This window comes from Vidua macroura, chromosome 26 (assembly GCF_024509145.1).
Source record: "Vidua macroura isolate BioBank_ID:100142 chromosome 26, ASM2450914v1, whole genome shotgun sequence".
NCBI lineage: Eukaryota > Metazoa > Chordata > Aves > Passeriformes > Viduidae > Vidua > Vidua macroura.
Genome location: NC_071596.1, coordinates 4,617,244 through 4,669,192, shown reverse-complemented (window position 1 = coordinate 4,669,192; position 51,949 = coordinate 4,617,244). Strand labels below are relative to the sequence as shown.

The window sequence follows — 51,949 nt, the reverse complement described above, 5'->3', positions numbered from 1 at the left end:
CCGGTCCAGCAGCGCCCTCCTCAGCTCCGGTTCGTCAGCGCCGCGGCGCCCTGCCGGCGTCCCGCGCCGCTTCCACGCGTGATCCTCTCACCCACCCGTGTCCCCGACACCCACCGATGTCCCCGACACCCACCCGTGTCCCCGTCACCCCCGTGCGGGCTGGGGGGGGGGGGACCCACGGGACCCGCCCCGCGCGCGTTACCGGGACCGGCCCACGCGCGCGGGACCCACGGGGACGCGCCCGCCCCGGCCCCGCCCACGCCCCATCCGCGCGCTCCCATTGGCTGCTTCGTAGCAAGCCCCGCGCCGCCATTGGCTGGCGCCGCCCGCGGGACACGCCCCCGGCCCCGCCCCCGCCGCTCCCGGCCCCGCGCGGGACTTGGCGGCGACCGCGGGCGGGAGGCCCCGACCCGCCGGGAACCGGCACCGAGAGCCCGGAACCGGGCACTGAGAGCCGGAACCGGCACCGGGAACCCGACACTGCGAGCCGGGAACCGGCACCGCCAACCGGACATTGAGAACCGGGAACCGGACACCGGGAACCGACACCGGGAACCGGACACTGACAGCCGGGAACTGGCACCGGGAACAGGCACCGGGAACCGGGAACCAGACATTGGGCACCGGGTACCTGGAACCAGACGCCGAGAATCGGACACCGGGAACCGGCACCGGGCACCGGACACCGGGAACCGGCATCGGGAAACGGGAAACAGATACTGGGAACCGGCACCGGGCACCGGACATCGGACACTGGACACCGGGAACCGGCACCGGGAAGCAGGAACCAGACATCGGACACCGGGACATCGAAGACCGAACACCGGACGTCGTCACCGGGCATCGGCATCGGGGACCGGGCACTGGTAGCGCCTGCGGGAGCCCGCCGGGCAGGGAGAGGCGCCGGGGGAAGCGGGACCCTCCGCCTGGCCCCGCCCCGTCCAGCCCCGTCCCGCCCCGTCCCGTCCCGCCGGGGGCACCGGAGAAGCCCCGGTCCCGGTCCTGGCGCCGCTCTCCCCGAGTCAGGCTGCAGGTAAGGGCCGGTTCCCCCGGTACCTCCCGGTACCTCCCAGTTCCTCCCGGTTCCTCCCATCTTCCCCGGTCCGTGTGGGCGGGGGCGCTCGGTACCGGCCTGTTTCGTGCTTGCGCTGCGGGGCGAAACCTCCCGCCCTCCATCCCGGGAATCGTCCGTGTGTGTCCCCCCTCCCCGGTGTCACCGGGCACCGACGGCCGCGCCCAGCCCCGGGCCCTCGGGAGCCCGGGGGGAAAGGGGGATTTGGGGAGCCGCGGGCAGGGCTCGGAGCTGCTCCCGGCAGCCCCTGGATGTGCCTCGGCTTTCCCAGGTGGATAAACCCCGGGGAAAGGGCGATTTCCCCCCAGATTCAAGGGAAATGCGACGGGGCTGGAAAGAGCGCTGGGTCCGGTGGGTGCTGGATAACGGGAGCTGGGAGGAAGCACCGAAGCCACCCCCGTGGGGCTGTCACGGCCCCACGTGCCAGGGCAGGGCCGGGTGCCCCATGGCAGCACTTGGCCTCGAGCATCGCCTGTCCCTCCTCCCACCGCTGCGCTCCAGAGGATGAAATTCCTCGATTCCTGGAAAGACTAATCCCTTCGGAGAGGCCAGATCCCTCCCGGGGCAAGAGCTGGGTGTAAAAGCTCCCAACTCCGACTAATCTTCCCTGGAGCAGGGAAGGATTTGGGCCGTTCTTTACTGACCCCAAGCCCAGCGTTGGATCCGAATTGTCCCATGGAGTTTTCCTCCCTCCCAAAGCGACTTTGTCCTCCTGATCCCGGGGCAGGAAGCATGTGATGTGCCCTGGCCCCCACCGCAGCCGGACAGACGGACGGATGGTGGTTTGGCCTCAGTTTCCCCCCTCCCAGCCTCTGTTTTCTACTTCCCCATAAGTCTCCGTCTGCTCCAAACGAAGGAGAAAGGAAGTTGCTGCCAGAGAGAGCAGCTTGATGGCAGCTGGAAAAAGAAAAGGAGGAAATGGAAGGCGAGACAGATGCTCCAAAATAACCCCCCCTTCCTCCTCGCTGTAAAATAAACCCCTTCCTCCTCCTCTTCCTTTGCCTTTTCTCCATAAGATCCCCCTTTCTTCCTCCTCTTCCTCCTCCCCACCATAAAACAACCCCCCTTCCTCCTCCTCCTCCTTCTCTCCTTAAAATAACCTCCATTCCTCCTCCTCCTGCTCCTTCTCCTCCTCCTCTCCAATTTGGCAGCTGCCTCCCCCCCGGGGCACAGTAATCCCAGGGAGAATTCCATGATGCCACACCAGCTCCTCAAACCAGCCCCCCAGGATGACCCCCTGCCCTGTGAGCACCCCTGAGCACCCCCTCCATGTGGATGCCGGGATCCCATTCCCACGGGAAGCCCCGGCGGGGATTCCCCAGCCGTGCCCGGGGTTGGCACCGCCAGAGCCCCCTCGGATGTGCTCAGCTCCTTGCACAGACACGTTGGGGCTGCCAGGGCGGATCAGCATTCCCAGGCAAAACCCAAAACCGTCTCCTTCCCATGGCTGCAGCCCCAGCGAGGGCACCTGCGGGAAGGAGATTTTTGGCACGGAGGAGTTCAGATCCCGGTGCCAGAGGCGGAGGGGACGGTGATGGGGACATGCCATGCTTGGCAGCAGCGCTGGCGCGAGCACCGGGAGCGGGCAGGGCAAGGTGGGAGCACCGGGTGCGGCGGTGCCCCGCAGCATTCCCGGTCCCCGCTCCAGCCGCGGATTCACTCCGGCCTTGCCAAGAAACGAGCTTTTCCTCGGGCGAGGTGTTTACTCAGCGGCTTCCTCCCGGCCTCACCCCGCTCGGCACACACGCGCCCGGGCAGCGTCTCCGGCTGCTCTTTGCACCCATGGCAACCTGCGAGGGCCGGCACGCGTCCTTCGGCCTTCCTCCCGCTCCTCTTCCTCGGCTCTCCCGGCGCTGGTAACCAGGGGCCTGGGAGCTGCTGGGGTCACGGATGGTGCGGGACAGGCTGGAGACGCTGCTGGGGCTCTCAGGTTACTGCCCGGTGCTCCTGTAATCCAGGAGGTTTAATTAATTAATAGGGGTTGGAGCACGGGGGAAAGCGATGCCGGGGGATGGAGAGCAGAGCAGTGGGATCCCATCCACCCACTTGGCATTTAGCCATGGATTTCAGGGGACTGGGAATGCTGGGGGGCAGAGCAGGGGTGTTTCCCAAAGCAGGGAGGGAGCAGCCTGTGGGATGGAGGGAAATCCAGGGAGATCGCCACTATTCAATGTTTATCCTGTTGGGAAACGATGTTTCCATGTTGGAGGAAATTTGTAGCAAGACAATCCAAGTTACTATGGCCACGCTGGGAAGGTGGAGGAGGGAGAGGAGGAGGAAGAGGAGGCAGAGGTGCCTCTGCTCTGAGCTAGAGCTTTGTGAAGCCTCCCCCTCTGTGCTGCTCCATGAATTAATTAAGTGCTTTTCCTTTCCTGCATGAAATATTCACCCGCTGCCAAGGGAACTGGGGGGGCTCGGGGGATCAAGTCCATGGAGCCACTGGTGGGAGCCAGGTGAAAGGGACAGGCAGGGACAGGGATCTTTGGAGCAGGTAAAAATGATAACTGGGATGATATCACCCCTGGGTTGGACGCCGCTCACTTGGCAGCTCTGCTGTGGTGCCACCGGCGCCAGGTGACCACAGGGTGACAGGGTCTTGTCTTCCCCCCTCAGACACAGGAGCTTTCTGATGATGATTGATGCCTGTGCCATCAGTGGTGTGGGAGAGGTTTTTTTTTGGGAAATCAGGTCACAGCTGGGTGTTGGGTGAGGTGCAAGCCCAGTGGGGTGAACGCCAAACCAGAGATGGGCACGGCACGTGTCTGTCCCCAGGGGACCACATCCATCCTGTGACAGGGCCACCCCTCTGTGTCCTCACCCAGGACACCTCAACCCTCACACCACCGCTCAGGGCTGCAAGACTTCCCCCAAAAACCTCCAAAATGGGTGGAAACCCTCCAAGAAAGGGCTGTACCTGTCCCCAAAGCCACCGTTGGGACCACAGCCCTGCCACACTCTTCCGGAGCAGGGAGGAACTCGGTGACAGCAGCACTCGGCTGCTCCATTTCGGAAGAAGAAGAAGCTGTTTTTTAGGGCGTTTTCATTAAAAAGAAGAAGGGGGGGTGGGGGGGGGGGGGAGCCCAAACCCTGAGCCGGGCTGGAAACTTCAGCGACAGGAAGGAAGTGAAGTGGGTTATTTCAGGCTCCAGTTGGCTGCTCGGGGCAAGGCTCGACTCTTGCGTGTGCTGATAGCAGCCCCTCGTGAACAATGGGGTCGTGGGGCCCTTCCCGGCAGGAAAACGGCTCATTCCGGTGAAATCTCCTGCTGGTGCTGAGTCAGCAGGTCCTGGTGGGCCGAGCGTGGTGCGGAGGGTGCCGGGGGAACCATCCCAGTGCAGCAGGAGCCAGCAGGAGGTGAGCCTGGCTTTCCTTGGGTTTTGCAGGAAGCAGCCTATAAAACCATCCCTGGGCACTGGAGAGGGAGCTGGTTGCATTTTTGGGATCCCCATACCTGACTATATACAACTTTTGGGGTCCCTAGACACCCCCCCCCCCCGCCCCAATAATGCTTCGTGCCTCAGTTTCCCCCCTGGAGCGATGCTCCTGGTCCCGGAGCAGGGGAGGGCTGTGAGCAGCCGGGTGTTATTTGGTGCAGGGAGCAGAGGGTTGATCCATTATTCCAGCTGGCATTTGGGAGCCGTGGGCAGCTCGCAGGACTTGGCACTTCCTATTTCTCATGTGTTCTGGAGGTGGAGTTTGCACTCGCTTTATGTCTGTGGTCACCCGAGAGAGAGCTCGGGTGTGGGAATTCCTATTTATCCAGGCACCGTTCCCAGAGCACCCCACAAGCCTGGGGAGGGAAATTCCAGGCTGTCAACACCACAGCAAAGCCCTGCTCCTTCCGGACAGGATGCCTGGCATGGGTGAATTGAGTTCCCTCAGAGCCAGGGCAGAGGAGATGGAGCTGCCTCTGCCCATCCTGCCCATCCCTCCCTCCAGGCTCCTGGATGCAGCCATTGGAATTCCATGAGCCTGACCCAGGAGCTGCTGTCACCAGGCTCTGCGTTGTCATTTTTGTCTTATTAACTGTGAGAGCTTCAGCTCGAGGCTCAGGCTGACAAAAATCAATGTTTTCCCACCGTAGGAAACACTTCCAAACCTCCGTGTTTTTCCTGAGGGCTGTAAATTACCCTGCAGGCGATGTCTCTGTCACTGCTCCCGGAATTCTCATCCCCACAGAGCCTTGGCTGCCCTCGGGTTTGGGAGCTGATGGCTGGGAGATGCTCAGGGAGCCAGGGCTCAGCACCATCACCCTGGCATGACAGGCTGGGGGAGCCTTGGCCACAGCAGGGGATCCCTGAGGAGCTGAGAGCCTGGTGTGTGCTCCAGAGTGGTAGGAGCAGGACTGGGGATCCCCAGAGGGGTTTAAGACTTTCAGCTTGGCCAAGGGGGAATGACAGAGCTGCCTGTGATGGGGACAGACTCGGTTCTGTGACAGAATCCCGGAGATGTGGAATGGTTTGGGTTGGAAAAAGACCAAAAGCTCATCTCATCCCACCCCTGCCATGGCAGAGACACCTTCCACTACCCCAGGCTGCTCCAAGCCCCATCCACCCTGGCCTTGGACACTTCCATGGATCCAGGAGCAGCCACAGCTTTTCTGGGCACCCTGTGCCAGGGCCTCAGCTCGCTCTCAGGGAAGAATTCATTTCCTAACATCAAATCTAAACCTTCATGAGCAATTTATCCCCATCCATCCTCACACCAGCAGCACCCTTCAGCTGAAATATCTCCTCTCCCCTCCCCGGGGATGTATTTATAGGCTGATCCCATCCCCTCCTGCTCTGCCAGGCTGTCCATGCCATGTGCAGGCTCTTGCATAAGCAGCTCCCAGCTCTGCCCATCCATCCCGGTTGTTTTCCTGCTGTTCTCCCCTCCCTGTGATTTGTAGCTCTGCGGTTTCCCAGGCCAAGATGCATCTCCAGGGTCGGCGGCGTTTTAATCGTTCACAGCAGAGTTTAAAGCCGCGCTCTGCCGGAGGTGATGGATTTGGTCCCGCCGGGATGTGGGAGTTGGGCTGGAGGTGAGGTTCCTGTCTGGGTGAATTATTCACCTCCGTGCAGTGCCGGCTCTGGAGGAGGCTGGGGCAGCAGCAGAACAAGTCCGAGCTTGTGTGGGTGTTCCAGGGCGAGCAGTGCCAGGGAAAAGGGCTCCCACGCCACTGGCTGGGTGCTGCAAACCGGCTGTGCCGCTCCGGCCGCGGCCAGCACCAGGGTGGATGTGGCACACGGCATCAGGGGGTGACTCAGCTGCCACCTGGGCTGTCCCCAGTTCACCCTGCAGGAAATGAGTCAGGTTTTAAGGAAGGAAAAATGTTAAAGTGATGGGGCAAGAGTCCTTCCTGCAGCGGGAGGAGGGAGGTGTTGGTCACAGGAGGGACACCGGGATGGAGGATCACGGGCGGTGCTCAGGTAGGGACACCTCGCTCGCTGCAGCTTCTCCACGGAGTTTGGGAAAAGGAAGGTGGGAACACCCTGTAACTGATCCCACCAACCAAACCTGGGGGGTGAGCTCAGCTCTCACCTGCCCTGGCACCCAGGGGCTCCCTCAGTCTCGCCACTGCATGGAGATGCTCTTTCTCCTGCCAAAAATCTGCGTGGGGAGGTGAGGAATCACAGAATCATGGAATGGTTTTTGTGGGAAGGGACTTTAAAGCTCATCCAGCTCTACCCCCTGCTGTGGACTGGGACACTCCACCAGCCCAGGTGAGATGGGGACGGATGCAGAGCCGGGACTGACCCGTGTGTTCCTCTTCCCCCGCAGAGATGGACACCTTCAGCACCAAGAACTTGGCCCTGCAGGCCCAGAAGAAGCTCCTGAGCAAAATGGCCACCAAGACCATCGCCACCGCCTTCATCGACGACACGAGCAGCGAGATCCTGGATGAGCTGTACCGGGCCACCAAGGAGTACACCCACAACCGCAAAGAGGCCCAGAAGATCATCAAAAACCTCATCAAGATCGTGATGAAGCTGGGGGTTCTCTACCGCAACGGGCAGTTCAGCCCCGAGGAGCTGCTGGTCATGGAGCGGTTCCGCAAGAAGGTCCACACCTTGGCCATGACGGCCGTCAGCTTCCACCAGATAGACTTCACCTTCGACCGCAGGGTCATGTCCGGCGTCCTCACCGAGTGCCGGGACCTGCTGCACCAGGCGGTCAACGGGCACCTGACGGCCAAGTCCCACTCGCGCATCAACCACGTCTTCAACCACTTTGCGGACTACGAGTTCCTGTCGGCTCTGTACGGCCCGGCCGAGCCCTACCGCACCCACCTCAAGAGGATCTGCGAAGGGGTCAACAAGATGCTGGAAGAGGACAGCATCTGAGGGTGGGCTCCTGGCAGCCGGACTCTGCCTCCCGCGAGGCCGAAGATGTGATGTCTGCTTTGGTCTTCACTGGGCTTGCCATCTCCTCCTCCTCCTCCTCCCCTGCAGTGCTCACTTGTGTTCTCCTCGTTTCTCCAAGAGACTGAACCTCTTGACTTTGTCTCCCCCTTGCCCAGGGTCTGCAAACCCCTCCCTGCGCTGGGCTGAGCCCTCTCCAGGGGATCCTGGGATTTTGGGCCCCTGCTGTACAGTTTGATTTCCTTTGCCCACCAAGTGCCTTTAGCTCAGAGTCCAAGGATTTGGACTCTTTGCCTCGAACTCTGTTGTATCCCTCTGCGGGGAAACTGAACCAAAGACTCGTGGTGTGAAGCACCTCTGAGGTGTCTCTGAGCAGGTGGGACGTTGTTGGGGTGAACAGTTTGGAGACCCCATAACTGGAGGGTTGTGGAACTCTCTGGTTTCCTTCCAGCAGCTCCACAACGTGGTGGGAGCAAATCATGGTCCAGGAAGGTGCTCCTGCCTGAGCTTAGGTGTCCTCAAAGACAAGTCCCTGAGACCAGGAGGATCCCTTCTCACCTGGGGGAGAGCTGGGAGGGAGCTGGGGGGAGCTGCTCCATCCCTGGATCCCTGGAACCACCCAACACCCAACTGCCCACCAGGCTCCTGTGGTGGTGCCACCTGGCAGCTCCAGCGCTGTCCTTGGTGGTCGTCCAAAGCTCCCCTGGGATTTCATCCCTTTTCCATGCCCTTGACTGAGTGATGTTCGTTTTTAGCAAACTCTGTAGCCCTGATGAGTTGTTTAAATAAACTCACCTGTGTGGCCTGGGAGCTCTGTGAGGTTGTTCTACCAGCGGTGACAGTGACAGAATGAGCCCTGGGGACAGCTGGCTTTGCCCCCAGCTGGTGGTGGCTCTCTGTGACCTGGGGTTTGTGCCCTCTGTCCCCTGGCACTGCTGCTGGTTGTGCTGTCCCTGCTCAGTGGCCCAGCAGCTCCTGGATTTGCATGGACAAAGAGGAATGGCTTCCCACTGCCAGAGGGCAGGGTTAGATGGGATATTGGGAAGGAATTCCTCCCTGTGAGGGTGGGCAGGCCCTGGCACAGGGTGCCCCATGCCTGGAAGTGTCCAAAGCCAGTTTGGACAGGGCTTGGAGCAATCTGGGACAGTGGAAGGTGTCCCTGCCCATGGCAAGGGTGGCACTGGATGAGCTTTAATGCCTCTCCAAACCCCAACCATTCCATGATTTGGTGAGATCCTGCTCCCAGCAGACACCCACATGTGCTCCTCTGCACCCCACATCCCCTCAGGGCCCAGGAGGGGCCCAAAAGCAGAGCCCTGGCAGCAGGGGAGCCCTGGCAGCAGGGGAGCCCTGGCAGCAGGGAGCAGGGCTGGCTCCTGGAGCAGCAGGGATGCTCAGGTCACTCCCAGCACGCTGAGCTCGGCTCTGAGCACTGGAAATTGCCCTTTTAGCACCCAAGACACCACACCATCTCCACTGGCCTTATCTCCATGACCTTCTGGTGCCTTCTGCTCCCTGGATGTCTCCAGGCACAGGTGGCTGCCGGCTCCCGCTCCTGCTCCCTTCCCACCACTGGCACTGATAACTCTCAGCTTTAGAAGATTAAATAAAAGACACAAAGGCCCTGTCTCTGTCATTTCACAGGCCTGGCTGCAGCTGTCACTGGTAATTGTGTGACACAGCTTGGGCTGGGGGCAAAGCCCATTCACAAGGGGGTGTGGAGAACAACCAGGAGCCCACGAGGTGCTGGTCCCTCAGGAGGGCAGGGGCCTTTGAGAACAACTCCTGTCCCCCCTGGGCTGGTGTGTCCCTGTCAGGAGTGTGCTGGACAGGGGCCAGTGGCCTTTGAGAACAACTCCTGTCCCCCCCTGGGCTGGTGTGTCCCTGTCAGGAGTGTGCTGGACAGGAACCAAAGCTGGGAATCCCAGGCAGGTGTGGTGGAATTGGGGCCGGGGGATGCCCAGCCAGAAATTCTTTGCTGCTCCCAAGGTGTGTGTCTGTGTCAGCTGCAAGATCCCCCTAAACACTCTGCAGCCCCCAAATTCCCCAGGGACACCTCAGCTCCTCCTGGCCAAGCAGTAACAAAGGTCCACTCAGCTGGAGAGGGGAGGAGGGACAGAGTACAGCAGCTTCAGGCCAGAGCACGATGCTTTATTTCTTTATTTGTGCTGTATTTACACAGGAAAGGAATTGCACATTCCCTGTTATTACTCTGGATAAGAAAAAAAATCATTTTTCTGTAGGTATAAAATAGTCCTGTGGTTGTGCTGACACGTGGAAGTGTTGCCTGGAATGATTCCTGATTGTGTCAGAATAAGCTGCTCTGCCTTCCCCCAGCCCAGCTCTGCATCCACCCCAGCCCCACACTCACCATGGAATCAGAGCTTTGGCCAATTCCCTCCCCCTAAATTAATTATTTCCTCCTGTCACGCTGGTGGAGAGAGAAATCATCTCCTCTCCAGAGACTACAGAGTTAACAACTTCCCTTTAGCAAGCCCTGCTTAAGTCCAGCCACTTATCTCCCTGCACTGCTCTTCCCAGCCAGGCAGATAAGGAGCCCCTTTCCAGGGAGCTCTGCCCTGCTCAGCAGCTCAGCCAAGCAGGAAGGGCCACAGGAGGATCAGGAGCCTCCCAGGGGTTTTCCAGCTGCAAAAGCACGGTGTTACTCTGACACAAGGCAGAACAAATCTGTCCCCACACCTCCAAGCCCCACTCGTGTCGGTCCCCAGCACATTTCAGTATGGAAAACATAAAAGGTTTGGCCAACCAAAAGAAAAACCCTGCAGGTAACCAGGAAATCTCTTCACTGCCATGCTGGTCTGGCCATGCCCCCTGCCTGGGGCTGGCCTGGGGTCACAGCTCATCACGGGGGGTTTTTGCTACAATCATGAGTTTGGACAGCTCGAAACGGAACTTGCCTTCCCTGTGAGACACTGCAGAGAGAGAGAGAGAGAGAGAAAAGCCCGGGATCAGCAGATGGAAAAGCAGGAACAAAACAGCCCCGCTGGGCCCTTCCCAGGGTGTTGGGCACTGCTCTTCCCACTCCTGCACGTGCCAGGCTGGGGGAGAAACCCCTTCTTTAACACCCACAAAATCCAGCTGTCAGTGGTGGATTGAAAGCACCGTACCCCTGGCTCCATGGCACTGCCACCAGGAATTGAGCTTACACTGGCTGTGGGAATCCAGGGCATCCCTCTCTGGCTGCCCTGGAAGGTCTGGAACCCTGGCAGGGGGTCAGAAACCCCCCTGTACAGAGCCCTGAGAGACACTGCCTCTGATCTCTGTCCATGGAAAAGAGTTTTCAGTCTTACAGGATGAATTACAAGCTCTGAGTGTTTGATATCAGTAGTAATTAGTGTGGCACGGGTGCAAAAGTAGAATTTTAGGATTCTAGATAAGGGGTTCAAAGGGGGCAAGATGGAGGAAAATTGGGCCTTGTCCTTTTTCTTCTTCTTCTTCATGCCCTCCATGTCTCACTGTGGTGTTGGCATTTTTCTGTTGGTTTAGGGTGGGGACACACTGTTCAACATGGGTGATGGATATTGGCACGTTATTGTAAATATAGCACAATTTCTAGTATAGAATGTTTGTAACATCCCACTGAGGGGCAGAGCCCCACACGCTGCCCTGCAGGACAGACCTGCTGCAGGTCAGAGAGAAAATATTGCAGATAAGAAGAAATAAACAACCTTGAAAACCAGCACAGACAAATTACAACTCCTTCTTTGGCAGCAGGGCTGAAAGACAGAGACTTTCTACAATCTCAGGAGCATTTAAAAATCACAGATCCCGACACCTGGCCTGTCCCCCAGCCCAGCCCCTCTCTCACAGCTCCCTCAGGCACACACCTGTTGTTTCAGTGATTTCAAACTCTTCCTGTTTTAGGGGGATGTCGTTCAGGGCACCCGCAGCAGCCTGAGACTGAAAGAGGAAGGAAGGAGGTGTAAGAGGCTGAGGCAATCCAAGAGGTCACAGTATTCAAACCAACCAACAGCCCACTGAAAATGAACGGGTTTGAGATTTGCAGTGAAAGAACTAAGTGCACAAAGAAAATCTGAAGGGAAATTCTCTGTTTTTCTATTTCCCATTAAACCACAGACTCGTGTCCTTAGGGTGAGTGAAAGCCTCACCCCTGGAAACTGGAAATGGAAGAATGAACCAGACAAAAACACCAGCAGAGGTTTGATTTGCTTTGTCACGTGCAATTTGCTGAGGCAATCCAAGACTCCCTTTGTGCCCTGGTGCCTTTGGAGCCCCCTCACAGCAAATCCCTGTGGCTGAGAGGGCAGGAACACAATGGAGCAGGCTGCCCACCTGCAGCCCCTCTCCTGCCTGCCACCAGTCTCTAATTAGGGACGTGATGGAGCACATTTTATGGCACAGATGTCTAATAAATGTTTTCCATGTCTAATTCATGTTTTATAGCAGCCTCCCACACTCCTGCTTCCCTGGGATCAGCTGGGACTTACATAAGCCATGGCATACTCTATCTTGGCTCCTTTCACTTCAGCTTTAAACTGGGTAAAGAAGAGATAAGACTTCCCTTGGGGCCTGAAAGAAGAAAGCAGAGCCTTTGTCATCTGGCACAGAGGTGCAGAGGAGTGAAGGATTCCTGGCTCCCTCCCCCCCACCACAGCCACCTCTGGATCTCTTGCAGCTTTTGTGCAGAGCAGGGGAGAGGGGAACAGGGAATTTATAAACCAAACAGCTGCACGAAAAGCATCCCTGGGAGAGGAAAACCCTCCCTGACCAGGTGCAGATCCAGCAGGGAAGCCGGGTCCTTGTCCCTGCCCTGCAGCCACCCCTGTGGTGGCTCTGCTCAGGACACACCTCCAGATGGAGCAGGAGAAGAGCCCGTTGTCCTCGCTCACTCCCACGGTCATCTGCCATTGCTGCACAGGGAAAACCCGGAGTCACCGTGGGGAAAACCCTCCGAGGCCAATCCCTCCCCTCCAGCAGCAGCAGGAGCTCCAAAATAACTCACCCACCACCCCCCCCCAGCGCTCGCTGTGGCCCCTCCTGCTCCCTGCAGCTGGGATTGTGCTCTCACACAAGCAGTTCCCGGCCCCTTTTCCTTTTAGGGTGAGAAAAAGGAGCTGATTGCAGCAGGACTTGCCCGGGGCTTGCCCAGCTCACCTCGTTTGTGCCGCCCTGGGCCGAGTAGGTGAAGGTGCAGCCGTAATCCCCCTGCCAGAGAGAGGAACAGCAGCAGCCTCGCTTCAGCACCAGCTTTTCTCCCACAGAACCCAGGAACTGCTGAGCTTGGAAAAGCCCCCCCACACCCACCCAGCACTGCCAAGGCCACGCTGATCCCCGTCCCCAAGTGCCACAGCCACACGGCTGTAAATCCCTCCAGGGATGAGGACTCCAGCAGTGCCACTGTGCCAGCGCCTGGCCTCCCTTTCCATGAAGAATATTTCCCAATATCCAGCCTAACCCCCCCCTGGCACCACCTGAGGCCATTTCCTCCTGCCTGGATATTGGCCAGGAGGTGCTGGGGGGTCCCGCACCCCTGCCTGGAGAGCTGGGGTGAGGACTTGTGTTCCTTCTGCCCTGGGGCCCTTCCCTTGCTGAGCCCCCTCCCATGAGAGCCCTTCTTTCTTTGAGACCCCCTTCCCCTCTCCCTGCCCTTGGGGTACCCCCCCTTCTCCTGGGGGGGCGTTATCCCCGGCAGGTCCCCATCCCTGGGGGTCTCCTCTCCTCCCTGGGTGTCCCACCTTGGGGAACCCCTTCTGCTGGAGAACCCCACCTGGGGCTTCTCTGTGGAGGCTCCCTCCTTCCTTGAGTACCCCCGCTCTCCCTGGGGTCCCCCCGCCCTTGTAGCCCCCTTTGGGGACCCCCTTTCCCTTGCAGACCCCTGCTCTCTCTGGGATCCCCTGCCCTTGTATCGCCCCTTTGGGACCCCCTTTCTTCCTGGGGTTCCCCGCCCTTGTAGCCCCCTTTGAGGACCCCCTTTCCCTTGCAGATCCCCGAGACCCCCATTTACCCTGGGCTCCCCCAGTCTTTAGAGCCCCCCTTTGGGGACCCCCTTTTCCCTTGCAAACCCCCGCTCTCCCGGGGGTTCCCTGCCCTTGTATCGCCCTTTTGGGACCCCCTTTTCTTCGCAGACCCCCGCTCTTCCTGGGGTCCCCCTGCCCTTGTAGCCCTTTGGGGACCCCCCCACCCTCTCGCCCCGCCCTCCCTCGCGTCCAACCAATCCCCACAGCAGGCCATATGAGTGACGTGTCGCGCAGCCAATCAGCGAGGGGCGCGTACCCTCTCCGCTCCCGCTCCCTCCCTCCGGGCCGCTCACCAGGCTCCGGGAGAAGGAGTGAACCTCCCCGCCGGGCCGCACGTCGAACTCGGCCGTGCTCGGGGCCGCGCCCGGGGCCGTGCCCGGTTCCGCGGCCGCGCGGGCCGCCAGGCACAGCAGGGCCGCGGGCACCAGCGCGGCCCACGCGCGCCAGCCGCTCCTCCCGCTGGGCGCCGCCATCTTGGAGAGGAAGCGCGGGCTACGGCGGCCGGCAGGGGTCAGCGCGGCGGCGGCGGCACGGCGGCCATGTTGGGTGTGGGCAGGAGCCCGGGCGGGCCAAAGCGGCGGGGACCGCGGGGGGACAGGAGGGACAAAGGACAGAGGGACAAGGGCACCGTGGTCACGGGACAAGAGGCCCTGTGGTCAGGGGACAAAGGGACCACGAGGATAAGGTGCCACTGGGACAAGCGTCCATGGGGACAAGGGGCTGTGGGGACCTCGGGGACAAAGGGCAGCAGGATGGCCGGGCTGGGAGTGAAGGCCTGGAGAGCGCTGAGCTTGGTGAGAGGGCGCATCCACGTTGGAGGGGGCTTGGAGCAACCTGGAAAGTGTCCAGGAAGAAGATGGGCTTCAATTCCCATCCAACCCAAGCCGTCCCTGGTGCCAGGATTGCCTCACAAGGACCTGGTTGCATCACCCAGTTAACCAAGGCACTTTTAATTGCTTCTTGCTGCAGAGGAGCAAAAGCCCTTTTCCAGAAGGAAACAGCTGTGGGTTCGCAGGCAGGGTGGGAAGGAGGGAGAGCTGTCCTGGCTCAGGGAGAGCTGTCCTGGCTCAGGCTAGCGGGTAGCTGACATCACTGGCCACCCCGCACTGGTTGCCGGCGTCCTTCAGCAGGAACATGTAGCCCCTCTCACCCCAGCCCTGCGACCAGCTGCAGGCAGAGACAGGAGCAGCACATCCATCAGCACACCCACGAGGATGGGCACCTGGGGGGCAGCAGGTTCGGGGGTAGCCCCCCAGCCCTCACCTGTTCTTTAGGATCCAGTAGCTCACGCTGCAGTTGCGTATCTGGGCACTGTTGTAGCCCACGAGCAGCATGGCGTGGTTCAGCTGCTGCTGGCCATACGGGCAAGTGAAGATGCCTGGGGGGAGCAGGGCTGGGGTGAGCTGGGATCCCATTTCCAGGTGGTGGTACCACTTCCCTGGGGCTGGGGGGCCCTGGGCAAGGGGCTCAACAAGGGCTCAGCAGCCTAGGCCTGCAGAGAGGTGGCCCTGCCTCAGTTTACCCTTGAAGAGGAGACAGTACCTGAGCCATAGAATTGGAAATTGTGGCTGCTGGCATCCACTGCCACCGACAGCGGGCCCACGGCTGCCACCGCCTGCGTCAGGGCCGCCTCATTGCCCCGGGGCACCGTCCTGAAGCCGGAGCAGGTGGCGGCTTTGTACCAGGGGTTGTATCGGCAGCCGGAGTTGTCCTGAGAGAGGGAGAGCGTCACCGGGGCCGTGCCACCAGCAGCGCTCTGCCACATCCCGGGGCCACCTGCTGTCCCTTACCGTGCCCGTGTAGGGGTAGGCACTCTCGGAGCTGAGGCCGCCGTTGTCACGCACGTACTGGAAGGCCCGTTGCATGTAGCCCCCCCTGCAGCCCTTGTTGCCCAGCTTCTGGGTGCAGTCGATGAGGTTCTGCTCGCTCAGCGCCACCAACTTCCCCGTCCGCCTGAACATGAGCCCCTCCAGGGCCCCCGTGGCACTGAACGCCCAGCAGGACCCGCAGTCCCCCTGGGGGAGGTGGGGACAGCGGGGGTCAGGGCATCACCCCCAGAGGGGTGCTCTGACCCCCCGGTGCTGCTCTCAGGGGCCAGGACAGAGCTGCTGCTGCTCCTGCTCAGTTCTGCTGCCCAGATCCCACAGCCCCGGCTGGGCTCCCAGCCCGTGCCCACCTGGGATTTTACGGGTGTCACGTAGCCCTTGGCCCTCCAGTCCACCTTCATCGGGGCTTTCGGGGCTGCCGAGGTTTGGAATAGCGGAGCTGGCTCCTCCCTCGGCGCCGGGATGTAGCCGTTCATGAGCTCATTGAACTCCTGGTTCGTCTGCAGGTCACAAGGGAAAGCTCGTGTGATGCCAAGGGGTGCCCACACCCTTCCCCGGGAGTGAGCTGGGTGTTGGCACTGCCTGGATCAAACCCTGCGAGCATCCCCTCCCCGATCCCCTGGATGGAGCTCTGGGTGCTCTGAGGAGCGCCCAGGGAAGCTGGCAGCAGGTACCAGGTCCCCGAAGTGGTTCATGGCCAGGCGGTAGCTGTGCTTCCCCTGCGACTCCTCCCGGTTGTGCTGCTGGATGTGGCGCAGGTTCTGCTCCCAGATCTCCCTGCGGAGGGCCTCAGCCTCCTGCCAGAGGAGCAGAAGGATCAGGAATGGCCCCTGGATCAAGGGGGCACAGGGTGGGGTGGGTGCATGTGGACAAGACCCCCTGGGCAGGACCCAGCCATGCTGGGAGGGTTGTGGGGAGCAGGACCTACCCCCGGATATTCCTTGGCATGGAGACTCTTCCACCCTTGCCAGGCCTCCTCCAGGGCAGGATCCGGTGCTGTGGCACAGCCCAGCAGGGCCAGCAGCAGCCCCAGGGTCAGAGCCATGGCACAGGGCTGGGGATGGGGAGAGGGGGTCAGGGGGTCCCGGGCTGAGCCCCCCAGCTGCAGCCAGGGGCTGGGAGCAGGAAAACCCTGGATTAGAGCAGAGGGGGAGGCACAGAAATCTGTGCCAGCTCCGAGAGGGGCTGGAGGGAGAACCAGGGACAGGAGGTTTCTCTGCAGAGGCCATGCCTGAAGCCTTCCCTGTGTCCCAGCACGGAGCTGGGATGCCTGTGATTTCACCAAAATCCCTCCTAGAGGATTCTCCAAGATCAATTTACACCCTTTGGTTTGGCCAGCACAGACACACCCAGAGCCCAGCCCAGCACCTTCCTTGGACTCCCCACTCCTCCTTTGGGGGACCCTGGGATTTTTGAGCTGCTCCAGTTGTTCTGGGGGTGCAGACAGCATGGCCCAGGACAGAGATCAAATGCCTGAGACCCTCAAGCAGCCAGAGTTTCCACTGACGTGGCTTTCCCAGATCCAGAGCTGTCATTGCACCTTTATCCCACCCACTTTGGGAATGGAGATGCCAGGAAGTTTTCCATTCGAGCATCTTTCAGGGCAAGGAGTGACTTTTCTGAGCTAATTTTGTAGCTTGAGGAGTGATTTTGTTTTAAAAATAAGTCCTCAAGAACATCTGTTCTCCCTCCCCACCACCCACCTAAAAATAAAGCCCCACAGGGTGGGTTTTGGGAGAGAAATGCCTCCCAAGCCATCCTCAAGTCCCAAATTCTTGAGGAAGAGTGGTTTTTGCCTGGTTTCCCCAGCACCTGCTGGTTCCTCTGTCATTACCACTCAAGAAATTAACTCAGCTTCATCCTCCAGCTGCAAATCCTCCACCCAGAGCCACCCTGCTCCCATCACCCTTCCAGTGGGACAGCAGGGTGGGTCCACCCACATAATTTGTGTTTCAATCCCCGATAGAGCCTGTTCCATATGGAACAGCTCTGGCTCCCGGGAGGAGATTTCCCAGCTAATTCCTCTCAGGATTCTCAATCCCCAAAAGAAGACGACCCAACCCCCTTCTAGGGTGCCAAAAAATCCTGCAGCAAGCTGAGGGATCAGAGGAGCCAAGAGATCTGCAAACTCTTCTAGACAAGAGAGTCTTAAGTCATTTTAAGAAACACTCAGCTTTTCGGGGACAGGAAAAAGCAGTTTAAATTAAGCCTAAAAATTAAATTAGGGAAGCACAGAAACAAACTCTGCAAAAAGAAAGCTTCTTACCATCCAGCAGCACCCACCCAGCTGTGAGGAACAGAGGGTGCAGCTTTGCTGGCTGCAGGGTGCTCTTATAGACACATCTCAGAGGTGCAACTCCCCCCACCCCAGTCCCTCCTTTCACCCCTCTGACCTCAAAACTCACACCTGAGGTGCTTTGTAGCAGCTAAACCACAACTGCAATATTGGGACAATTATTTGGGCACAGGGACAAGAAGAGAGGGGGGGGGAAATCTGCTCTCAACCATCCCCAGGAACCCAAATGCTCCATCTGGAAGAAGCTCTGCATTTAGAACAAGCCTCCAGCAGCACCCTCAGGGCATTAACAGCCGGGTTAATTAACATCAGCTCCCACGGAGGAAGGCAAAGCAAGGCCAGGTTTGGGAGCTTTGAGCTGGGAGGGCGAGCAGAGGCAGGCCCAGCTCTGCACAAGCAGCTCCGTGTGTCCCAGAGTGGGGGCAGAGCAGCTGCACCCCCAATCCCATCGGAGGGAGGGAGGTGCCCACCCCAGGCTGCTGCTGACTCGCTCAAGGTCACGCCGAGCCAAGCACACAGTCCAGGATTCCCAACCCTCAACTGCTTGCATCGTGCTTCCCCCGAGGAACATCAGGGATTTAATATTCTCTCCACTGCTCGGCACAGAAAGAACAGAGCACTTGGCTTTCAGCAGAGCTGCTCTGGCTCTGGCAGCAGCTGCTGCTTCCTCCTGCCCCCCAAAGCAGCCACCACGTCTCTTTCCAATATTTTAATGAGTCGCTACATCTTACACTCATAATTATAAAAGAATAAGAATCCATAAAAATATTTTCTTTTCATAATACGCACTTAAAATACTCCAGGGCAAGTCAACGTGGTTCATTTGGGTGGGTTTTGTTTGTGTTTTCGTTTTGCCCCTGGCAGAACCCTTGGCTTGAGGGGGGGATGTGCTCCCCTGAGGTGTGATTGCTCAATCCCCCTCCCCAGAACTGCAGTTCCTGTTGCCCAGGTAAATAAAAACCAGGAGAGAGCATTGCTGAGTAGACGGGCAAGGGGACCAGTCACTGACCCGCAGAGAACTGAAGCACAGCCAATTTCAGTGCACATTGGAAAGCTCAGGGAAGGACAAGGGGGGTCGGGAGGCGGCACAGAGAACGGAGGGAGGGAGGATTTGCATAAATATCATCCATCTTGTGTTGCAAAAACCCAAATGCTGCTGTGAGCTCTGGAGAGAGGCTCTGGCTGTAGCCAGCTGCCAGTGCTACCTGTTGGCACAACTCTGTGTGAGAGCGGCCATGAGAGGAAGGCTCAGAGGACGCCGTTACCGGCCCCGGCCACTTCCTCCATCTGCTCTGCAAATTTAAACTTGAAAATAGATATATTAAAAAAAAAAAAAAAAAAAAAAAAGACTAGTGTTGCATGCTTCTGTAGACCTCTCTTCACCTCCCAGGGCTCCAGTGTGGCAGCAGGGCCAGGACACAGACCAGATCCCCAGGTGAGCAGTAGGTAGTTCTCTCTTCCCTCGCGCTCCTGGCTTAAGGCAGCTTCTGATTCGGCTCTTCCGTTTCCAACACAGGCACTGAGTTCTTGCAGGTAAGAGTTTGGGAACTGCACAGGTGCAGTGGAAGAGGAAAAGGATTGGGGAAAAGAGAGATGGACACAAACCTCAGCCTCGGGACACAGACCACTGTCCATTGATTCCCAGGAGAGAGGGAGTAGCAGCAAAAAAAGCATTGAACAGCCAGGCTGGAGGAGAGGAGGAGGACGAGCAGCCGAGCAGGGGCAGACCTCCAGCTTGGAAAGTGAGAGAAGGTGGCACTGTCCAAAGGGAGGGTGCCCTCCAGCTTTTCCCCATGGCCTGGGGGTACCCCCAGCCCGATGTGGGCACTCAGCCCCTTGTGCTCTGGGTTGGACGCTGCCGGGGAGCGGGAGGGCACGGGGCAGGTGAGCTGTCAGTGTCCAGTTTGCAGAGGCTCGTGCTCTCAGAGGTATTCTTGTAGAAAGTGCAGCAGCGTGATTTCGTAGTGCTCTCCTGACTCAGGGCACCGAATACTGTGTCTCTCGTTGGGGTAGATCTGTGCCAGGGCAGACATGGGGCATTGGTCATTCAGCAGGGACAGAATTCCCTCCCCTCAGCCCTGCTCCCTCCATCCAGTCTCCATCAGGACAAAGAAGTGCCAGGGAAGGGCTGGAGCACCCCCTCCCTCACTGCAGCCAAGTGGGACACAACAGCTCGTGGAGGAGGAAAGTTCCAGGCCCCAGGGCAGCAGCCCTGCCTGCACATGCCACATCTGCGAGCGTGGAACAGCCACAGTGCCACCTCCCGGCCTCCTCCCGAGTCCAGCGAGTGCTCGCTGTCACCAGATCACAACAGCGTGTGGGGGATCTGCCTCCGTCCCCAGAACACACAGCAGGGAACTTTCTCCAGATTTATGGGACTTTCCCTCCCCACTCCTGTCCCTCCTACCTGCAGCTGGTAAGGTTTCCCAGCCCGGATTAGCTGCGATACCAGGAAGTTGGTGTGAAAAAAGTGCACATTTTCATCCAAAAAGCCATGGAGGATCAACAAACGGTTTGGCCTGGACACGGGGTGAGAGATAAGGAAAGAAACAGGATGAGAAACCAGATGGAAAACACAATGAGGCACCAGATAAAAGCTCTGCAGAGGGTGTGAACAAAGAACTTCCAGCTGGACAAGCCAAACCCAAGCAAGAGCAGTGCCAGGCCGGGGCCATTGGCCTCAAGCCCTCCCTGGCAGAGGGGCTGGGGGTGCTATGGCCCAGCAGCTGCCGAGATAAAGCAGATCAGAACCCCTCCACTCCTCTGGGACTGAGCAGAGGTCCAGGAGCAGGTGTGGGGTGGGTACTCACTCGTTGGGAAGCTTTTCCACGTGCAGTGCCACCGAGCCAGCCTCGTAGCCCTGCTGGTTGTTCTCGGGGACGTCCATGTAGCGCTCGGTGTAGCCGGTGTCGTAGGCCATCCACACGGTGACAGGGGCACCTGCTATAGCAATCTGTCAAACAGAGAGGTGCCACCACACAGCCTCCATTATCGCCTGCTCAACAGCCCAAGTGTTCCCTGCTTTCCTGGAGAGGCAGGAGAAAGGCTCTGGCCTGTTCTGTCACTCAGATCAGGATTCTCCTTCAGCAATCCCACACACAACCCAGATCCCTCCTCCTGCTGTTTCTCTTGTGGTCACAGTGGGAAAAAATTCCTGCACATCAGCACTAAAGGCCTCCCCTCTGCAAGGAGGAGTTGTGAACGATCCAGAAACTGTGCTGGGGACTTGGGATGGGGAATAGCACATCAGCATGTCCTTGTATGGCAGATCAAGCCATGCCAGAGCCATCCCAGCCAGGGATGAGCTGCAGCAGGACACAGGACGGGAGTCAGGAGCTCCAGGCAGGCAGGACAGGGGGACATTTCCACCTGTCCACCACAAACAAGTCAAAATGCCAATTCCAGCTGCCAAGAGGGACAGAAGTGTGAGAGCCAAGTGTCCCAAAGGTGCCAGCCCCACGTGCAGGCTCACCTTGAAGACGTTGGGTTTACAGATGAGCCCCATGAGGGACAGAAAGCCCCCATAGGACCAGCCGTGGATGGCGACCCGGCTCAAGTCGATGAACCCGTATTTTTCTGCTACATAATGTAAACCTTCCACCTGGTCCTCTATCTCCACCTGACCCTAAAAGGCAAAAAGGAGGCTCACGTTAGTGGACTTGATAAATTTAGAAACCTGAGACAGAAACATTCACACAGGAAATGAGCAGCCACCACCCTTAGGAAGGACAAATGATGGGAGATTCCCCAGCACAAGGAGAACGTTACCATTTGGTTTTTCAGGGCCCCTTCAAATTTGAGGCCTCGCTGGCATGATCCCCTTCCATCAATCACCACCACAGCATAGCCCAGGGATGCCAGTGTGTTCAGCCGCAGGTACTTGATGCCTTTGAAAGAGTTGTTCACCAGCTGCACCTGCACAAGGAGGGAGGAAGAGTTTCAGAGCTGAGCTGCTGCCTTCCAGTGCCTTCCTGTGTCAGTGGAGGATCCTGAGCTGGACAGCAGCCACTCATCGAGCTATCAGAGCCATGGAAATCAAACCACATGCTGGAAAAGTCATCTGAGGCTTAAAGCAGAGGTCAAACACAGGGACAAAAAGAGTAGGTTTAGACTAGATAATAGGAGGAAGTCTTTTGCTGTAATGGTGGTGAAGCCCTGGCACAGGGTGCCCAGAGAAGCTGTGGCTGCCCCATCCCCAGATGTGTTCAAGGCCAGGCTGGATCTCTGAACAACCTAGGACAGTGGAAGGTGTCCCTGCCCATGGCAGGGATGGCACTGGATGGGCTTTAAGCTCACTCCAACCCAAACCATTCCATGATTCCATGACAGTGTTCATTGCTACCCACGTGCAAGTCTTGATGCATGACTGACAGAGCTCAGCCCCAGCCCTGACCCCAGCAGTTCCCCTGGGTTTTTACCTGAGGGCCTCCATACACAAAGAGCACTGTGGGATGCTTCTTGCCAGGCTGGACATCGTGGGGTTTGTAGACCATTCCGTAGAGCTCCACGTCCGACTGCGTGCGGAAGTGGAAGATCTCTGGGGGGATGTAGTCTGGGGGACAGCCTGCAGCAGGAGGGTCACACACGGTGCTGAGGGACTGAGCAGGCTCTGCTCCCACCCCCTGAACCAGCTCTGTCCAAAGCTGACCCTGAGCAGAGCTCCTTCAACACCGAACCACACCAAGGCTTAGCAAAGCCCCTCCCTGGGAAGCACAGCCTCCACCTGCCTGCACAGGGAAGGAAAATCTCACTGGCTGGGAATTCTCCAACTGTGCCACAACAGCAGCGTGGGAGAGGGTAACAACAGGCATGGGACAAAGTGTTTGCAGTAGGGGTTCAGGTGCTGCTGTGAGCTGTACCGAAACCTTTAATAACTGCAATGCAGAATGGAGCAGCCACTGTATCCCAGGTACTTGTCCCTTCCCTCTTCAGACAAATCACAAATAATAAAGCACCTTGAGGTGTTCAAGGCCAGGTTGAACAGGGCTTGGAGCAACCTGGACTAGTGGAAGATGTCCCTGTCCATGGCAGGGCATGAGAACAGGATGGACTTTAATGTCCATTCTCACTTAAACCATTCAGTGATTCCACAGTAAAACCACATCCTTGTGTGTGTGTCAACTCTGTACATCCCAGAGCAGGACTTTTGCTCCATGTGTGAAACACATTAAAAGCCCACAGAACATTTCCTGGGCAAGTGAGAAATATCTCCCCCACAAGATAACATGATTCACCTTCCCTCAGACCCCTTCCCTCCCCATCACTCTTGGCTGCTGCTGGGAGAGTTCTCACTGAAAGGCCACATTCTCCAGGACTTACTGGCTGCCTCCATCATGCTGGCCCAAAACTTGGGCTGCTTGTGGAGTGGGTCGTCGTCGGAGCCGCTGAGCTTGTAGATGTGCACACAGGGAGGAGTGCTCACACTGCTGTAGTGGCTGATGAACATGTCAAAGTTCTGCCAGGGAACACAGGAGAGCGAGGGAATGAGGTCCTGCACTGCCCACGACTCGAGCAGCGCTCAGGGCTCTTTACTGGCCACGAGTCGTTGCCATTCCCAGTAAGGATCCCTGTCAGTCAGGAGATGGGAATCCGAGGAACAACAAACCTGGCTCATGGAGCAGCTGTGGGAGAAGCCTGGAGTGGTGAGGCGCATGATCTCCCCGGGAGACTCGTAGCTGACCACGTAGAGGTGGTGCTCCAGCGGGGTGTCCTTCGTGCCTTGGAAATACACCAGCTTGGTGGCCTCATTGACCCAGATCTGTGCCAGGAGAGAGGGCTCAGGGACAGGCAGGGACAAACTCTGCTCCTCTGCCAGCCCAGAACACACACAGACCATGACAGGGCTGCTCAGGGAAGGGAGTTGAGGAGCCAGAGAACACACACAGCCCTTGGGAGAGCTGCAGACAACACAATGCAGTGACAGAGAGCAGTCCCTCAAGCCCTTTTGTTAAAGACTCAAAACATTTGCTTATTAATGGGCATAAAAAGCTGGGCTTTGCTCCCTGCAAGTTAATAGGACGCCATCCTCTTAACAAGGAACATTCTGTGCTTATATGACATCTTACAGAACCATGGAATCATTTAGAAAACGGAAAAACCCCTCCAAGATCAACCATGAACCCAGCAACACTGTGTTCACCACTAACCCACATCCCCATGTGCCACATCAACATCCTTTTTAACACTTCCAGGGGTGGTGGCTCCCCACTGCCCTGGCCAGCCTGTCCCAGTGCCTGATCACCTTTCCAGCGCAGCCATTTCCCCCATGTCCAACCTAAATCTCCCTGGAGCAACGTGTTTGCTTCTGCTCCTGTCCCTTGTTACCTGGGAGAAGAGCCCAACCCTCACCTGGCCACAGCCAGCATGGCTGGATTATAAAGGTACAGCTACCTTTTTTTCCAGCCATCATGGTAATGAATTCCCATTCGTGGGAGGACCAGTCTAACAGCTCTCAGCACCAAACTTTGAGAGACATTAAAATAGGTTTTACTGTCCAGATAAAGCTGTTTCTAAAAACCACCCAGTCAGGCAGGAACAGAGGCGACAGCTTTTAAATCCTGCATTGATCCAGCAACAGTAACTGAACTGTTTTTCCACCTTACAGTTTCCAAATGCTATTTCTGGCTAACCCACAGTTTGAAGACCCCTGTGAACAGCAAAGGGAAAAACATCCAACTCAATTGGCCAGGAAAACCAGGCAGAGCCCTGTGGAGCAACAAATGCATCAAAATAATTGCTGCTAACACAATTTTAGCCGTAACACATGCAGGGAAGAGCTGTGGCCAAAATCAACAGCATGTACAGTGAGAATCCACATGGGGAGGGACAGCAGGTTAATTGCAGATTGAGGAAAAGCAGCAGAAACCAAAAGCTTGGAGCTGTTGGTCTTTTAAAAAGCGAGAAGTGAGAATCCAGATTAATTGGAAATGAACACACAAGGTCTTTATTTTGACAGAATCACCTGGGAGTGTTAAAGATCAGACTCGGAGTTAATTCCTGAAGCAAAAATGAAACTAGGTTTCTACAAGATTAATAAAAATTCATTTCTGGCTGTTCTGCAAGCGACAACAGATACAGCTTCTCCATATTCTAAATTGCTTTATATTCCCCAGCTGCCTTGTTCCTAAAGGCTCTGTTGAGGGATCAGCTGGAGACCAAGAGTTCACTCTGAGTGCCAGGACACATTTCCACGTTGCAAGAACTCATTGGAGTTAAAATGCCTCAGCAAAGGCAGCAATCCCCAGCTTCTCCACAAAATGGTTCTTTGTTGCTCTTAAACCTCAGACTTGTGTCCTTTTTTATGGCCTGACCCACTCCTGGGATTTACCTAAGGAGCAATCCGAAGTCTGATTAAGAAGGCAATCAGATCCATGTGCACTGGCCTACAGCACTTCTGGGGAAAGCAGAGGCAGCAATAAAAACAGCAACAAAATGAAGCTTAAGCAGTTCTTGCAGGTCCCAAGTGTAAGAGAGAACTCAGGCCAGGACTGGGGGCAGACAATGCAGAGCTGAGCACTGCAAGAGAATAAAAATAACTCCTACCTTGGATCCGTGCCTCGCCAGCACCTCCCATTCCCCACCAGTCAGGGCAACCTCCTCCTTGATGGGACATTTGAAATCATCTACAAGAGAGACCACGAGCATAAATTACTGCCCTCCCCAAAGGACAGCACAGGGCAGCAGGAGGGGGAGCTCCCAGGGCTGCAGCCCTTACCCTCACTGTGGACACAGGGCTGCACCCAGTCGTGGCTGCCTGGCTTCAGGATTGCTGTCACCCTGTACAGGTGACAGAACCCCGTTTTGCACTCGTTGGCTCGGATAAAGCAGAGCTCTTCCTCCTCCCCCTCCGGCTGGATGAAAGGATAGAAGATGTCATGAACCTGCCACACAAGATGAGAAACCTGTGAGTGATTTGCTTTATCAAACCCCTGATTCAACATTGAATTTGGGATTGAGTAGCAAAGCTGCCATAGCAAGGACTTGACACCCAATCAACATGAGAATGGTTAACTGAGGGGAGGAAGGGGCAGCCTGTGTTCTCCTCCCAGCCCCGAGCCTCTTACATTTATCCACACATCAGTGGTTTCTTCATAGATCACAAATGGCTGGACATTTTCTGGCACAGTTTTGGCAAATTCAGCACGCTGCTCCTCATTTTCTGGGACTGGAATAAAGAGTGCTGGAGGCAGAAGGACTAGCTGGAGCCTCTGCTGAGGTCTGTCTAGGAACATAGCCCAGGCACTGGGGAAAGAAGTCGGAGGTGAATGTCAGTACCACAGAATAGAGGTCCCTTTCCAACACTCAGAACATGCATCCCTTTCTTCCCCCTGCTGCCAGAAAGGATTTGGGCATCTGAATGCAAAGCTTTTCTCATCACTGCTGCTTTCTAATCCCCTGGAAGCTGTGCCAACACACACGCACTGCCAGACAGCTCTGGTATTTCACAGGGGTATCGCTCAGACGAGATGTCTGACAGATTTGCCAGTGCCTGTTCCAAGGGAGCACTGCTAACACAGCCCTGTCTCCAGAATGGAACTCCTCCTTGGACACCCCTCCATCAGGAAGCACTGTTTGTGCTCCAGCTCTCCTCCAGCTCAAGTGATCACCCTCCAAGAGCTCCGTCTGCAGCCTCCTCCTCGCGCTCTGGCAGGGAGAGGCACAGACCCAACACGAGTGCCAGGGGAAGGAGTTGCTTCAGCCCCAGCCCTGCTCCCCTCCAAGGAGAGTCCCTGGAAGTGGTGCTGCAGTGCAGGCTCTCAGCATGACAGATGGCAAAGCACAGCCACCCCAAGGCCTGTGAGTGCATCCAGGGGAGTTTCATCATGAAAGACAGATTTGAAAAGAGCCAGTTCTCCCCCAGCACTGCAGGATTTCAGGAACTGAGATATTCAGCACATTTAGATAAGCTTTGGTGCAGAACATCACAATCACCTCTGGGATTACCTGCTGGAAAGCTCTCTAAATTTCCTTTCCAGAGCAGAAAATTAATGATGAGTTACAGAATGCCACCTTCAAAGACAGCCAAGTCATCTTAACTTAATCTGCACACACACCAGTTAACAGCCAAGCTAGGGAGGGGGAAAAATGAAAAACTTTAAAATTTCATTCAGATTGGGGTGAATTCTGTAACTCTTCAAGCCAAGACTGTGTATCCCATTTGGAGCAATAGCCAGCCCCAGAGCAATCCTTCCCTCTGGACACACTGCATGAAGGACGTGGCACCACAGACCCTGCCCCTGTCCTGTGATTCAGGCTTTGATGACAAACTGCGCCAACAAACAAAGATAAAACTGCCCACAGAACACCCTCATTTTCAGCAGGAAATGTTTAACACATTATTAACAATGTTTAACACATTGTTTAACACATTTCACCTGTGTTAAACACCTTCAGCTCCAAAGAATTCCCCAGGACTGCCCACTTACTGTATCAAGGTCATTTAACTCTGGTTGTGACAAACACCACAGCTCTGCTTCGTTCCTACTTTTAGGATGTCACAGCACTGAAGAAGCCAAATATTCATGTGCCATTTCTGGCACCCAGGGCTTTAAAACCAGGTCATGAACACAGCAGAAGCATGTCGAGGGTCTGCAACCAGAGGAGCCCTTGGGAAAGTTATTTTGGGAGGAAAATGGACTTACTATTTGCCATCCCGGGTCCATCCAGCACGGGCAATGTACTCCACAGTGGGAAACAAGGCAGCAAAGGGTTGCACCAGCTCTTTGTCCTGAGCACACACAATCTGCAGCAAAACCAAGGCCCAACATCAAATCAGAGCACCAGAGCTCATCACCTTCTCCCAGGGAAGCTCAGGGAGATGGCAGAACAAGGAAGTTTAGCTACTGGCATCAGCAAGGGTCAGGCCAGGAGAAGCAAGCCTTGCTGAAGAGCAGGAAGAGAAGGGAAAAACAGGCTTCAAAGCAAAATGGTTTTGGCATTCAGCCACAGGAAAGGACACAGGCAGGGACTGAAGCCCCCAATTAGACCTGGTTCCAGCCCTCCTCTCTCTGCCATGGTGCACCAAGCAAGCCCCACTTTCCCCTTCCCTCCACATTCCCAGCTGAATCTCCCCCAGAATGATTCTTGTCAGCATTTTCAAGTCTTTCTGTTTCTTGGATAAACACATTAGAGATCCAGCTATTACAAGAGAATAAAAAACCCAGACTAAAACTGTTTAGGATTTCTTTGTGACCTTGTTTTAATTCTAGGAAGCTTCAAAAACCCTCCTGTGCAATGTCCCTTTCCGAATTATCACTTACCTTACCCTTGCTGTCTGTTTTAAATTCTGCCAGTTTCAATGTAATCTTGGGGTTTTTGCTGCCTGCAGAGAAGAAGTGAAAAAACACTGAGATGATCAAGTTGAACATTCTGTGGTTACACAAAATACAGCTTCTAAAGGAGAACTGCCCCTGGTCCTACTGAAATGGCTCTGTGTGAATTTACAAATATCAAATATGTATGTGAGCAAACACCAGAGTCATTTTGGGAATGGGAACAGTTTGCTTTGCCTTCCCTAGCTGGCTGTGCATGTTCCCAGGAGGGAGAGGAAAGATGGGATTCAGAATGTATTCCACAATATGCCACCAGATATATTCCACTTCCTCAGCAATCCTTTCATCTAGGGCTGGGATTTAAAGTTCAGCCTTTCCTGCAGCAGATTTTGGGATGAGAGAGTCAATTAGGTCTCAACTTTTACAACCAGCTTCTACATCCCAGTAAGTGCCCAGATTAATGATGCAAAGTTTATAGCCCCAACTCCAGTGCTGATTCCAGCAGGAGTCCAGAGCTGCCTCAGCAGCCGCACGTGTTTCACCCACCTGTCCTGGGGTACCGGTAGGAATCTGTTTTTCTCTCCTCCAGGGCAGGTGAAGGAACATGAATTATCTCCACCTCTGACTCATCCACTTCCTCATACAAGATCCGCAGTGTTTTCACATCCTCTGAACCTGGGACAGAGAGCAGGAATGTTTACAACAGCATTTCCTGCTGTTTCTGGCTTGCCTGGAGCACTGGTGCAGAGGGAACACCTGTACAGCCCCAGCTCTTAGTGACCACCTACAAACACTCCACAATTATAATCCCCTCAGCGCTTTGTTCCTTCAGATCATCTCCCCAGGAACAGCCCAAAGGAAAATCATGCTCAGAACCTCATTCCTAGCTGGAGGTAGCAGTCACATCACCAGGATTTGATGAGCAGAGCAGTGACTGACCTTCTGTGGAAGCTGTGGGACACCACCAATAGCCCGTGAACCGATCGAACTCCTCCTGAATGACAAAAGTGGCTACACCAGCAGACTTGGGGTCATCCAGAACATTGGATAAGCCTGGAGAGGAACAAAGACGAGACAGCATTTGCATTTACATCTCCTTGGAAAATGCTGACTCAGAAGACAAATGCACTTGTAAGAAATAATCCAGGAATGTGGGTATTGCAGGCCAGAGTCCTCAGCAGGAATTCCCTTCAGGGGGGAGGAAGCCCCATACCTTTGTGGCAGTACGTCATCCGCCTCTCCTCGCCCGTCTCGATGTTTGCCACCCACAGGTCGTTGTTGTTAATGAAGGAGAAGAAGGCTGGGTCAGCAGGGCAGATTTTGGGATCCATCCGTGGCCCCGTGCACTGAGTCTTGATCTCCAGAGGCTTCATTGGAGACACCTATGGCAAGAGACACACACACAGAGCTGGGTGCCACATCAGCTCCCAGCTCTGCAGAGAAAAAGCCTAAATCAGAGATTGAGCACAGCCTATGATGGCAAACTGTCCCTGACAGGACACAAGAGCAACCACCATAACCAAACAGATGAAGATGTGGAAGATGTGGACCTGCTAGAGCAGGTTCAGAAGAGCCACAGAGATGCTCCATGGGCTGGAGCCCCTCTGGAGCCAGGTTGGGAGAGCTGGGAATGTTCACTGGAGGAGACTTCATAGCCCCTTGCAGTGCATGAAGGGGCTCCAGGAGAACCTCCTGGGAGGGTGGGGAGGCCCTGGCACAGGGTGGCCAGAGCAGCTGTGGCTGCCCCTGGATTTCTGGAAGTATCCAACGCCAGGCTGGATGGGGCTTGGAGCACCCTGGGATAGTGGAAGGTGTCCCTGCCCATGGCAGGGGGTGACACTGGGATGGGCTTTAAGGTCCCTTCCACCCCAGTCCAGCCTGGGATTCCACATGCAGCCATCTCCAATCCAAACCATCAAGCCCCTTTGAGGTGATTCCATGAAATCCCTGTCAGACTCACCATGAACCCATTCTTGCCCCCATCTCGACAATGGAAGAGGCTGTTGCTGGCCTGGAAGAGGAACAGGCCACTCTCACTGTGGAAATCATAAGATGTTATCCCAAAGACCCCCAGTCTCTTGCGTTCCCTCAAGAGCTCCTCCTCTCTGGAATACATCCCGTGGTGAGGGGTTGCCTAGAATTGAAGGAAAGGAATATCTGAAAGGATCTGCAAGGAGAGGAATGTTCACAGGAGTGCTCTGAGCCTGTCACAACACCCCAGCTCAAACAGGCAGCAGTGTCAGGGTACAGGTCCCCAGTTCCAGTACTCCAGGCTACAGCTGTGGGGTCCAGGAGGCCTAAACCCCCCATACCCCCCAAATCTTCCTCTACAGGAGGGCTGAGCTGTGAATCTCTCAGTTCTACAGTTGTCACTACAGCATGAAGTGAGAACAGCTGCGCTTGCTCTGCTTATGCAAATCAGATGTAACCAATTAACTTAATGACGTTATCTGCAGCCTTCACAAACAGTTTCCATGTCAGACACTGCAAACAAAAGTTCTTCCGGGATCTTAAATTACCCTGGAGAGAACTCACAGCTCAAATGGGGTCAAGACAGATAAATTCTGTTCCACCAGGAACTTTTTAAGTAGGGCTGAAAAGACCAACACCCTCCAGTGCTGTCAGTGACAAAGGACATGAAGATACTGAAACCAGGGAGGGGAAAATTCCCTCCCTTTCTGGTGCACTCACAACAGTGTAAGGCAGAAGCAGCAATTTAAACTTAACTTTCCCAATTTTTTAAAAGCAGGAAGGATGATAGACAGCACACAGGTGTCCCCACCACAGCATCACCCACTTTCCCCAGGCACTGACAACCCAGGCTCTTCCCACTCTGCCTTACCTGAAAGTGATCCAGCATCTGTTTCCAGGACAAGAGCAGCAAAGCCTCCTTCCGTACCTTTTTGGGAATCTCTGAGTAAAGAAGGGAATTCTCTCTGCTACCATATGGCATTCCTATTAGGAGGACAAAAGCATCATCCTACTTAAAATGAATTACCCAGGACAGAGAGGCTCACAAGCAAATTCAAACAGAAGTCTGGAAACAGGGGCTGGGGCTACCCAGAGACCTTTACCCACATTCCTTCCCAAGCAGCTCCCAGATCAATCCCAGAATAACATCTAAACCACTTAGATATTGATTTGTTTGGAATTTTCCTAAGCAAGATTTAACACTACCCCACCTCTCCAGAATGTTTTAGGTCCAAATTTCCCCTCTGTGCTCCAGATCCACTCTAAGAGCCCCACTCCTTCAACGGGTGACTCAACATTACTCTCCACACTTCTCTTACAGAATTTTGCTACAGGGTCCTGATTCAAGCCAAGGCAGCAGCTTGCAAAGGGGAAGGAAAAGCTTGGAAGCCCCAGAGAGCCCATTCAAATGTGAAACAGTATCCTACAGAGTCAAAAGACCTTGTCATTTTACATAAGCTTTTGACTGTGGTTATCAAATGAGCTCCTGGCCTTCATCCAACTTCCAAAACAACCATCAAATATCCTGCCACGTGATTTTGACAGTTTCCACAAAAACAAAGACCATGAACTTGCCCTCTACTTATGCTGCAGAGACTCCCTGGATCAGAAATTCAGACAGGGATACGTGCCCTGATACTGCCTGCTCTGCACATGTTCTGGGCAGAACAGAGAGATTTCTGAGCTGGCTGACCCAGCAGTAGTTACTTCAAATTAAAACTGAAATATTAATAAGTGCTCAGGAAGCAGAGCAATATGTGAGGATCTAATCCTCAGAGATCTAGGAACACCAAAGTGCTGAGCATGTGGTGTTTAACATAAGCAGCATCTGCCACGATACGACATAAAACTCTGTGGGGATGGCCCAGGAATGATTGAGGATGGCCATACAGGAAAAACTGCAGAGAGGAACAAATGACTCTGGACACACATCTGACACTCAGGCAACTGTGATCTGGACTTCCCTTCCCCTTATGTTAGAACTTTCTCCACTGACCTCAGGCTGACTACAATCAATTGGCATTTACATGGAAAATATTGCCTTCCTCCCCATAAGACAGTTTACTTTGCTTCCAAGTGAAATATTCAACCCTACAGCAAAGTTCATCAGGAGTCTCCATCCACTCCTCAGTTTCATTTAAACCCTTTAAAATGTTATTTCATGCTGGGGCAGTGACAGCACACTGAGTTAAACACTTGTGAACTTACAGGCTGCCCAGAGGAAGCTGTGGCTGCCCCATCCCTGGGAGTGTCCATTATTATGGCAAAAGAATCAGCATTTAAATCAGCATTTACCCTTTATTAGGGACATCTGAGAAGAGGTACCCTGGGATTACCTGGCTGATGCTGCTCTTAAGTGAGGGATTAATCTGCTCTAAGCCCTGTACAATTCCTTAAGGAAGGAAACACTGAAAAGGCACTCGTGTATCCTCATTCCTGGTTCTGGCTCCTGGAACAGTCACACCCTGGCAGAACACCAACCACCCAGTAGCTGGTTTGGTTGCCATTTCATACAACAGAACATTAAAAAAAAATTTTAAATTAGCCACTTAGTTCTTTAATCATCTAGATCAAAACCAGTATCAAAGTGAACTGGAAATACATTCAGCTTTAAATCAAGCCTCACTGCTCAGACTTGACAAGAAAAATATGCCAGCTCTGGATCCTGCCCTTCAGAGCAGCACTTGTGTCCCAAAAATTAATGAGAACTACACAAATCAAGTCACTGGCACAGAGGAGCTGCTTAGTGACAACACAAATCAGTCCCTCAAATCCAGCATCCTACAGTGACCTACACTCAAAACCTGGAAAAAGAAGGAAGAACAGCAAGGTCACTTCAGGGCAGCAGTAACTGCACAGAGTTGCACATCTGGCAGTTTTTGTACTGGCCCAGTAATGATCAGCTCATGCCCCAAAGCACAACAAATTCTTTATAGTCTATAAAGCTTCCCATGTTACCAGCCACAAAATTACCCAGTTAGTAAAATCCAACAACTCTGTCACTAATTACATCGTGGCTCCATCTGTAACAAGGGACCTGTACAACACAGAATTCTGCTTTCAGTCCCACTGAAGGAAAGGGATATTTCCCTGCAAATGCCAGGAACAGCTCATTCCCACCTCAATTTTCTTCCCTGCTCTTGAAAGCATCCTACCTTCACGGTACCTAATAAAGCAGGAGACACCACCACCCTGCCATTAATATGTTGCAACATGTAATTAGTCATTACCGACCACGAATTTCTTGGAAAGTCAGTCTGGTTAATGAAGCAAGTAAATCCCATTTCTCCCAAGCTACAGAGGCATGAGATAGTCCCCTCTCTTGCCCCATCACCTGCGTGAGAAAGGATGTTGGCTGGCTGGCCAACACTTCCCCTTGTCACAGCTGATCCCTGTGTTTGAGGCTTGTCTGGGACTGGGCAGTCCCTGCTCAGAGCCAGGTTTTGCGGAAGATCCTGCAGGCCTTGAGCAATCTCAGTTCCCAAATCTCACACAGGGAGATCCCTCCCATCCCATCCCATCCCTTCCCTTCTCTTGCCTGCTGAGTTTGGAAGAGCCCCACATTCCCCCGGACGCTGGCACGAGGCTTACCCAGGTAATAGAGGCGGTGAGAGTGCGGGCTGGACTCCTCTGTTTTCCGGACAAACTGGAAATCATGGGGAGCTTTGTTCACTATCATGCCCGAGTACTTCCTGCTGCTGTGAATAATGTCACGCAGCCCATCCCAAGAATGCTTTTGCACCTGGAATTGGGAAGGCACATCCTCCATCTCGACCACTTCGGAGCTGTCCGAGAGCGTGTCCACTGCAGTCATCCTCGCTTCCCCTTCAGAACTGGGCAAAAAACTGAGGGAGGAGTAGAGGGAGAGAATTAAGCTTTAAAATTAAGCAGGTGATCCTTAAACTACAGATCCTGGGATTCTCTGCACTCAAGGATTTTAAACACATTGAAAGGAAAAGTCCATCGCCCATCCCTTATGAAATCCTGTAAATGAAGATATTGACCTCAGAAAACTCTCTCTCCCAGGGCTGGCTCTAGGAATAAGCTGTCAAAGGAAGCTCAAGCAGCAGATTCTAGTGCAGACAACAAGCAGCTTGACTCAAAGGAAAACCACTCCAGGAATTCGGATGGATATGTCATCAAAGCTATGACCTATCATAAAGACACATAGACTCCTGCCGTGTGAGACCACAGAAGTGGAATCCCCTTCCTATCCCAAAGGAAAACCTGCCCATCGCTTGGGGAGAGAGGTTCAGACCCAAGCACAGCAATTCACTCACCTGAGGAGATACTGAGGCCAGGAATGAAGTAAGAGAGATGGGAAAACAGGAAAAAAAAAAAAGTGCAACTGCTTTGCTAAGAGAGAGAGAAGGCAGCAGGAGCAGACCCTGGTAGTATCCTGAGAAACGTGGCACACATTCCTCAGAGCTTTCCAAATGAGCAGGTGTGGAAGGAGAGGACAAGAACCGCCTCCACGTTAACACAAATGTTAATTTGAGGTGAGGTGGACCCACAGACTTGCCCAAGGTCAGTGATGTCATCCACTGCAAAGCAGGAATGAGCTGAGGACTAGAGAAACCTGTTTCTGACACCCCACTTGAGAGGCAGGATGTCCCTCCAAGAGGACATTTGAGGGGTCTTGGAGGTACCTGAAAGAATGTTACAGAGAATTTCAGAAGAACTTCAGTTTACTGGACAAAATTAGCTTGGATAATTTTGCTCCAAGGAGACAGAATCAGCCTTGTGCAAGGGCTGAAAATGTAACATCTCCTCAGACTCCTAAGTCCCAAAATTGTACAAAATGTGCCAAAAGTAACACAAGAACAAGCTCCCTAAATAATTCTGTAGGTACTCCTGGTACCTACTGCCCAGCAGTAAATCCACAGCTTGAAAATGGATAAAGAGGAGTATTTTCCAATCAAAGGCAGGCAGGAAGCCCAAGTGAAACCACAAAAGAGATGTGGGATGTTTTAAGACTGTGTGTCTGTGGCCTCTGCCTGTATCCAGGCTCTCCACTGCAGCAGCTAAAATCACAGCTGAAGGCAGAAGTGCTGCCTGTCAGAAACACATGACAGAAAGACCATGAAAATCCATAAACTGAGTGCAATTCTCCTAACCCCATCCTACTGCAGGTCAATGGAGCCAGTTAAATACTCTGGCTTTAGCTCACAAAGCCTGGCCCTTGGGTAACTCACCCAGCTGATGAGTCCATCTCACTCAGCCAGGCTGGCTCCTCACAAGTGAAAGTTTAACCTTTAAAACCAACCCACAAATGTGATACTGGTACCTGTCCCCAGCTGAACTGGAGCCTGGAGCCCCTTCCAAAATATAGTGTCATGATTTTATCATGTGAACAGCATAGCACTAAGCTTGGCACTGTTGTCATCCTGGTGATTTCGACACTAGAATGGAGTGGGGAAGTGATAGAAGCAAAGCAGCCACCACACAAACTGAGGTGAGAGTGCTGGGAATTACCACTGGCACTGCTGGAGCTTGGTAGACTCTCACAAAATCACAGAATGGTTTGAACTGGAAGCAACCTTAATGATCATCTAATACCAAACCTCTGCCATGGGCAGGGATACCTCCCGCTAGAAGGGAAAAAAAAAAAAACTCCTAAAACTTAGGTCCTGGCATGATACAGAGTAGAAGGAAGCTCAGATTTCTGCCTCTGTCACTACAGCCACCTCTGGAAAAAGTCGTAGTCAGTATTTGGCAACACCGTGTACGTAAGTAAATAAGTACATGGAGTAACTTATCTCAGAGTAGATTTTGGGATTACATTACTCAAACGTGAGCTGGATCAAAACACCAGTTATTAACCATCTTAAGGAAGGCAGCAATAGCACATTGAAGATTTCCACCTTGCTGGAGAAGCCCTGTCCCTTCTGCCCCACGCTGAGGCAGGGACTGAGATGACTCAGAGCTGTTGCAGGAACACTGCTCTCTCCTCTCCCAAAAAAACATGGAGCTGCCCCTCGGGGGTCTTTTAATGCCATTTGTGCCCTGTCAGGTGAGGGGGGTGAACCACCCAACCCTCCTCTGGGGGAAGGTGTGAGTCTGGAGGGGACAACAAGCACAGGTAGGAAATCAGAACCCGGAAAAAACTGTATTGGAAGTGAGTGAAACAAGTTATTGTCCTGAGTCACTTTCTGACTCACAGATCCTGACACAGAGCTCCCTGGCTAGGACTGTACAGATGGGATTTCTCAGAACCCTCTCTCAGTGCAGAGGTGCTTGCTGCTCTGTCCCACAGCACACAGAGGCCACACAGGGGCCTGGACATACCTTCTCCAACTTCCTGCAGTCTCGTTTTCCAGACGAACCCTCTTTATCTTCTGCATTAACTACTCAGAAAGCTGGGCAGGACAGGAAACTGGGGAGGAAGAGGGGAGAAAGGAGATTTCATACAACTGCTGGGTAAAAGCATCTTCCACAGGCCACATTTCCAGCTGAGTGGGGAGGCATAAATAAATCCTTGGGTTTCATTCCCAAATCTGTTCTGTCAGCACAGCCTGGGTTTGAACAGCCCTGATAAATCTGAGAGACTTCATCTGAACAACGAGGCTCAGTGAACCCTGTGGTGTGCCTCGTTCCCTCCCAGAAAATTCTTCTTAAAATCCAGGAATCTTGAGTACTGAACCTTTCTGTCACCCCCTTCCCAAAATCCTGAAATTCTTGCAAGTATCAGGTCCTAAAAACTGACAAAACAGAGGTCTGGTCCATACGCTTAGAGGGAAGAGTCAAACAAAGGACACACCATAAGGAGCCAGCCAGAGGGTCACAGTCCCACCTGGGACATGAACAACACATTTATCTTCAAAGCCTGAATGCTGTTTCCCTGTGCCTCAGCCTGCTGCCACGAGGAACCCTGGCTCCCCACACCAATCTGCTCTCCAGGAGCACAGGAAGGTGCTTCACTGCTGTCTTATCTCCCCAAATACAAAGGTCTTTAAGCTCTGAATCACAGACACACTCAAGACCCGCCACTGCCTTTTGTCGAGGCTCCTGCTCTCCCCAAACAGCCATTTCTCCACCAAAAGCGCACTCACAGGGGACCAGGAGAGACAAAGCCTCACAAAGAGAACTCCTCCGCTGCAGAGGAGAGCAGAGAGGGAGGAAGCAGCAGCATTCAGCAATTTAAGGGCAGTTTTTGATGCAGGCATGAAGGGCAGCAGGAGCGATGCTCAGGAATGCTGAGTAACCTGGTCTGATCTCCCAGCTGACCCTGCCCTGAGCAGAGGCTGGACCAGAGACTTCCCGAGGTCCTGCCAGGCTCGGCTGTTGTGTGATTTTAATGATTCTGAGGAACATCTTAGTCCTCATTGCGCCCAGCCCAGATCACCCATTTCACACAGAAAAGGAACAGTAAAATCTTAAACCAGGGAGGGAAAAAAAAAAAAAAAAGAAACTGAGCAAAATACACAAAAGAGATCAGGAACCAGTGTGAATCATTCGGGAAGAGCCGATGGAACACAGGAAAAGAGTCACCTACAGGAGCCCTTACAACGTGTCCCTGTCGGGGCCGGGAGCTTTAAGATCTCCAAAAATTAAAGCAGCCGAGGGTGGGATAAACCGGTGGAGATTTCTCCAGAGAGGGATGAGCTCTGGCAAAGGCTGCCAGCAGCCCTTGTCCCTGTGCAGCTCTCGCCGGGAGCTCTGCCCTTGGTGCAGAGGAAAGGCCGGGATTCGGGATAGCAGGAGAGGGGGGGAATCCCCGGGCACGGAGCATCCTGTGCCCCCGTCACCCTCACGGCTCTTTCCCGTGGAAGGCGAGCGAGCAGCCCCTCACCCGCCTGCGCCCAGCCGGGGCTGCTGGGGGGGACACGGGACCCCCCTCCAAGGGCAGAGGGGCCCCCATCAGCCCATCCATGGGCAGCCTATGGGGGGAGTGAGCTGCAAACGACCCCCTGAGGGCCAGGCCTGGGGCCAACCCGGGCGAGCAAACGCCCCCAGGGGCAAGGAGAGGCCGCCGCCGTGCCTCGAGGGGATAGAGCCCACGGAAGGGGCAAACACCGCACCCCCCCGGGCACCCCCAGCCCAGGGCGGCGGGGATGCGGCCCACGGAGCGGGCAAGCCCTCCCCGCCCGGCTCAGCCGCCCCTCACAGGCGTGGGCCCCACCCAGCCCTGCCCGTGCCGGGGCGGGACCCTCCGTCCCCGCCATCCCCCCCTCCTTCCCCTCCTCACTCACCGCGGGGCGCGGCGACCTCCCCGTGCCGGGCGGGGGTGGGGGCGGCTCCTGCGCGGGAGGGAGGGCGGGGGAGGGAGGGGGCGGCGGCGGCTCCGTCAGTGCCGCTCCATGTCCCGGGCGCGGGGCAGCCCCGGAAACGGGGGCGCGGGGGCGGCGGCGGCCACGGCGCGACCTCTCACCCGGCGGCGGAAGTGGCGGGAGAGCGCGCGCGCGCGCGCGCGGCGGGAGCGCGCCCGGGCGGCGCCACTGCCTCTAGCGGGGGTGTGGGAGATGACTGCGGGAGTGCGGAGCTATTAGAAAATCCCACAGAATGGATCAGGGGTTGGAGAAGGCCTCTGGGGTCGTGGAGTCCAACCTGTGACCCACAGTCACCTTGTCATCCAGACCACGGAGCTAAGTCTGTCCTTAAACACCTCCAGGGATGGTGAGTCTGCCGCCTCCCTGGGCAGTCTTGTGGCAATGTCTTCTTGGAGAGGGTGGGCACAGAGAGAATTGAGGCTGATACAGGGTAAGAAAAGCACGGACAGAAGAGCCTTCCTCTCCCTCAGAGAAGGGCCCCAAACTCAGCATTTATTGCCATCGTGGGGCGGCTGTGGGACCATTCTCATCTTTCATTGCGCTTTACCCTGTGCTCCAGGAGAATGGTTGGATCCCACTGGGTGATGCTCCTGAGGGAAGCCAGGAAGGTGTAGAACAGCAAGCGTTGGTGGTATAGTGGTTAGCATAGCTGCCTTCCAAGCAGTTGACCCGGGTTCGATTCCCGGCCAACGCACATCGTTTTTACTTTTCCTCATAGTATCTTTTTTTTCCCCTCCGTTTCTCACCGATCCGAACCGAATTGGGATGCACCGACACGCAGAGCGCCCGCTCGGCCGCGCTTTGCCCGCTTGAGCCCCGGCGGGAGGCGGGCGCTGGTCAGCGACGGGCCGAGTGGTGCCGGTTGCTTCTCTTCCCAACTCGCGGTGGAGACCCCGAGTCGTCAGGAGACGGCGGGGAAATAAATAAATAAATAAATATCTCCGAATTTAAAAAAAAACCCACCAAAATCGTAAGCCCCTCCAAACCAAAACAACAAAGAAATGAACAGCCACAAAAAAACCACCCCGAGGCAAAGAAAGAAAAAGGAGATGTTTCCGCCCGGGATCGAACCGGGGACCTTTCGCGTGTGAGGCGAACGTGATAACCGCTACACTACGGAAACCCGCTGTATGAGCAGTTGCCTGGCGATAGCTCATGTTCTCACCATGGCGGCTGAGGGGGTGCGGGTTTCCCTCACGGCAACCTCAAAAAAAAAACCCCGCAAACCCCTGGAAGCGCCGCGTGGGACTCCCAGTGATTATCATCAATGACTAATTGGAGTTCCCAGAAACCCGCTGGTGTCAGGAGAGGACTGAGGTGCGTGTCCCGGGCAGTGTTTCGGGGGCCCCCTCAGAGACGGCGCAGCCCCACAGGGAGGTTCCCGCTGAGGGGGCGCAGGGCGCTGCTGAAGAAATGTCTCTTTTCCCTGAGGCAGCTGCCACCAGATGTCGGTAGAATAGTGGCGACAGGGAGTGGAGCTCCCTGGAGAGCCACCCGGGAGGGACAGGACCCGCCTGGCCCAGGGGACAGGGGCTGCAAGGGCCCCCAAGGACAGGCCTGTTGACAATCACAGATTCACAAGATGCCAGACTGGTTTGAATTGGAAGAACTTTAAAATCTCATCTCATTCCGCCCCTTGCCATGAGCAGGGACACCTTCCACTGTCCCAGGATGCTCCAAATCCCATCCATCCTGGCCTTGGACACTTCCAGGGATCCAGGGGCAGCTCTGGGAATTCCATTCCAGGGCCTCACCACCCTCAGTCAAGAGCTGACAATCACAGATAGTTCTAAGTTTGTTCCTCTTACCCTACTGCAATGTTAACAAATTACTTAATGGCAATCCTTCTCTTTTTGGTAAAACCTCAGCCCTCGGAATCAGGTGGTAACATGAGAATTATGTTTTCCTGTTTTGTTTTATTTGCTGAAGTCTATTTTATGCTCTGCTGGCTGCAGAGAAAGGCTTAGAATGGAGAAATGAATCATAAACTCAGATGACAGCAAAAAGGAACCTCACTTTTAATAACACTTTCTCTTAATAAAATCTACTTTTAATTTTACAATTTCATTTTACAATTTTGTAGCTGATCTTTTGATTTGGGGCCAAAAGGGGTAGAGAAGAGGTTGTCACTTGTCCTTTAACTTCAGGGCTTGCCAATGCTTTATTCTGATCTGATTTATGATAAGGATTATAATGTTACAAGTCCATGACAAACCCGATGTCTCGGGACTTGCTTGCTTCATGTTGTTGTTAAACATCCTGGAATGAAATCCTTTTTGCCTGCAGCTGGCAGAGCTGCAGAGAGGACTGGTTACAACCTTTGCACTGAGCATCAGCTGAGCGTGCTGGGGCAGAGCCGATCAATAGCCGGGGGCAAGGTCCCCTCCCTCGAGCAGGGGGAAGCGGATCTGTGAGTGACCCGAGACCATCCATGGGAAGATTCAAACGCTTTGGGTTTTGTTTTCTTCTGCAGCCCTCTTTCAGCCTGGCGATGGGTGGAGAGGGGAGCCGCAGAACAGACAGCGCCAGGGAGGAAGCTCTTGGAGGGAAGAAGGGAGGAAGCTCTTGGAAGGTACCTGCGGGAGTCAGAGGCAGGAATTCCGTGAAGACGTCGTGCTGTCGGTGTGAACTCCCAAACCCACCCGGATCCCGCGGTGGTGCCTGGTTCTGGTTCTGGCATCCCCACACCGAGTCGTGGGCTCTGGATGCTCCTCGCGTGGGCAGCGCTGGCTCTGGGGGCCCGGACAAAGCCCCCTCTTCCCGCTGGTTCCCGCTTGCTGGAATGGCTCCCGGGGATGTTCTGGCTTTTCTGACAAAGATCCATTGTCAGGGACGGCTCAAACTTTGCCCGCAGGACAAAGATCCTTCAGCATTCTCCCTTCCAGTCCCTGACCTATCCCACTTCCTCCGCTCCCAGCACTTCCCACCCGGGTGGCGCTGCTGGGTGTGGGAGCCCCCTGTGCCTCACCGGCTCCCCGCGGACGATCCCCGGAGCACGAGAACGGACTGTGTCAGGGAAAAAAAAATAACCCGGGGGCTCATTTGGAGGTGAAGGCTGGATATTCTCTTCTATTACCACCAGCATCTGCCCTTTCTGAGCGAGGAGCCCTCCCCCAACTCTCACCAGCGGCCCTGCTCGGCTTTGTTTCCCTGACACGCTGTGCTGGCTGCACAGTCCCATTCTCCCCTTTTCCTCCCTCCACTCCCAAAGCCTGCGTGGCTGTTCCAAGAGGGGAGCTGGAAGCATCGTGGAGCAGGAGAGCTGACAATCAGGGCCGGGAGACAACGCTGCTGCCGCGCACAATACCCCCCGCAATTAGCCATTCATTTCTTCTGCCTCTGAAACGGGGAGCCCAGCCCTTGTGCTGGGAGATAAAACAAGAACAGGGCTTCAATAGCACTGATTTAAATTAGGTCAGGCTGGCTTTTGTGTGGCAGGGACCACACAATAGCTGTCACACGACGGCGGAGGGGAGCAGCATAAAGGAAAAGAGGCCAAGCAAGTGGCACAGATGCTGGGAGTTGGTGGGTGCTGGGACATCGGGGGGTGTGTGCCTGGGGATAGTGGAGGGGCAGACACTCAGCACGTGCTGCTGAGGCATAAAAGGGGTGGCATGGTCAGCAGGGGACAGAGAGCTTGTTTCTGCCACACCACAGCCATGTGCCCCTGGGAATCTTTAACCATCACTGGTTATGAGACAAAAGGGTGACAAGTTTTGGACCCCTCAGGACAAGAAGGATATTGAGGGGCTGGAGTGTGTCCAGGGAAGGGAACAGAGCTGGGGAAGGGTCTGGAGCGCCAGGAGCAGCTGAGAGAGCTGAGAGGGCTCAGCCTGGAGTAAAGGAGGCTCAGGGAGACCTTCCTGATTGTTGGGGTGTCCTGTGCAGGGCCTGGAGTTGGACTGATGATCTTTGAGGGACCCTTCCAACTCAGGGTATTCCATGATTCCATGACCTGAGTTGCAATTCTCAGCATTGCCCAATTTCTTTCCCCTCATAAGTTCCCCAAAAGTCCATAGCTGGCCTGAACACCTGATGTGCTGTGAAATCCTACACTGGCTTCCTTATGGATGGGTGTGTTTGGGGAAATACCAGCATTTCCCTCAAAATGATCTCAACTCAGGCTCTCAAAGCCATACGAGTGTCTGCCTTCAGAGAGAGGTCCTGGGGAGAGTTTTCCAGGAGGATGTGAGCACTGGAGCCTTGTCCCAGTTCTCCCCCCAGTTTCATTAATATCCTTATTGCTGTTTTTACAGTGGCAATGCAGATGTCCATGTTTATCTGGCCACGGGAGAACACGAGAGCAGCGTGCTCAGAGCTATCAGCAAGAGCCTGATCTTTTCAGCAAGCTGTTGTCATGGTCTAAATGAATTTATCCAGGTAAATCCATATGCAAAGGAAGGGCAGGTTAGTTTAAAATAAGAGTCCACCCCTTCAAGTCTCCCAGGAATAAATGAATGGTCTTTTGTGCCCCAGATTGGACTTTTACAGGTGCCACTTTGCTACAGTTGGGCCAAAAACTAGTGGGGGAAATTGTGGTGTGGAAAAGTGGAAAGATGTAATCAGCCACTTAATTCAGTCTTTTTGGAAGGACAGCTTGATATTCTTTTGCAGTTGCAAGAAAAAGCTGCAAACAGAAAACAATACTTAAGAAAAATGTTCATTGTATTACAAAGTCATAATTTGCATGCTAAAATTGTGAGTGTTATAATTTCTACTACTGATAGTAAAAAAGTAGGTGAGCCAAAGCACTGAGAGTGCCAGCCAGTGCCAAGAGGAGGAAACTAGGTTAAGCTGAAGTATCAGTTGTTCCTATTCCCCTTCATTTGTTTGTTCACACATGAATAATTTTTTTTTTTTTTTTTTTTTTTTTAATACAAGACAGCTTAGAGCTACCCTGGGCCATCAGCTACAGTGGCCTACATAATTCCCAGGCTGATTTAAACACACAGGCAGTGGAGTATTTGGTGGCCACCAGCTGATATTGGAAAGACAGGCTCTAAAAATAAGTTGTCCTTTTTAACAGTAAATGTAATTAAGCACTGAAATAGTGCCTGTTGTAGGGAGGTGGCCCTGAAGGCAAGGAGCCAAAACGAGACATGTTGTTAAAAGGTATGTTCCCTTCAGCAGATGGTCAGAGCTCTGGTACATGAAGCACCCAGTGAAATTATCCACCCAGTTCCTGTAGGAAGCCCGTCTGGAGCAACCATAATAGCCCTAATTTCTCTCAAAATACAAATATATGGCTGCTAGTTCTCACTGCTTCACAGCTATACTATTTGGTGTATATTTAGCTGTTTAGTTGTGGGAACACAACAAAATCAGCAACAGCCCACTTTGGTTTGCGTTATGATTTACTTTCTAAAACCCACACTGCAGCAGAGACTGAAGGTGCCCAGGTACCAAAAGCAGTTTAACTGTGGTAGCACAAAAATGTGTTGTCTCTCAGGGGAAGGTGAGGTGGAATATTAGGAAAAGGTTCTTCCCCCAGAGGGTGGTGGGCACTGACCAGGCTCCCCAGGGAATGGTGACAGCCCCAAGGCTGCAAGAGCTCCAGGAGCATTTGGACAACACTCTCTGTCCCTGCACGTGGAGTGACCCAGAAGCAGAAGAGCCAGGAGTCCAGCTCTTGTCGACAGCTTAGGGGGGTGATCATTGTGGGTTCCAAACAAGAAGACATAAAAGTTATATCTGATCATGTTATTAGTGCAGACATCCATATATAAAAATAAATCAGAATGATACAATTATGTGGATATAGGTAGAGCTCGTTATTCTCCAGCAAATGGCATCATCTGGGATGCTCCTGAGTTGTGACTGTGTATTTCTGAGATGGCCTCTATAACCTGAAATACTCATTGGAGTCCTTCAGCTCTCCAACAACCCAAAATCCACTGCAGAAAATATGTTCTGCAGAAGATTGGTTCATTCTCTGAATATTTATTTGCTGATTTGGGCTGGGGTATTTTTCTATTCTTATTACTACTATTATTTGTTTTGTTTATTTCTTCTCCTTTTATCAGCTCCAGCTGAGACAAGGGAGGGTGGGAGGAGGGTTTTGTTCCTCTGGAGATAACAGGAGGCTGTGCCTGTGCAGCCATGGTGACAAGATCCAGGGCGCTTTCTGGCTTCTAAGCAATTTGCTCCCCACCCCTGGCTCCCAAGTAAAAGTGGGGCAGAGATAGAAAGGAGCTTTTGTTTCTCAAGTGCTTCAGCTGTTACTTCTAATTAAGCAAAGAGCTCCAGTGCCTTCCCACTCCCCAGCTGAAGGAGGATGGAGCTGGGGCAAAAGGAGAGCCAAGGGACTGTGGCAGCTCTCCTCTTTCCAGCTGCAGCCTGGCTGGGTGACCTGTGCCATCCCAGTGCCTCAGATTCCCTGGCTGCAGGAGGGAAGGAATGAGAGAGCCCGAGCCCAGCACGAGGCCAGGTGGAAACGACCACCCTGCTGCTCAAGGTGTTATTATGGGCTTAGTGCAATATGTTCCCAGCTTCCCAGACATGCTGACTATCAGCAAATTGCTCCTTCCTTCTCCAGCTTTCCCTGGATGCCATCCCCTTCTCTCTGAGATGCCAACCCCTGCCCTGAGGTCTAACAGCAGTTCTCCAGCCTCCCTCCCCAGTGTGCCTGTTTTTAACCCCTGCTGGTATCACCTGGATGTGCTGCAGGAGCCAGGTGAAGTGTCAACAGCCAGGGACTGGGCAGGTGGCCTTGGCACAGCCAGGTGGGGTCTGTGGGACAAGGAGAGTGGCATGGGCAGAGGGCAGGGCTGTGACAGCTGTGAGCCACACAGCCCCTGCCCAGCTCTGCAGCAGGGAGCACAGAGTGTTCCACAGCACTGCACGAACATGGGAAGGACTGCCAAGAGGAAAAGAGGGCGGAGATGTGGAAAGAGAAAAAAAAAGAATGTAGGGAATAGGAACGCTCAGGAATCCAACAGCCCACAGACCCAAGGTCCAAGCCCTCGCTCTGCTCTGGAAGTTGCCCACTGAGGACTGAAGGAGCCCTCCAGGTCACGGCTGCTCCCCTGTGCCTCTGCACCCACTGAACTCTGCTGGATCTCTTCAGCCCGGGATCTCACAGGGGGAAGTTTAGGGCTTCACTCGGAAACAGATGGTCTCCCTTTTGGGCCCCATCTGCCAGGCAACGCTGGAGCAGTTGGTCTCTGCAGTGCTGAGCAGAATCTTGTTTACTTTCCCCTCCCATCCCTAAGGTGATCGCAGGGCAACCCAGGCCTTCTGTTTCAGCCCAGATTTCCAGGAACAGCCAGGAGCTCCGAGGTGCAGGAGTGTAACCCAAGAGCAAGGGAGGGCATGTGACATCAGCCAGCTCTGATCTCTGTCACTGTTCAGCGATGGAGAGATGCAGCAGCACCTGGCAGCTGCCCCTTTTTTCTCCATCAGGACACAAAGAGTCTCCGTCCATCAGGGATGCAGAGAAGTGTCTTCTGACAGCATTAAGCACACACAAAAACAGCAGGTGAGACCAGCTCTCCTTGAGCAGCACCAGCCAAGATTGCTGCAACATGCCTAATAAAAGAACTTTACTTCTTCTTCTCTGGGCTCTGCTGCTGCAACTCTGTGTCACGGACTGGAGGATATCATCCATCCATGCACCAGCCCATGTTTTCCAGAGACCTCGGCCCCAGCAGCCAGAGCAGCGAGGTCCTGCTCTCTCAGGTTGCCAGGTTAGGCAGTCAGTGCTCTAATGGTGCTCGCTGAGCAGAGGGCACGGAGCACGGCTTTATCCCTCCCCCGAGGGCTCCCATCCGCGGAGGCTCCAGCCGGGATGCTGCCGGTGGCAGCTCCGCACTAATCAGCCCCGAGGCAGGAAGTGGAAACTTTCTGCTTGCAGCCACTTAAGTTTCATTAGAAGCATCACAAGAGAAAACAGGGCCTCAAGTGGGGCAGGGAGAGGCAGGAGGTAAGGAGAGGGGTTTGCAGCCTGTTTGTCGTGGCACTTGGCATGGCAGCTTCAGCTGGAGACAGGGGCAGAGACACCTGGAGCTGGGGCCTGTCACCCACACTGGTCAGAGCTCTGGAGGTCGTGCAGCTGGGTAAAGTGATTGTTGCAGGATATATTTTTCCTATCACTGCAAAGAATTTCCCCCCATGTCTAGCCTAGATCCTCCTTGTTCAACACAAGCATGGTACTGTTCAGAGGTGGGATATTAAGGGCTGGAGTCGGTGCCTAATCATGTATTGATTTCAGTGGAGCTGAGCTCGATGAGAGGAGTCTGCCCGGCCTTGCTCCATCCCCCTCATGCCCCAGGAGAATGTTTTGTGTGAGACTAAATGCCTCTGTAAGTGCCTCTCAGCTCCCAGCTCATTGAGAGCTGTTCTGCACAGACACATTGGAGCAGGGAGGGTGCGGGATCCTGGAATCACATTTCCTTTTGGCAAGAGGGATTTTATCTACCTCAGTCATCCTGGGCAGTGTGCATGATGGGGCTGCCAGTTCTCCTGAGCAGGACTAAGACCCCTGCCAGGCAGGAATTCTGCCACCACCAACAGCCCTCTACCCCTTGCCTCATATTTCACTCAGGTCCTCACCCAAGAGCAGAAATAAACTCAACTGCTCACCCTAAGTCTGATTTCCCTGCTTACATTTTTCACAAAGCCAGCTCAAATAAAGCAACACATTCAGGAATTGGACTTGATGATCCATGTGGGGATCTCAGGATATTCTACATTCTGTGCACCCTGATGGCTTTGGGAGAGATCTGTGACAGGGACAGAGCTGGCCGGATAAGTAAGACAGGAAAACGTGACCAGAAGAACAGAGCTCAGATTCCTGAAGTCTCATTCATGAAAAGGTATTGCCCCTTGCTCCTGGTTTGTGCCTCGTTTGTGAACACAGATGTTCTATTACTCCCACGTGGATGAGCAGTTGTTTTCATGTGAGCTCCTGTCCATCTTCCAGTTAAAGGGCTCGTTTGTTAGCCTTGGAGATTTCAGCAGCAATAATCCTGTTTGGAGACACCCACGCAGTTCTGCAGGAGCTCTGCCCTGGGATGGAGAGGAGCTGGGTCAGGGAATGCAGCAGCCAGGAGATGGAGCAGCTTGGCTCCTCAGCACGGAACAGGAGCAGGCTCGGGAGAGAAAGGCCAGGCCCTTACAGGGCTCTTGTCCCTGATGGAACAGATGTGGCAGCTGCTTTGTGCCACAACCGCTGCGTGTTTGCGGAACGGCCAAAGGACTCCCCAGGCTGTGCCTTGGGCTGGCACATGGGGCCTTTCATTTTCCTCAAGGACTCTTGAGGAAGAGCTCATTGTACCTGCTTGGAATTAATTCTGCCAGTCCCCAGCCTGCTCATGGACTCCCTGTGCTGGAGGTCAAGACATGCCTTTCATTTTTTTTTCTTCTTGTCTGGGACAATTGATATCCTGGGATGAAGCTGCATCGACAGCCAGGACCTGATCCTAGTGAACACCACACAGACCTGACTTGGAGCCTCCAGGAATTGGATTTTCCAAGTCTCCCTGCAACAGCTGCTGGCTGACAGCTTTGTCCCGTTCCCTGGTTGCACAGCCCTTGTTCCTCCAAGGCCAAGGATCCCCCTTTGTGCTCCATCAGCTGGAAGTGCTGTTCTGTTTGGGGCTACCTCACAACTGCTGGCACAACAGAGCTGTTTTGGTTCTGGCTGAGCACTCGGCATCTGAGCTCTCATGTGGTTGGAGCCCATTTTTTTGCAAGAATGAAAACAGTGGATTAATGAGCTGCTTGTGGCTAATGTGCAGGGTTTCTCAGAACTGGTGCTATTAGAGCCCAGCGTCATGTAGGAGGTAAATGGCAGCACACGGTGAATAAAGCAGTGATATAATAGGTTTAAGTAGTCCATTTCCCTTTGGAGTGTTAGTGAAAACAGGCCCAAATGCATACAAGACCATTCCCTTAATGAATAAGACTGCTCTCTAGCAGAGCACACGCTGCAGCACCTCACAAGGGGTTTATTTTCCATCATTTTCATCCAAAACAAGGTTTGGGTGTTTGAGTTGGAGTGGGGTGCAGGGAGGACTATAAACATGGTCTGACTGCTCCACAGGAGACACATCTTTGTCCCAGTGTGCTGGCCCTGGATGTAACCAGAGGAAGATACTCAGGACAGGTCACAAGGCTGTATAAAGAATAAGGTTTCTCCCAACTGCAGTTTTGTAGCTTCCAGCAATCTGTGGGGTCTGCTTGGATGTTGCATCCAAACTATTACGTTTAATCATCACTGATAGGACAAACCTCCATAATCTTGTCTAAAACCTTTTGAACCTATTTATATTTTCAGGCTACAAGCTATCCTGTGGCAAACGAGCTCCAAGATGTAATTATGTGCTGTGTGAAATAGCAATTCTTTTTGTTTGTTTTAAACTGGCCTGGTAATTTCACTGGGGCACTGATTCCTTGTGTTGTGAGAAACAGCATCTAAAATACCTGAGGGAAATAGAATCCCAGATTTTATTGGAAGGGCATGTGATTATGACTTCTATGTGTTAAAAGCACTTCTGAAAATGAAGCATAGGTTCTACTTTTAATGCTTGTGGAAATATTGCCTCCAGTGCTCTTGTTTGCTCTTCAGCTTGTTTTTATTTATTTAATTTTTTTTCCCTTAACCTCTCTTTACAAGCTTCCCTAGTCCCTGACAGATCCAGCTCTCAAGCTCCTTGTTTACTCTGTTTGCATGGACTTTATTTTTTACAATATTCTCCTTGTAAGTGCTGCAGCAGCCGAGCGTCTCTTGTGGGAGCTGTGAGCACAAACCCCACCAAGGACAGGCACACGCCTTGAAGTGACCTCTTCCTCCTCATTATGTTTGTGATGCTCTCAGTGTCAGCAGTTCAAGCACAGGCACACGGGGTTCAATACAGCACAGAGACGTCCCCACTCCCCCGAGGCGTGAGCGACTCTGCCGCTCCTTGATTGTGCCTTTGGCAGACACCTCATTAAAAGTGGGTTATTCCACACAAACATCCCCTTGTCCTTTCGCAGGCGTAATCTGAGCGTGGAGGGAGAGCTCAGCCCCACACCAGCGTGTCTGAGTCTGTCCAGACCTCGACTCTAACGAGCTGCTGTTCATTTGTAGCCTTCCCTGCCCTTCCTGGAGTTGTACTTTCCTGGTGCATCCTTCACTTACACTGTCTCACAGGCAGTTTTGATCATGCCTCCAGCTGCTAGAATGAAAATTAACATTACCCAAACCAAACCCAGGACACTCCTCTTGCAAATCCTTTGGTCTTAATCCAAATAACGTTTCTCCTCAGTCGGATACACCTCCTGCATGAAATGTTTTGATGTATGACTAAGTTAACAAGTAGAGGAACCAGACTCTGAATCTTTCCCTTCCCATCAAGTAAATGGTTTAGTGGAAGGTGTCCCTGCCTGTGGCAGGAGATGGAACTGGGTGATCTTAAAGGTCCCTTCCAACCCAAACCATTCTGTGATCCTCTGTCCTGCAGCCTCCTCCTGCTGTGCTCAAAGCTGTGGCTCTGAGTACTCTCTGCTTTACAGAGAGCTTTGCAGAGACTGCCTGTGCCTCAGTTTCCCCTTGCACCGGAAGGTCTCTAGGTAGATTTGGCAGTACTGAGTTAACAGTTGGACTCAGTGATATTAGAGGTGTGGTTCTCTGCTCTGTGTGTGAACAGGCGGGGATTACACCAGGGCTGTGCGGTGCTCAGAGCGAGATGCCTGCAGGTAGCACGGGAGGGACTGTGGAGGGAGGTGCGAGGAGCTGCTGTGCCCGGAGGCTGCCACGCCTGTGTGTGGGCAGAGCTCCAGCTGCAGGAGCAGGGAAAGGGGTTTGGGGGAGGGAGAGGAGATTGGTCTACGTGGGAGCTCTGTGCCAGCCTGCGAGGGATGCAGGTAGGCTGGATTCGGGCGTGCAGCGGTGGAAAGCTTCCACCGAGGCCTCTGTGATTATAAAAGACTTTTTAAACACACCTCAGGAAAGGGGTCTCAAACGTATCCTCGAGCTCCTCTGTGCAGAGCTCCCACGGAGCATCTCTGCTCTGGAGCTGTTGTTCAGTTTGTGATGTGGTTTGCTCGGATGGGCGTGTGCGGGGTGCGTGGGCTGGGATGGGCGTGCAGCGGCGGCCGGGAGGGCTGAGCCAAAGGCAGCTCACGGCTCGGGGAGCCGAGCACGCACCGCAGGGCTCTGCCCGAGCCGCTCCGCCAGGAACATCACCGAATTCCGCGCGAGTGCTTTCTGTTTCGGGTGTTTCTCCGCACACCTTTGCTCCTGTTTTCTGTCCGGCTGGCGTCAGGCCCTTGGGACCGAACCGCGGCTCTCCCTCACTTGTTGAGGAGCATCGGCAGGAGAGGGAGCGGTTCCCTTGGAAACCTCTGGATGCCCAGCAACAAGTCGCTGACAGCTGCCATGTGACCAGGTGCATTAATCAGAAATGTTGTATGAATCAGGTCAGATGGGGCCAAAGTCCAGCACGCTCCCCCTCCACTCCACTGCTAATTACTGAGCCGCAAGGGCTGCTCCGAGTATGGGGTGGAAAACAACTCAAAATAATTAAATCAAATAGTGACCTTTCTTGTAGTGGATTCTAAGTTCATCCCAGACTTTCTCCATGAAAAAAAAAAAATCTGTCCGATCCCCTCTTCCACTGAAACAAATATTGAATGCAAATGAGTGAGGCAGAGGAGTCTCCCAAGGTGGAAAAGCCAGGGAGAATGAATGTGCCATGGACACAGAGAGTTCCCAGCTCTCTACTCAAAATAAGCCAAATATTTCAAATGAATCTTTTGAGTAAGTAGATCAGGCTTGAGACAGTTTGGGCTAGACAGGTACAGCTTTTGTTCATCACTTGAATCCCTTTGAAAATCATATTTCTGAAGCCTCAACTGAATTTGCTGGCAAGCATCACCAGTTAGAATGCAGGGAAAGGACTTGAATCCAAAGTCCTGCCCAACAGCCCTAAAAGAAGAGGCTGCAGCTCTCAGGAAAACAGGCAGTGCCTGTGCACATCTCATCCCTTGTGAACTGCTGCAAAATGGCTGTTCTTTGTAGGTACAGAGACCTGGAGCCCCTCTGCTCTGGAGCCAGGCTGGGAGAATTGGGGTGGTTCCCTTACTCTGGGTTTCCTTTCTAGTATCTTCTAGGATCTTCTAAGGGAACTAGGTATCCAAGGACTTGGGCACTCCTCAGCATTTTCCATAAGATGCTGTTTACAGCTTCAGCTCTCATTCTTTTCATATTTCCCCCAAATTTCTGCTTTGCCTGGACCAAGTGAGAGCAGTGGCTTCCATATTTGTCTCCTGAAGGAAAATCTCTTGCAGACGCACGTCCAAGGTCAGGCACCAGCAAGGCTGTAACGTCTTCTCTTACCCCAACACCAATCTACATTCTTTGTGCTGTGACTAATTCATGGCAAGGTCATCAGGTCCTGCCAGGCTCATGCCCTGCTGCAGGGTTTGAGCCTCCCAGGCTGTTCACTGATTTGTGTCACACACAGGTACATTCTGCCCCAAACCAGCTTTTATCTCAGGCAAAACAACGCTAATTGCTGTGGCTGGGCAGGGCCTGGGCTGGCATAAGCCAGGCAAAGGATTTGGCCCGTGATCCGTGGTAGTGGGGGAAAACAAACAAACAAACAGAAAGAGTTGGAAACAGAGCACCTGGCTTTATTGTAATTACTCTGTAATTTGAATAGCATCCAGTGCCACTTGAAAATGGGCTCCTTCACGTCATCTGCTCTTACTTACGGGTCTTAAGAGCCCCATACTTATCCACAGGGCTCCATTCGTAGCAGAAATTTCCACAATCAGACCTGAATGTGGGTCTCAAGTATTGCCCAGAGATCTCAAGTATTACCCAGTCCAAGCCTTCAACTCTGGACCATTTTGATTTCTATCTAATTAATGTTGCCACCAATTATTATTTTTCCTTTGATATCATGTGGTAACA

The 51,949-nt window shown here is 54.0% G+C and overlaps 4 protein-coding genes and 2 non-coding genes across 13 annotated transcripts; 2 read left to right on the top strand and 4 right to left on the bottom strand.

Moving 5' to 3' along the window:
- The first annotated feature begins 391 nt into the window (after window positions 1-391).
- TNFAIP8L1 (TNF alpha induced protein 8 like 1) lies at window positions 392-8,226 on the top strand. 4 transcript variants are annotated; one of them, XM_053999159.1, is made up of 3 exons: window positions 2,884-2,928; window positions 4,308-4,426; window positions 6,836-8,226. In XM_053999159.1, the coding sequence occupies exon 3, from the start codon at window positions 6,838-6,840 to the stop codon at window positions 7,396-7,398; it is 561 nt and encodes a 186-aa protein (XP_053855134.1). In that variant the 5' UTR covers window positions 2,884-2,928; window positions 4,308-4,426; window positions 6,836-6,837; the 3' UTR covers window positions 7,399-8,226. The 4 variants fall into 4 exon arrangements, with proteins under 4 accessions (XP_053855132.1, XP_053855133.1, XP_053855134.1 ...); XM_053999157.1 differs by lacking the exons at window positions 2,884-2,928; window positions 4,308-4,426 and adding an exon at window positions 392-1,033; XM_053999158.1 differs by lacking the exon at window positions 4,308-4,426 and having other exon boundaries at window positions 2,874-2,928.
- A 1,320-nt stretch (window positions 8,227-9,546) lies between these two features.
- On the bottom strand, window positions 9,547-13,888 carry MYDGF (myeloid derived growth factor). The gene is made up of 6 exons (XM_053999160.1): window positions 13,709-13,888; window positions 12,553-12,603; window positions 12,247-12,308; window positions 11,886-11,967; window positions 11,265-11,337; window positions 9,547-10,349 (listed from the first exon to the last, which is right to left on the bottom strand). Exons 1-6 carry the CDS (start codon window positions 13,886-13,888, stop codon window positions 10,270-10,272), a joined length of 528 nt encoding a protein of 175 aa, XP_053855135.1. The 3' UTR covers window positions 9,547-10,269.
- Window positions 13,889-14,167: 279 nt separating this feature from the next.
- On the bottom strand, window positions 14,168-16,286 carry LOC128819189 (procathepsin L-like). Its single transcript, XM_053999161.1, has 7 exons — window positions 16,170-16,286; window positions 15,916-16,038; window positions 15,592-15,741; window positions 15,206-15,430; window positions 14,958-15,126; window positions 14,679-14,793; window positions 14,168-14,582 (listed from the first exon to the last, which is right to left on the bottom strand). The coding sequence occupies exons 1-7, from the start codon at window positions 16,284-16,286 to the stop codon at window positions 14,483-14,485; spliced, it is 999 nt and encodes a 332-aa protein (XP_053855136.1). The 3' UTR covers window positions 14,168-14,482.
- Window positions 16,287-18,852: 2,566 nt separating this feature from the next.
- On the bottom strand, window positions 18,853-38,121 carry DPP9 (dipeptidyl peptidase 9). 5 transcript variants are annotated; one of them, XM_053999130.1, is made up of 22 exons: window positions 37,972-38,121; window positions 36,068-36,155; window positions 33,522-33,624; window positions 33,371-33,425; window positions 30,651-30,763; window positions 29,769-29,942; window positions 29,022-29,190; window positions 28,748-28,861; window positions 28,355-28,483; window positions 27,797-27,858; window positions 27,179-27,279; window positions 25,601-25,778; window positions 25,252-25,417; window positions 25,080-25,159; window positions 23,143-23,295; window positions 22,857-22,992; window positions 21,956-22,101; window positions 21,306-21,452; window positions 21,010-21,162; window positions 20,348-20,490; window positions 19,945-20,056; window positions 18,853-19,552 (listed from the first exon to the last, which is right to left on the bottom strand). In XM_053999130.1, the coding sequence occupies exons 2-22, from the start codon at window positions 36,121-36,123 to the stop codon at window positions 19,460-19,462; spliced, it is 2,583 nt and encodes an 860-aa protein (XP_053855105.1). In that variant the 5' UTR covers window positions 36,124-36,155; window positions 37,972-38,121; the 3' UTR covers window positions 18,853-19,459. The 5 variants fall into 5 exon arrangements, with proteins under 5 accessions (XP_053855105.1, XP_053855102.1, XP_053855103.1 ...); XM_053999127.1 differs by having other exon boundaries at window positions 33,371-33,624; XM_053999128.1 differs by having other exon boundaries at window positions 25,252-25,387; window positions 33,371-33,624.
- Window positions 38,122-38,671: 550 nt separating this feature from the next.
- Window positions 38,672-38,743, top strand: TRNAG-UCC (transfer RNA glycine (anticodon UCC)). Its single transcript has one exon. It is a non-coding gene; the product is annotated as a tRNA-Gly (tRNA).
- A 356-nt stretch (window positions 38,744-39,099) lies between these two features.
- TRNAV-CAC (transfer RNA valine (anticodon CAC)) lies at window positions 39,100-39,172 on the bottom strand. The gene has a single exon. It is a non-coding gene; the product is annotated as a tRNA-Val (tRNA).
- Between the last annotated feature and the right edge of the window lie 12,777 nt (window positions 39,173-51,949).

Coding starts and splice junctions, on each gene's coding strand:
- MYDGF (XM_053999160.1), bottom strand. CDS start 13,888: ATGGCGGCGCCCAGCGGGAGGAGCGGCTGGCGCGCGTGGGCCGCGCTG. Junction 12,604..13,708: donor ACTCCTTCTCCCGGAGCCTG/GTGAGCGGCCCG, acceptor TCTCTCTGGCAG/GGGGATTACGGCTGCACCTT. Junction 12,309..12,552: donor CCCAGGGCGGCACAAACGAG/GTGAGCTGGGCA, acceptor TTCCCTGTGCAG/CAATGGCAGATGACCGTGGG.
- TNFAIP8L1 (XM_053999156.1), top strand. CDS start 6,056: ATGGATTTGGTCCCGCCGGGATGTGGGAGTTGGGCTGGAG. Junction 6,096..6,835: donor ATGTGGGAGTTGGGCTGGAG/GTGAGGTTCCTG, acceptor CTTCCCCCGCAG/AGATGGACACCTTCAGCACC.
- LOC128819189 (XM_053999161.1), bottom strand. CDS start 16,286: ATGGCTCTGACCCTGGGGCTGCTGCTGGCCCTGCTGGGCTGTGCCACA. Junction 15,742..15,915: donor TGAACCACTTCGGGGACCTG/GTACCTGCTGCC, acceptor TGTGACCTGCAG/ACGAACCAGGAGTTCAATGA. Junction 14,583..14,678: donor TACTGGATCCTAAAGAACAG/GTGAGGGCTGGG, acceptor CTCTGCCTGCAG/CTGGTCGCAGGGCTGGGGTG.
- DPP9 (XM_053999127.1), bottom strand. CDS start 36,123: ATGCAGAAGATAAAGAGGGTTCGTCTGGAAAACGAGACTGCAGGAAGT. Junction 33,625..36,067: donor ACTGCAGGAAGTTGGAGAAG/GTATGTCCAGGC, acceptor CTCCTCCCTCAG/TTTTTTGCCCAGTTCTGAAG. Junction 22,993..23,142: donor ACAGCTGCTCCATGAGCCAG/GTTTGTTGTTCC, acceptor GTTCCCTGGCAG/AACTTTGACATGTTCATCAG.